Below are 72089 nucleotides of genomic sequence, written 5' to 3' on the forward strand. Positions count from 1 at the left end.
CACCCCTGCTATGTGTTAGGAGTCAGCAGTCTATAAAGATAACTTTCTTGTAAAACATTTTTAAAAGCACATATAATACCTGATGAAGGCCGTTGTGGGCTGAAACGCGTTGTTTTGTTCTTATTAAAGTGTCCTAATAAATTTGGTACTGAGCAAATTATCTCAACCTTCAAATTATCCTTGTCTTCCGGAAGCGCCTAGAAAGGAAATTTTTTTTTTTTCTCTAACCATTGTATTCACATGCAATCCTTGGATCAAGGCTGGCATAGTTCCTGCAATAGTGCTGCATACCGGAATATTATAAGACGTGGATCCATCATACGGATCAATTGAATGTACATGCAAGACATCCAAAGGGTGAGTGCAACAATATATATTTCTTGCTGTGAATATACATCTACACTTAGACTCTGCGCCCCTTGTCTCCCTTTTTATATCTCCTTCCGATATCCTTGTGAGAGTTCATTAATGTTCCATCGCCCAAGCTACAGGCGAAACGCACGTCAGGCACGTGCAGTCACTGTGGGGTCAGTATTTACCATCATGTTGCCATCGTTTTGCACACTACACTGTGTTCCAAATTATTTTGCAAATTGGATTTAAGTGTTTTGTTTTTCAAATAAACTGGTAGATGGTATTGTGTCTCAGGGCTCAATGGATCACTGAAAACAATCTTAAACACTTATGATAATTAGTTTTCCAGGTGATTGTAATTAAAAGAAAAGTACTTATGATGTTCCACATTATTAAGCAGGCCACAGGTTTCAAGCAATATGGGAAATAAAAAGGATCTCTCTGCTGCTGAAAAGCGTTAAATAGTGCAATGCCTTGGACAAGGTATGAAAACATTAGATATTTCACGAAAACTTAACAGTGATCATCATACTGTGAAGAGATTTGTGACTGAAACAGAGCACAGACAGAGTTCATGCAGATAAAGGCATAATAAGGAAGGTTACAGATACAGCCTCTCTGTGTGCTGTTCAGGATGTCCATCCACACTTGAAACCATCCAACACACAGGCCATCAGATCCAAGGCCTCACCATGTGCTATTCAGGACATCCATCCCCACCTTGGACCGTCCAATACACAGGCCTTCCAGGACCTTACACATGGACCAATCAGGTCTGTACATTCCCTTATGTGACCAGTCCTCAGTCACATTATATATCTGTAACCACTCACACAGGTGAGAGGTGTGTGTGGTTAGTCAGACCTGCCCAGCTCTCTGACTAACCCTGTAAGCCTCCCTTTAAAGCTACACAACAATACTTGTGAGACTACAGGTCCCAGAGCAACATTATTGGCCTACAGTGCAGACTCCCTCTGCGACACATACCGGCCATTTACAATCATGCCGGACACCATTTCCCAAACCCAGTTACACCTTCATGCATATCCTGAGGAGCCCTTGCAGCGCCCCTTACCTGTAACAGGGGTCACTGGATCACAAGTGCCAATAACTCAACATTCGCTTTACAGGCATTTCCAGATGCTGCTGGCACTATCACCATTGGGACTCACAATCTAAATTTACTATCCGTATGTCTTTGCAGCATAGGTAGAAAAATAATTACTGTGAGTAAACCCTTGCAAACACGGGTACAACAAACAAAATCTGCAAGGCTGCTAATGTTTTTGTGTTGACAACTGGACGTTTCTGTTGTCGGAAGGCTATCACTGCGAAGCAAACTGTGTGCCTCACTGCTGTGTTGTGGAAAACAGCTGTCAAGATTGCTTTCCAGTATGTTTTGATACTGCAACATGGGCACGTCCCTTTTCAGGGGGAAGCAAGTGGCCTAATATACTTTTGTATTGTGGATAGAATACACCAACAACCCAGTAGTCAGCAGTATTTGGAATCATAACTATACGGGTAACAATCATGTTGCAGATAGTGCTGCATGAAGACTCTCATGGGTCAATCTTTTTCATAAGGTCCAACTCTGCTCTTTCTTCTTCCATCCCCTCCTGACAACCAAAGCAACCTAGAGGGAATAATTATCGTCTTCATCTTTTAGCTGTTGTGCGCCCATCACCTCTTCCTTCTAGTCCTTTTCATGGTCCTTCTCCATTTTTTCTTCCATTGCAAATGTCTGTGAGATGACAGACTTGAACTTATAGTTATTGGTAACCCTAAAGGTATCCTCCACTGCTTCCTCTTCTTCCTCCTCTTCCCCCAGGACCACCTCCTCACCCACACTATATAAAGTGTGCACAGCATGTATATGACAGTAATAGGGATGCTGATGATACTAACCATCTTAGTAGCCATTAAGAAAACGTGCAGAAGGGTGCAGAGGTCCTTCATTTGTATCCACTACGCAAGTGTGAATTGCATCACATCCGTACTGCGTTGTGCCAGGCTATGAAAAATGTCATACTGCACCAGGTCACGGCGCTGCTGCCAGAGTCGCAACATGTGTAGAGTTTAATTCCATGGTGTGGTCATATCGCATGTCAGCTCTTTTGGAACTCCTAAAGTGAACCCACAGAACCACGACAACGAACCTCCCAAGGGTGAGCTGACCAGGTGGACCACCCCCAATACAGGGAGTGTTGGGGCAGGCCCGAGGGAGACTATTGCCGCAGAAGCTGATACCCGGAGATGCAGAACTGGCTATAACGGAGACACAGGACAGACTGGCAATGACTGAGACTGAGAATAGGCAGGATAAGGCGGACACCCAAGACGGACTGGATATGACGGAAACACAGGACAGGCAGGATATGGCAGAAACACAGGACAGGCAGGATATGGCGGAAACACAGGACAGAGCAAGGTATGGCGAACGCACAGGACAGAGCAAGGTACAGAGGGGCCTGGGTCAAATGAGGACAAATGACAATCGGGCATGGAGCAGAGGAAGGAGTTACCTTAAATAGGAGAGACGCAGAAGTACTTCCGGGTCAGGGTCCTCCAGGGTCAAAGAGAGGAGAAGCGGCATGCCAGCATACCAAAGAGGAAGTGCGCGTACACAGAGGGAGATGGACTGCGCACATGCACCTGACGAACACCAGGAAGCTGCGGTGAATCAGGAGGAGAAGGAAGAATGCGCGCTTGCAGGAGGAGCACGCCGGAGAGGATAAGTATATCGGCGAGCGTGGGGCCGAGCGGCAGGCAGGGTGGCAGGAGCGGTGGCGCTGAGCGGCGCCGTGACATCGCATATAAACCAGTTATCGGTAGTCCGAAAGATCTCTATACTAACTGAAGTGGAATGGTGGTAGTCAGCACCACAGTGGTTTCTGCAGCAGCGCATCCAGGCTGGAATAGTGGCAGAGAAATTGCTGTACAATTAGGTTGAGGATGTGAGCCATGCAAGGAACGTGTGTAAGGTTGGCTGTCTTAGGGCCACCAACAGGTTTGCACCCTTATTAAACATGGCCTTCCCTGGCTCCAGGTTGAGTGTAGACAGCCATTGCTCAAACTCTGCATGGATAGCTGTCCACAACTGTTCATCTGTATGACTGCCAACTCCAAGGCATGTTAATGTAAACACTGCCTGATTACGGTGAGCACTGGCTGCGCAGTACAGAGGTGGGGGAGCTATTTTCTCTGTAGTGTTGGAACGTTTGTTTAATTAAGGCAGCGTTTGAGGGCGCAGGTGGAGGCCCTAGAGGAGGTGGAGGAGGAAGAAGCACTGCAGAAACTGTTACATACAGAGGTTTGTTCTGCAAGCCCTGGGGATTTCAAGACCTAGTGACACCTTGGTGTCTACTGCTTTAGTTTTCCATTCCTTGGTGTGTACTAGTTTAGTTCTCCAACCTAAGCTGTTTAGTAGTTTAGTTCTCCAACCCCTGTTGTCTATTTTAGTTATCCATCGTATGGTGTGTAGTGGTTTAGTTCTACAAACCTAGCTGTTTAGTAGTTTAGTTCTCCAACCCCTATTGTTTAGTAGTTTAGTTATCCATCTTATGGCATGTAGTGGTTTATTTCTCCATCCCCAAGGTTCCTGCAAGCCTTGGGGATTGCAAGACTTGTGGAGCAGCCCCTTCCTCAAGTGCCCCTACAGCCACCAAAGTCACCCAATGCCCAGTCTTTTAGATGTAACTCCCCTGTCCATGCTTGCTCGTCCAGGTGTCATTGTTGAAATGCACCCTGGAAGACATAGCATTTTTCAGGGAACGTGTGATGTTGTCTGAAACTTGTTGCTGTAGCGCAGGCACCTCATTCTTAGAGACGTACTGGTGGCTACACAGCTGGTACTGGGGGCTGCAATGGCCATCAGCAAAAGGAAACTATCTGTATCCATAAGGCGAAAAGGCTGCATTTCTTTAGCCAACAGATTGGAGTGGCCATGCAATAATCACCGAGATCACAGGCCATGAGTCATACAGAAACAAGCGCTGTGATCTTTGTAGCGAATAGCTCTCAGTTGGCCCCTATAGTCCAGACAATAACATGATTGGGAGACTAATCATCCAAGGAGGCCGCAGGCTGTTCAAAATAATTAGTTCTCAGAAAAGTAACAGTGAGCGTATGGCTTATCCTTGTCCAAAATAGAACACATGGAATATGTGTATATCCTGCCATACGATCACTGCACGATAACCCTACACTCCTCGTTGCCAACAACAATCTTGTTTTTAACCCAATAAATAAATACAGGCCTATTGGACACCATTCTTCTTTTGAGGTTCACACCATCAGGGTGTTCCAGCCCCTCTCCCTCAGAGTAACAGCCATATACCGGCCGCCAGGCTCATCTACCTACTTCCTTGACCATTTTTATTCGTTGTTGCCACACTTCATGCCCTCAGAATTGACAACCCTTATCCTGGGAGACTTCAACAGCTCCATCTCCCCAACTACATCCCAGCTTCTATCGCTAGCCAATTCTCGTGGCTTCTCACAACTTTCCAACTCTGAGATTCATAAAGAAGGTAAAACCCCATATCTGGACTTTGTCTGGCTCAATTCAATCTCCTGCCTAGATGACGCACCTCTTACCCTTTGTCCCCATGAAATTAGGCGTATAACCACAACTTAGACATTTTTAGGTGCTTCCTAAAAACACTGTTTAGGGCAGTCTATCACGTTACCTAATTAAAGTCCTTTATATATATATATATATATATATATATATATATATAATGAAAAAGACGGAGCAGCATCAAAATACTACCTTAAAAAATGTGCAGAGCTTCCCAAGCCACTGTTCATGGCGACTCAAAATATAAACCGCAAAAAAGGAAAACAGCACTATAAAGAATGAAAAAGATGTGGACTTTATTGCCCGAATGGCGTGGCGACATTTCGGATATAGTATCCTTTCTCTTATAGTGCTGTTTTCCTTTTTTGCGGTTTATATTTTGAGTCCTTACGCACAATTTCTTTACGTTCAAGGATAGATACTACCTCCAGAATCGGGGTACTGCAATGGGGGCGGCGTGTGCGCCTTCATATGCTAACCTCTTTCTGGGTTTCTGGGAGAGGGGCATTTTTCAGGGAGGCGCACACTCCGCCTCCCAGATTCTGGGGTGGTATCGTTTTATTGATGATATTTTGTTTATTTGGCAGGGATCCAGTGAGGATCTCCATGGATTTATGCAGGATTTGAACCGCAATGGTCTTAACATCAGACTCACATACACTTTTGATCAGAAAAAAATCTCCTTTTTAGACATTAGTTTGCTGGTCCAGGATGGATCCATCAACACCGATGTATATAGAAAGGAGACGTCTGTCAACTCCCTCCTCCATGCATCATCATCCCATACCAGCTCAACGATTAGAGCTATTCCGACTGGACAATTTCTCCGTATGAGGAGGATTTGCAATACGGACGAGGCATTTGAGAGACAATCCCGGGACCTTGGGGAGAGATTCTTGGTAAGAGGGTATAGCAAGAGAAATATTAAATCTGGACTTGCCCGTGCCAGGAAATCAAAAAGATGTGATTTATTAAACCCAAGAAAAGTGGATAAACAAGAAAATTCGGGGATACGTTATATTTCTACCTTTAACCATCAATGGGGGAGGATGTATGAGATTTTGAAGAGGCACTGGCCCATTTTGATGACGGAACCGAGCCTAGTAAGATGCCTTTCGGATTCACCCCTCATGACGGCCAGGAGGGGAAAAAATCTGAAGGACATCTTAGTCCGGAGCCACTATGTGGCGAGGACACCTGAGCTGTTTGGGGCGGGAAAACGTAAGTGGGGATTTTACCCATGTGGTGATTGCATGGCATGTCGGAACCATACTAGGGCAGTTTCCTTTTCTTCCTCAGATGGCCGGAGAAATTTTAAAATCACAGACTATATATCATGTAGTACGACATTTGTGATATATTTGGCCAGATGTACCTGCAACTTAAGTTATGTTGGATTAACATCACGTGAGATCCGGGTACGTACCCGTGAGCATGTCAGGGATATCCAGGCAGCCGCGGAAATTGAGGATTACACCACTCTAAAAACAATCCCACGCCATTTTAAATTGTGTCATGGATGCAACCCAAAAGATCTTCAAGTGATTGGGATTGACCGAGTGAGGTGTGGGATCAGAGGAGGTGATTTAAAGAGGACGCTTGCCCAATTAGAATGCCGGTGGATCACTACATTGGGCACTATGACCCCAAGGGGTCTCAATGAACAACTTAGTTTTTCGGCATTCCTTTGAGGAGTAATGTATAAATATTATAACATCTGTTCCTGTGCCTGTGGCCTTTCTGGTAGATCTATTCCTTGGTTTTGGTTTTTAACTATGTGTGTCTTTTGTCTTTTTATGTAGTCATTTGTGTCATCATTTCTTACCATTTTGTGGTCGACTTCCCGTATGCAGAGATTCGTCTGCGCAGCTTTTTTTTGCTTCGGAGAGATGGTTGGAGAATTGGTCCATGAAGAATTTGGAATCTCTTTCACATTGGATCTGTGGGACATTCACGAATTGGTTTCGGATGAAATTAATATACTGGGATGTTTAAATAATGATTTCTATTTATATGTGTCACTATTATAGCCATGCTTTCTATTGTGGGTAGTTATATTTATAATGTCATTGTACTAACATATCTTAGATATGATTCACTTTTTTCACTAGTCATTTTTAATATATTTAAAAGCATGAAATATTGTTTTTCTTTATGATTATTTATTATATTGTAATAATTTCACGATAATATTTAGTATATATGGTTCCTTCATTTTCTCTTTTCTCTTCTGTTTCTTTTCTTATTGATTGAAGGGGAATATTATTTTTGGTTTGGTTGGTTTATCTTGTTTTCCCTTCTCCTGTTATACTTACTCTTCAGCATGTGCGCATGTCCGCCGGTGATGCATCCTGATCCATCCCTGTGGGCTTCCGTAATGTCGGGTGGGTGATATGACGTCATGGGGATTTCCCCTCACCCATCCTGACAGGTGTGCGGCCCGCGGTGATGCATCTTGGAGGGTGCACTGCACGGCGCACATGCGCCATAGGATGCTGTGATGGGTGGTAGGCAGCGATATACGTAAATGGTGCCGCTGCCTGATGGGCGTCCTGGTGCCCTTGTGCGCACGCGCGATTATCGCTCATTTCTGTTCTCTTAGTGCGCAGGCGCTAGGGATGTGCGGCTAGACAGCGGTATATTGACACTACGCTGCTTACCTAAGTTACGTATGACATCTCAATACGCATGCGCGGATATCGCTTTACGACCCTGTGGTCGTGAATTACATCTTAGAGCGCAAGTGCTGGGGAGTGGATGATTAGGAGCGGAAACAGCTGCGGGAGGAATATATAAGCACATGGGAATGACACACACATACAGCCCCCGGAAGAAGCCCACGCGAAACGCGCGTTGGGGCTGCTGTGGAGCGCACACTGGCGGATTATATTATGGGTAAGATGAGCGTCCTTTGATAGGGGTCAATGGATATTTCCCTATTACACCATGTTTGGTAGAATCTCAGCTTGTGGGGAATAGGTCACTGATATCCATGCAGAGAGGTTGTGTTGCCCTTAGTGTTTAGCCCTATTATGGGATGTTACGCGCTATAATGGATGTTGGTTATCGTGGACTATTGCCTATTAGGTACGCTTACCTTCTCAGTCTGGTATTTTAGATGTGCTGCTCTTTCTTCACATGAGTTTCTGTTTGAACCTTTTTTTATGTCTGTTATGTATGTATGTGTTATATTTTTATATATTGCATATTTATTAATAAAGTACTTTTAAATGTTCACTTGAGTGGGACATATACTCCTTTTGTGGTCTTGTGTAGGATTTATATATATATATATATAGCTTATTCTCTACTTCTCTGAACATAATTTGCCATCAAACTCAACCGTACCCAAAAAGCTCATGCAGCCTTTATCTACCCTCCATTTTCTCAAGATGGTTCTAGCATGATTGTAAGTAAGCACCTGTAATTTGTGTCACCCCCACCTCATTGCAGATTGTAAGCAGGTTGTCATTATTTTTGCTTTGTTTAATTATCTTAAAATTGGAACCTTTTGACTTTTGTATTAACTTGTGACTTGTAAAGCTATGCGTAATATGTTTGCGATATATAAATACTAATTATTATTAGTAGATTGAAGATGGTAAAGTTCAAGCTGTTAGCTTTGCCATGTGTAGGAGGAAAGAATCTTTTACGTGAGCACAACTGCACAAACGAGGGGTTGCTGCTGTGCTGACACAGGGTGGAGTAGGGTGAACACGACAAGCTACAGGACTTTGAGAGAGGTGGAGGCAAGATGTTATGGTGGATTGACAAAGATGGGGTGTGCTTGGTATGTATGATCAGTCAAAAATAGCAGGCATTTCCAATTCCATATTCCCTGACAGTCTCTCAGTCACCCCAACTGTATGGAGTAAGCAAGTGGAGATTATTCGGCCGGAGACCTGTGTGACAACACTTGCCACAGTGAGGGAGGAGGAAGAATCAGAAGATGCAGTTGCTGGGGTGGATGGTGGTTGACGATGCCCGCTAGTCTGCATTTTAGCACATTGACATTCCTAGATTAACGCATGTTGATCGCGCATGGGCCAGTTCATGCATGTAGTACTGAAATTATTTCATTTTTTTAAATTTTTACTCTATAAGGTCTTTTTTTTAAAGTTGACAGCTAACGTGATTTTTTTAGACTTTTGCCAGTCTGAAAAAAAAAACAATATAGGCAACTACAGAACCATGAATACTGCTGTCCACTTCCAGAGTTAGGACTTAGGATTCATTGGTTGTCGTGGTTGCATAACTCTGTGTTTATGTAACCTCGTCTTCCTCCTCCTCTTCTGCTGAGTTACTCAGCTGCATGCCTCTGAGTTTACACCAAGTGTGATCTACTACCTCATCGTCATCCTCTCTGTTCTCCCACTTCTCACCCTGAGAGTCACCCTACTCCTCTTCCTGCCTTGACACTAAGGTCTGCGGGCGCCTCAAGTATCTGAGTATCTTCATGAATTGACCACCTTCACCCAATGGGGTTAAAGTCTGTTGACGAGGGTTTGGTTTATGCCTGGACCAAACTTCATCTGACCATGGATCAAAGTGAGAAACAATTTGGCCATCGGTCAAGTACTCTTCTTGACTCTGTGATTCTTTAAATACATTTCCTATACCCATGGCATACAGAGTGTGAAGAAATCTGCAGACTCAGCCATCTGTGGTTCCCAACAGTCAGTTGGGCGCTCGGAGAGTTGTGATGTGGCGCAAAAAAAGGGTAATTGGGGTGCCACCACTGAGGACTGTACTGTGTGTGATGTTAAGGTGGAGATAGAGGAGCCGAGGCCACTTGATGCAGTGCTTGCCATCTACTGGAGCACATCTTCTTTCAGGCCTTCATCTACAGAGAGTACCGCTGTACAGCTGCCAAAGAAAGGTAGCGTAGTTACCCACCCAATAACATAAGTTGTAAAAATTGTTCACTGCAGCAAAACAAACTGCCTTCTCATCTCTCATATCATACCTGTCTCACAACCCTAAGCAGCTATTCAGTACTTTCAATTCTTTCCTGCGTCCACCAGCTCCCCCTCCCTCTCCTCTCAGCTGAATACTTTGCCTCAGCAACTGTGAACTTGACACAAAAATGTCCCACCTCATTCCGAATTTTACCACAGTCTTCATCACAAGCCTAACCCACCTTTTCAACCTGTCACTAACAACTGGTGTCTTCCACCCTGATTGAAACTTACCTCGATCACACCCATCGTCAAAAATCCCACCCTTGACTTATCCTCTGTCTACCTAACGCCCCATATAATTTCTCCCCTATGCCTCCATACTACTGGAACAACACGTTCATTTTGAACTGCCCACCCACCTCACCTCTTGCTCCCTCTTTGACTTCTTAAAGTCTGGCTTCAGCCCGCACCATTCCACTGAAACTGCCCTGACTAAAGTCACCAATGACCTACTAACCGTCAAATGAAAGGGATGCGAGTTTGTCCTTCTCCTGGACCTGGCATCTGTATTTGACACAGTGGACCATTCCCTCTTACTACAGACTTTCTGATCTGTTGACTTTACAGACTTGGCCCTTTGTTGGATCTCCTCATACCAAACAGACAGGACATCCAGTGTCTCCCACTCACACACCACCTCCTCATCTCCCCACCTATGTGTCCATGTCCACCAAGGTTCAGTTGTAGGACCAGGAACTATGCTTGGAGGGCGCATGCACTTGCTGCCTTCCTCTTAAAGGGTCCGCCCGCATCAACCTAAGGTATTCCCAGCCTATAGCTGGGCGACACCTTCTATTTAAGGCTTCATCTCCAATATGGAGGTGCCTGAGCTATGTTGTTAGTTTGCCTTGCATGCTTGCTAGTTGTCAGGTTCCCTAGGTCGGCATGTCTGCTTGTCTACCCTGTACCCATCTGCTCTTACCTGTCTGTGCCCATCTGCTCGTACTTGTCTGTGCTCTTCTGTCCATCAGTCGATCCAGCTTGCTCCTGCCAAGGGCCCATCTGTCCAACACCAGGTCCAGCCTGGACCTGCCAGTGCTTTTCTGCTCCTCAGCCGGTCCCATCTGCACCCATGGTTCTAGAGTCTCTACCATGCCAGCCTACCTTTTTCATCCCTCCTTTGGGCCGTAGCAGCTTACCTGCTGTAGGGGATCAGCTGCCACCATCTGTAGGTCACTCATGGAGTAGCACCTGGTGCCACCTCTTTGTCCCTCCTTGGGTTGCAGTAGGGATTTCGTAGGCCAAATAATTACACCCCTTCCAGGCTTTCAGAGGGATGCAGAACAGTGATTCCACCACCTTGCCCGTTACAGTCTCCATCTGCTGGGTTGGCTGTAGTGGAAGAGGTGTCAGTCCTCGCTATACTAGTTCTACTCTATTGCAATTGATACCATTTTGTTGGTGCCTGCCACTCATTTTTGTACATGTGTAGACTTCTGGTTGAGTCTCCTTCATGCGTGTTGCCTGTAGCAGTAGGCCTCCAAGACCGTCAGGCCTCCACTTCCTTGGAGCCAACTACCCGTGTTACTAACCTTAGATTTTTCTGACAATAGTAGTCTACGAAATTTATATGATATTTGTGCCTCCTGAGTGTGGCAGCAGGTTGAGCTGTTGCATGTGGTATCAGGGCTCCCAGCACAGGAGGCCTACACCGATCCCTCACCCACGTCATCTTAATGTGACATTCAATTGAAAGCTGTAAATCCTGTTCCAGACCCTGATACCTCATGCCTGGCTGATTGCTGTAGTGCCATGCTACAATTAGTACTGTGAGTGAATTGAGGCCACTTTCCTGGTGTCTGCCCTTAATTTGATGCATTTTGGTAGCATTTGGGGCCTTTATAACGTGTTGTGCATGCGTTTGTTTCTGTGTCCCATTGACATGAATGGAGTTATGTTCGGCGAATATTCAATAAATTAACGGCGAATATTGCAAATTCAGCAATTGTAATTGAAATAAACTCATCTCTAGCTTATAACTTTAATGGACAAACATTTAGGACTTGTCTACCTAAAGCGCTGCCGAGCGGTAGTCGTGACCGAGCTGCTGTTATCTGTAAAATATCAGAGCTTTTGCTCTGATATTTTACAGACAATGGGTGTCCCAGTCCCAGTGCTGTAGGGTGTGAGGTGCATCACACTCATTTGTAGGCCGCAGGTCTCCGCTGCCTCCAGGTTCCGGCCTCAGGAGCACACAATGCATGGGACACCAGGTTTTTAGAAGCAGTCAAACTAAACAGTCCAAGTTCATCAGGTGGGTCCAAGTGGGATAGGTCTTAGCAATGCAGACTTCCTTCCTCCTTAGCACAACTCCTCTTCTGTTCTGCAACATTCGGGACTACCCACAAGCCCCTTATCTCCATCAGCCACAGGAATTCATTGTCCACTCCATCAGTTCACATTGGACAGGCCATCTGCCCCCCGTAACTCCATGTCCACCGATCTTGATGTCAGAAGACCAGGGTCACTCCATGGTACCTGGCCCAAGCCCTAGGCTCCAGACACTGTTGGAATGTCCATGAGGGATCTCCATGTGGCCGCCCACTGCCCTGAACGTTTGGCCCACGCTGCCCCCAGTAACCCACCACCCCACCTGAACGTAAACCTAACCTATCCTCCACACTTCACTGACTGACACTAAAGTCTCTCTCTAACCAGGATTTGACCCCTTCTTATCAGTACTAGTGCACCCCCTCCCCCACTGGGCTAATCCCAACTTTAACCATTTCCTATCTAGATGCCAATCTATTATGCTTATTATACACTCTATGTTGTTCTAAGTTTATCCTATGCTATACTCACATCATGGTCTAAAAGTTTATACTGTACATCACCATAATACATTATATCCTATTAGATTAGACACACGTTACGTATAAAATCACACAACGGTCTTCATATAATGCGTCTGTTATCTTCCAGGGCAGGAACACAGTAAGACAGTCCACATCCCTATAGCTGTACCACACAAGTCGCACAACAAGGATTGCTGTATGCCGCTGATACACTGAAAGATAATGAAAGTACATGGGGTCACATTATGACTCGCAAACCACAACAAACAAGTCGCAAAAAGTCATAGCCAAATCAACTTTTTGCAACTTGCTATTCATAGTACCTTTAGGCTCCCTATCTCTTAGGCCCCCTCCACACGTCCTGGTGATTCCTGGCACTGGAAAAAACAGCACTAGTGAGATCCGTGTACGTATGTGACATATGTGTGCCGTTCATGTTTCCGTGTGACTGGTTCCAGTGCCTGGGAACAAGCGGTATAGTTCGTGCTCATGCCAGGTGCCGTCGGCTGCTGAAGGCAGCTCTCATCATTGCCTCCTGCTCGATCAGGGCGACTAGGAAATCAGGAGATTAGGAGATCAGGGCGACTAGGAAACAATGATGGAAGCTGTATTCAGCCACTGGCATGTATCTACAGTGTAAAATAAATACTTAAATAACAAAACAGAGTGCTTTCCTGTGCAATTTTGATAACCAGCAGAGGGAAAGCCCACAGCTTTGCGCTGATGTTAATAATCTGGGACAAGGGACAATAATCCATAAAGTTCCCAGGCTATTAATAACAGCTGTTTGCTTAGCTTTTCCTGGTGTGAGTTGATATCAATAGCCTGGGAAGGGGTCAGAGATATTGCCCCCCCCCAAGCCAGGATACCAAGGATACCAACATCAGCCCTCAGCCAACCCAGAAATGGTGCATCCATAAGATGCACCAAATCTGGCGCTAAGCCTCACTCTTCCCACTTGCCCAGTGGCAAGTGGGGTAATAGGGTTGGGGGGCTGATGTCACCTTTATATTGTTAGGTGACATCAATCCCAGGAGTTAGTAATACTGTTCCACAACGTAATCCATCTCAGCTATTACTGCTTTATAACCTGGATGGTGCCAAGATGTGACTGTCCAGGCTGAAGAGCAGGACACAATGAGGTGCTGCGAGTACAGATTCAGTGACGGGCGGTGATGTCATAGAGTTCACCACCAGTCATTGAAGTTGCGTTAGCACACTATTAGGTGCACACTGTTAGCATCTATTAGATGCGCCTTTTCTCGGTGGCTGCAGGCTGCTATGTTTACGCTAGGTTACCAATATCCATGGCCCCTTACCAGCCTGAGAATACCAGCCCCCAGACGTCTGCTTTAGCAAGTCTGGTTGTCAAAAATGGGGGGATTTTTTTTTTAAATTATTTCTTTTCAGCATCTGTTCTGGCTGATGAATACTCCCATCAGCCGCTCCTGCTCTCGCTGTTATTAGTGAGAGCAGGCATCGACTGATGGAAGCAGTATACACAGTATACACCAGTGACCGGAAGTAAACTTTATACTCCAATCACAGCTGCAGGCTCACGCTGTCATTTGACAGTGTGTGAACCGTGGCTGTCTGACAGGTGGTGATGATTTTACCGCCAATCAGAAGCAGCGTTTGCCGCGCTGTCATATGCATGACAAACACCTGGTGTTTGGGGGCCAAACTCAAACACTAACACGGACTTCCTGGTGAAGTTCGTGTTTGCTGTCTGTGTCCGAATAGTAGGTGTTCGGTACAGGCCCAAAGTTTACTGTTCGGGTTCGCCCATTCTTCTATACTTCACCACATAAAGAAAAAAGTGACATTGTGTAACCCTGCACAGTAACAGGACCTCCCTTTTTCCCCCCATTGAAAACAGCATCCTCAAAAGTAAAATATATTACAGCAGTAGTAATGTGCGCTAATTGGCCCCTACAGTAACTATGTCTCCCACTTTCCACCATAAACCAATAATGTATGCTCCTCATTCTGGCTCCCATACAGTAATTATGTTCCCATTCTGGGCCCAAGTTGTCTCTCCCATCCTGGACTCTATATGTCCATTCGCCAAATTGCCTCTTTTCGTTAAGAAAGTTAAAAAAAGGTCTTCTTACCTGTCTGTGCAGCGGTGTCCTCTTCCTGTGCCATGCACCGACGACGTGCACGACAACATCAGCTTCCGGCCTCTAATAGGCTGGCAGCTGTTAACTATGGCGGTGCAGGAAGCCAATGGCTTTCTGTATTGCATACATTTCAAGTGAATGTGCATCCAAAGACTCACATTTATTTGAACATAGTGGGCACACAGAACCAGATCGGGGCACCGCTTCTTGCCAGTTTGGTGAATCAGCCACAATTTGAACAATTGTTGAATACCACTCTTGCATGGGATACACTGGGGTTGTTGCTACAGTTGCTACATCACAACTGTTGCTACATTAAATCGGAAATAAAATCAATGATGTTGATTTCTAGGTTTTGGGGTGGCCTATTCAGTGCAAAAAAAGTCTACAAATCTAAAAATCTACCCTCCCCCAACATAGGACAAGTATTGTTCAAAAGAAGGTCTTTTTCTGATCAGTCATGTATTCGAAACAGCAATCAGCCCCAACACAAAAGAGAGAAATAGTATTTTTAATCCCTGACCAGTCTGACTGTGCTTCGCAGGTGAAGATGTGTAACATCAATAAAATTATATATTTTTCTCTACAATTTATCTTTAGGCCACCTACAGAGGGGCTTACTATTCCTAATAAGACTTCAACCCTCCCATTGCATTATTAATCAGATTTATTTATTTTTTTGCTTTTAAAATGTAGAATGTTATCAAAAAGCAAAGTTGGAAGCCATAGATATAGGTAAAGATTAACTTTTGCTGCAAAACTGGCGACGAGATAACGAGCTTTTGGTGAAGGTGATGTGAGAGCGTCTACAATGGTGCCCACAACTTCATAGCTCTTTCTGCTGCCGTGCTTATATTGCTTCTGTATACCGTTTATCACACGTTCAATGGATTTTTTGCTGTAGGCCTCCTTTACCTCTACAGACAGAGAGTCCCAAATTCTTTCTGCATCCACATATGGTTGAATTTTTGTGGCTGGAGCATAATTTCCAGGCTCGATAATACATACCTACAAGAGAAGAGAACAGTTATAGAATTATAATAGCTCCCATTTTGGAGAGTGTTCAGTTTCTAAGGCTTGAGGTCACTTTTGTACTTTTATCCATTTAATAGTAAATGTGGCACCACAGTACTAGGGCTCCTATACAGGCTTTCCTTACCCCTGACCTGTACAATCTCTCTGCAGTCTGATAGAGAAAGCCTCAGTTTTTTCATTGAATTCATATGGAATCTGAGTAGCATTGAGCAATTCTATGGCGGTCCTATTACAACTCCCTGAAAACCAGGGATTGAAGCTTGAGGAGGACAACTTGCATATTCTAAGTGCAATCTGGGAAAAGCAAAGAGTTTCCTTCAGCAAGAAGATCGTTGGGTACAGCCAGCACCAGCTGCTTGGAAAGCATTGCCAAAACAGGGATTGAAGCTTGAAGAGGACAATTTGCATATTTCAGGTGCCTTATGGGAAAAGCAAAGAGTCTTCCTTAGCAAGAAGATTGTTGGTTACAGCTGGGACCAACTGCATGGAAAGCATCGCCAATTTTTGCCTCTAGGACATTATTGCAAGAAAGCTTGGCTGATTGAGTAGATTACACAAGAAGGAAAAAACAAATATTACACAAGAAGGTTACACACAGTAGATTACACAAGAAGGAAGACACACAGCAAGTCAGCAGGATCTAGGAGCAACATGGTAGATGTGACAACCTACATGGTGAGCTGCAACATGAGCTCATGTTCACAGATCGACCAGAAGAAGAATCCAACTTCACCTGCCAGAAGTGTAGACTACTGGCCCTCTTAGAAGAAAAGGTGTGAGGTCTGGAAGAAAGAGTTGCAACTTTGAAACTCATCAAAGAAAATGAAGACTTCCTAGACAGAACAGAAGCATCTCTACTGGTCACAGAAGGTGAAGAAAGTGTTAGAGAACTGCCAAAAGCAGACGAGTGAAAGCATGTGACCAAAAGATGAAGACCGTGGAGACATCACCAACCACACAACTGAGAAACCGATACCAAGGCCTTGTGAAGGACGAAGATGGCACACATAAGGATGAGGCACTATCAGCAAGTAAAGAAGAAAAGGACGCACAGCAACTACCAGAAGTGACAACAAAAAGTGCAGCCAAGAAGCGAAGAAAAGTGGTAGTGGTGGGAGACTCACTAATGAGAGACACAGAAGCAGCCATCTGCAGACCGGACATAACCGCAAGAGAAGTATGCTGCCTCCCAGGTGCGAAGATCAAGGATGTGACCTATAGGATACCAAAGCTCATCAGTTCCAAGGACATCCACCCATTTCTTCTGATACATGTTGGCACCAATGACACGGCAAGGAAGGACCTACTGACAATCTGCAAGGACTTTGAAGAGTTGGGGAAGAAAGTAAAGGAACTGGATGCACAGGTAGTTTTTTCTTCTATCCTTCCAGTAGACGGGCATGGCACCAGGAGATGGAACAGGATCCTTGATGCAAACAACTTTAGGAAGGCAAAGTTTGACCAGCTTAGAGATGCCCTTAATCTGGTTGACTGGGACAATGTCCTCAGAAATAAGAATACAGATAATAAATGGGAAATGTTTAAGAACATCCTAAGTAGGCAGTGTAAGCGGTTTATACCTTGTGGAAATAAAAGGACAAGAAATAGGAAAAACCCAATGTGGCTAAACAAAGAAGTAAGAGGGGCAAGTAACAGTAAAAAGAAAGCATTTAAACTACTAAAGCAGGATGGCACCGTTGAAGCTCTAAAAAACTATAGGGAAAAAAATACTTTATCTAAAAACTAATTAAAGCTGCCAAAAAGGAAACAGAGAAGCACATTGCTAGGGAGAATAAAACGAATCCCAAACTGTTCTTCAACTACATCAATAGTAAAAGAATCAAAAGTGAAAGTGTAGGCCCATTAAAAAATTGTGAGGTAAGAATGTATGTAGATGACGAAGAAAAAGCTAATATGTTAAACACCTTCCTCTCCATGGTATTCACAGTGGAAAATAAAATGCTAGGTGAAATGCCGAGAGACAAAGAAAACCCTATATTAAGCGTCACCAATCTAACCCAAGAAGAGGTGTGAAACTGGTTAAATAAGATTAAAATAGATAAATCTCCGGGTCCAGATAGCATACACCCACGAGTACTAAGAGAACTAAGTAATGTAATAGACAAACCATTATTTCTTATATTTAGCGACTTTATAGTGACTGGGTCTGTTCCATAGGACTGGCGCATAGCAAATGTGGTACCAATATTCAAAAAGGGCTCTAAAAGTGAACCTGGAAATTATAGGCCAGTAAGTCTAACCTCTATTGTTGGTAAAATATTTGAAGGGTTTCTGAGGGATGTTATTCTGGATTATGTCAATGAGAATAACTGTTTCACTCCATATCCGCATGGGTTTATGAGGAATCGCTCATGTCAAACCAATCTAATCAGTTTTTATGAAGAGGTAAGCTATGGACTGGACCAAGGTAACATAGTAACATAGTTACATAGTTATTAAGGTTGAAGGAAGACTTTAAGTCCATCTAGTTCAACCCATAGCCTAATCTAACATGCCCTAACATGTTGATCCAGAGGAAGGCAAAAAAAAACCACGTGGCAAAGAGTAAGCTCCACATTGGGGTAAAAAATTCCTTCCCGACTCCACATACGGCAATCAGACTAGTTCCCTGGATCAACGCCCTATCAAGGAATCTAGTATATATACCCTGCAACATTATACTTTTCAAGAAAGGTATCCAATCCCCTCTTAAATTTAAGTAATGAATCACTCATTACAACATCATACGGCAGAGAGTTCCATAGTCTCACTGCTCTTACAGTAAAGAACCCGCGTCTGTTATTATGCCTAAACCTTCTTTCCTCCAGATGTAGAGGATGCCCCCTTGTCCCTGTCTCAGGTCTATGATTAAAAAGATCATCAGAAAGGTCTTTGTACCATCCCCTCATATATTTATACATTAAAATAAGATCACCCCTTAGTCTTCGTTTTTCCAAACTAAATAGCCCCAAGTGTAATAACCTATCTTGGTATTGCAGACCCCCCAGTCCTCTAATAACCTTGGTCGCTCTTCTCTGCACCCGCTCTAGTTCAGCTATATCTTTCTTATACACCGGAGACCAGAACTGTGCACAGTATTCTAAGTGTGGTCGAACTAGTGACTTGTATAGAGGTAAAATTATGTTCTCCTCATGTGCATCTATGCCTTTTTTAATGCATCCCATTATTTTATTTGCCTTTGTAGCAGCTGCCTGACACTGGCCACTGAACATGAGTTTGTCATCTACCCGTACTCCCTGGTCTTTTTCATTGACGGTTTTGCCCAGAGATTTAGAATTAAGCGCATAGTTATACATCTACCCAAGTGCATGACCTTACATTTATCCCCATTAAAGCTAATTTGCCATTTATCAGCCCAAGCTTCTAGTTTACATAAATCATCCTGTAATATAAAATTGTCCTCCTCTGTATTGATTACCCTGCAGAGTTTAGTGTCATCTGCAAATATTGAAATTCTACTCTGAATGCCCCCTACAAGGTCATTAATAAATATGTTATAAAGAAGAGGGCCCAATACTGACCCCTGTGGTACCCCACTGCTAACCGCGACCCAGTCCGAGTGTGCTCCATCAATAACCACCCTTTGTTTCCTATCCCTTAGCCAGCTCTCAACCCACTTACACATATTCTCCCCTATCCCCATTATTCTCATTTTATGTATCAACCTTTTGTGTGGCACCGTATTAAAAGCTTTTGAAAAGTCCATATACACTACATCCACTGGGTTCCCTTGGTCCAATCCGGAACTTACCTCTTCATAGAAGCTGATCAGATTAGTCTGACATGAACGGTCCCTAGTAAACCCGTGCTGATACTGGGTCATGAGGTTATTCCTCTTCAGATACTCCAGTATAGCATCCCTTAGAATGCCCTCCAGGATTTTACCCACAGTAGAGGTTAAGCTTACTGGCCTATAATTTCCGAGTTCAGTTTTTGTCCCCTTTTTGAATATTGGCACCACATTTGCTATACGCCAGTCCTGTAATACAGACCCTGTTATTATGGAGTCTTTAAAGATTAAAAATAATAATAATAACAATCAATGACTGTACTTAATTCCTGCAGTACTCGAGGGTGTATCCCATCTGGGCCCAGAGATTTGTCAATTTTAGTGATTTTTAGACGCCGACGTACTTCCTGCTGGATTAAGCAGGTGACATTTAATGGGAATTTTTATCACTAGTCATTTTATCTGCCATGGGATTTTCTTGTGTAAATACTGATGAAAATTGTCATTTAGCATATTGGCTTTTTCCTCATCCTCATCCACCATTTCACCCATTTTTAAGGGGGCCAACACTATCATTTTTTAGTTTCTTACTATTTACGTAGTTAAAGAATATTTTGGGATTATTTTTACTCTCTCTGGCAATCAGTCTGTCTGTCTCAATCTTTGCTGCCTTGATTTGCTTTTTGCAGAATTTATTTAATTTTTTTTTATTTATTTAATGCCTCATCACTACCTACTTCCTTTAATTCTCTAAGGTGAGTCATTGGACATGGTATATCTTGATTTTTCTAAAGCGTTTGATACCCATAGAATGTAAGTCCGCAAGCACAGGGTCCTCTCCCCTCTGTACCAGTCTGTCACTGTAAACCTGCTTACTGTAATCAATATCAATAACCCTGTATGTAACCCCTTTCTCATGTACAGCACCATGGAATTAATGGTGCTATATAAATTAATAATAATAATAATAATTATACCGTGCCACACAAGAGGTTGGTACACAAAGTGAGAATGCTTGGTCTGGGGGAAAATGTGTGTGAAGGGGTAAGTAACTGGCTTAGTGATAGAAAGCAGAGGGTGGTTATAAATGGTATAGTCTCTAACTGGGTCGCTGTGACCAGTGGGGTACCGCAGGGGACAGTGTTGGGACCTATTCTCTTCAACATATTTATTAACGATGTGGTAGAAGGTTTACACAGTAAAATATCGATATTTGCAGATGATACAAAACTATGTAAAGCAGTTAATACAAGAGAAGATAGTATTCTGCTACAGACGGATCTGGATAAGTTGGAAACTTGGGCCGAAAAAGGTGGCAGATGCGGTTTAACAATGATAAATGTAAGGTTATACACATGGGAAGAAGGAATCAATATCACCATTACACAATGAATGGGAAACCACTGGGTAAATCTGACAGGGAGAAGGACTTGGGGATCCTAGTTAATGATAAACTTACCTGGAGCAGCCAGTGCCAGGCAGCAGCTGCCAAGGCAAACAGGATCATGGGGTGCATTAAAAGAGGTCTGGATACACATGATTATTATTATTATCATTATTATTATTTATTGTTATAGCGCCATTTCTTCCATGGCGCTTTACATGTGAGGAGGGGTATACATAATAAAAACAAGTACAATAATCTTAAACAATACAAGTCATGATGAGAGCATTATACTGCCTCTGTACAAATCTCTGGTTAGACCGCACATGGAGTACTGTGTACAGTTTTGGGCACCGGTGCTCAGGATGGATATAATGGAACTAGAGCGAGTACAAATGAGGGCAACCAAATTTATAAAGGGGATGGGGGAACTACAATTCCCAGAGAGATTAGCAAAATTAGGATTATTTAGTCTAGAAAAAAGACAACTGAGGGGCGATCTAATAACCATGTATACAGTACAGGGTGGGTCATTTATATGGATACACCTAAATAAAATGGGAATGGTTGGTGATATCAGCTTCCTGTTTGTGGCACATTAGTATATGGGATGGGGGAAACTTCTCAAGATGGGTGGTGACCATTGTCCATTTTGGATCCAACTTTAATTTTTCCAATTGGAAGAGGGTCATGTTACACATCAAACTTATTGAAAGTTTCACAAAAAAAACAATGGTGTGCTTGGTTTTAACGTAACTTTATTCTTTCATGAGTTATTTATAAGTTTATGATCACTTATAAAATGTGTTCAATGTGCTGCCCATTGTGTTGGATTGTCAATGCAACCCTCTTCTCCCACACTTGACAGACTGATAGCAACACCGCAGAAGAAATGCTAGCACAGTCTTCCAGTATCCGTTGTTTCAAATGCTGGAGTCATCTGAAGGCAATTGTCTATGCTGATAGGAGATGTGCAGCATCTGAAAAAAAGGATATTGGAAGCCTGTGCTAGCATTTCTTCTGCAATGTTGCTATCAGTGTGGCAAGAGTTGGAGAAGAGGGTTGCATTGACAATTCAATACAATGGGCAGCACTTTGAACACATTTGATAAGTGGTCCTAAACTTGTAATTAACTCATGAAAGAATAAAGTTACATTAAAACTTGTGAAATTCTCAATAAGTGTGATGTGTCACATGACCCTCTTCCCATTGGAAAATATAAAGTTGGATCCAAAATGGCCAACTTCAAAATGGCCACCATGGTCACCACCCATCTTGAAAAGTTTCCCCATCCCATATACTAATGTGTCACAAACAGGAAGTTGATATCACCAACCATTCCCATTTAATTTAGGTGTATCCATATAAATGGCCCACCCTGTATATAAGGGGACAATGCAAATATCTCTCCGAGGATCTGTTTATACCAAGGAAGGTGACGGTCACAAGGGGGCATTCTCTGCGTCTGGAGGAGAGAAGGTTTTTCCACCAACATAGAAGAGGATTCTTTACTGTTAGGGCAGTGAGAATCTGGAATTCCTTGCCTGAGGAGGTGGTGATGGTGAACTCAGTCGAGGGGTTCAAGAGAGGCCTGGATGTCTTCCTGGAGCAGAACAATATTGTATCTTACAGTTATTAGGTTCTTTAGAAGGACGTAGATCTGGGGATTTATTCTGACGGAATATAGGCTGAACTGGACGGGCAAATGTCTTTTTTCGGCCTTGCTAACTATGTTACTATGTTTGTTACAAATATGGGCCCTAACTCACAAAAGTTACTTAAGGCCGGGTTCACATTTGCGCCTGTGTGCGCAGTGTACGATCCGCATGCGTCATGCGTACATATCTTTAACATGGTGTACGCAGGGACATGCGTTCACTTGCGGATACGTACACATGCGTCGTTTTGAGGTGTGCGGTGGGGTCCGGCGAATGCAACATGTTGCATTTTCTGAGGCTTCAATTATGCGCAGCCATGCGCATGCGGATGATTGCGGACAGAGTGCGTCAAAACAACGCATTACTGTCTATGTGAACACATTGAAACGCAAGGTCATGCGTACGCCTGCGTTCGATACACATGCGTACTTCTGACTAAATTTGTCTTGGAAATCATGTAACCACTCCCTGAAAATTGCCAGCTGTATAAAAGGGGATCTGGAGACAGGACGTCCATTACTCTCAAGACTCTTGATGCGGGCACAGGACATTGGATGAAGGCAGAAGACTCTTGATGCGGGCACAGGACATTGGATGAAGGCAGAAGACTCTTGATGCGGGCACAGGACATTCGATGAAGGCAGAAGACTCTTGATGCGGGCACAGGACATTCGATGAAGGCAGAAGACTCTGCATGTGGGCACAGGACATTGGATGAAGGCAAAAGACTCTGGATGTAAGTATAGAAGCTTTGAAAATGTCTGTCTGTCTCTCACTGCATTCTGTACTCTGTACTTATGTTTTTTTTCTGTTGCTTCTAGACTGTTTGTTGCTGCCATCCCAGTGCTGCTGTCTTGGTCCTGGTGCCGCTGTCTTGGTCCCAGTGCTGCCGTCTATGTAAGTATAGAAGCTTTGAAAATGTTTTTCTGTCTTTGCAGTCTGTACTTTGTACCGATTTTTTTTCCATTCATTGTAGATTAGGTGCTGCTGTCCTGGTCCTGTTGCTGCTGTCTTGGTCCCGGTGCTGCTGTCTTGGTCCCAGTGCTGCTGTCTTGGTCCCAGTGCTGCTGTCTTGGTCCCAGTGGTGCTGTCTTGGTCCCAGTGCTGCTGTCTTGGTCCCATGCTGCTGTCTTGGTCCCGGTGCCATGGTCTTGGTTCCAGTGCTGCCGTTTATGTAAGTATAGAAGCTTTGAAAATGTCTTTCTGTCTTTGCAGTCTGTACTCTGTACTGATTTTTTTCCATTCCTTGTAGATTACGTGCTGCTGTCTTGGTCCCGGTGCTGCTGTCCTGCTCCCGGTGCTGTTCTTCAGTCCATCCTGGTGCTGGGCTGCGGTTCCTGTTGTGTGGTGCCTGCCTGCTGTGTGTTTGGACTACTGCCTGTAATGTAATTATATGAGTCCGGTTTTTTTTACCTGCATTGTGTGTGTTCTAAAACAAGTTTATTTTTTCTTTTCTCTAGTGTTTCACTTGACTGCTGCCTGGGATTCCAAGATGTCCTCCAGTGAGGCTTCACAGACTGGACATGACACAGATTATGTAATCACATTGGATATACTGATTATTATGTGTTGACTGGCAATACTACTCCATGTTCCAAATTATTATGCAAATTGGATTTAAGTGTCATAAAGATTTAATTGTTTTGTTTTTCAAATAAACTCGTGGATAGTATTGTGTCTCAGGGCTCAATGCATCACTGAAATCAATCTTAAACACGTGATAATTAGTTTTCCAGGTGATTCTAATTAAAGGAAAACTACTTAAAGGGACACTGTCACCTGAATTTGGAGGGAACAATCTTCAGCCATGGAGGCGGGGTTTTTGGGTGTTTGATTCACCCTTTCCTTACCCGCTGGCTGCATGCTGGCTGCAATATTGGATTGAAGTTCATTCTCTGTCCTCCGTAGTATATGCCTGCACAAGGCAATCTTGGCTGAAGATTGTCCCTCCAAATTCAGGTGACAGTGTCCCTTTAAAATGATGTTCCACATTTTTAAGCAGTTCCACATTTCAAGCAACATAGGAAATAAAAAGGATCTCTGCTGCTGAAAAGCGTTAAATAGTGCAATGCCTTGGACAAGGTATGAAAACATTAGATATTTCACGAAAACCTAAGAGTGATCATCATACTGTGAAGAGATTTGTGACTGAAAGAGAGCACAGACAGCGTTCATGCAGATAAAGGCATAATGAGGAAGGTTAGGTTTCTGCCAGACAAATTCATTGGATTAAGAGATCAGCTGCCAAAATACCATTACAAAGCAGCAAACAGTTATTTGAAGTTGCTGGTGCCTCTGGAGTCCCTCGAACCTCAAGGTGTAGGATCCTTCAAAGGCTTGCTGTGGTGCATAAACCTACTATTCGGCCACCCCTAAACAGTGTTCACAAGCAGAAACAGTTGCAGTGGGCAAAGTATATAGAGTTTCTGACTGACAACTTTCTTCCATGGTGTAAAAAGCAGAAACGTGCCTTTAGGAGCAAAATCATCTTCATGCATGACAATGCACCATCTCATGCTGCAAAGAATACCTCTGAGTCATTGGCTGCTATGGGCATAAAAGGAGATAAACTCATGGTGTGGCCACCATCTTCCCCTGACCTCAACCATATAGAGAACCTTTGGAGTATCATCAAGCAATAGATCTATGAGGGTGGGAGGCCATTCACATCAAAACAGCAGCTCTGGGAGGCTATTCTGACTTCATGCAAAGAAATACAAGCAGAAACTCTCCAAAAACTCACAAGTTCAATGGATGCAAGAATTGTGAAAGTGATATCAAAGAAGGGTCCTATGTTAACATGTAACTTGGCCTGTTCGGATATTTTGGAGTTAAATAGCTTTTTTGTTCAGTGAATGTGACCTCCTAATGCTGCAAATTCCACAAATGAGCATTTTCAGTTCTTTAAAACATATAAATGTTTAGAAATTCTACTGTGCCTAATAATTTGGAACAGTGCATTTAGATTTTTTATTCATTTTGGAGATTATACTGTTATCATTGGGAGGTTTCTTCAATAAAATTCGATGTATACTCTAACGGGTGATGACTTTTATTAGACTGACTGTCATTTGCACCGACCATATAGGAAAATCTGAGAAAAATATAATTTGCATAATAATTTGGAACATGGTGTATACATGTGTTAAATCATGTATTTTCTTTGCAGGTTCCATCTAGTGAGGAAGAGCAGGAGCAGTCAAGTGGAAATGATTCTTCCCAGGGTCGTCTGCCTCAAGTTGCTGAGGAGCAAAGACAGGGTGTAAGTATCCTTTATCAGAGTTGTAATTGAATTTGTTTTCATTTTTACTAACAAATTCTTTTTTTGTATTTCATCCATAGGTTCCACAACGTGACATGGATAACGAGTTACTTATTCAAGCTGTGCAAGACTGAGCAGTGTTGTGGGACCCCGGTGATCGGAATCATTCCGACTCAGTCTTGATCCGATGACTCTGGGAAGAAGTGGTCCAATTGCTGCTGGATGATTGGGACCATACAACGCCAAAAGTCAGAAAGGATTTTGGTAAGTATTGCAATTTTAGTCGCGTCTGTTTTTCTGTAAATTTTGCTGTCGTTTAACAATTTTTTTTTTCTTCCCCTTTCACAGAGAAGAGAGTAAAAGTTTGTTGGCGTTAGATACAGGACAGCACGGTGGCGCAGCGGTCAGCACAGCAGCCTTGCAGCGCTGGGGTCCTGGATTCTAATCCCACCCAGGACAACATCTGCAAGGAGTTTTTATGTTCTCTCCGTGTTTACGTGGGTTTCCTCCGGGCACTCCGGTTTCCTCCCACATTCCAAAGACATAATGATAGGGATTCTAGATTGTGAGCCCCATCAGGGACAGTGATAATGTGTGCAAACTGTAAAGCGCTGCGGAATATGTTAGCGCTATACAATAATAAAGATTATTATTATTATTATTATGAAGGATCGCTTCAATAAGGACATGAGAGAGGAGATTCGGGTTCGAAGTGGTGCAGCTCGAAAAATCAGAAAATACAAGTACCATAACCACCTTTCTTTTCTGAAGCCAGTGGTTGCTCAGCAAACGTATCTTTTGTGTTGTCTTTTACTATTATTTAATTTTTTTTTTTTTTTTTTATTTCATTTCCACACAGAACCTGGAGCAGCACTGTTGAACCTGGATCATCCTCTGTTGGAGCGGCCCCTCATTGACCAGCCAACAATCCGGCACCATCCCAATCATCCACCAGCGATGGAGCAGCCAGGCAGGCTTCACAGGCTGGGGAACAGGAAGCTGGTCCTTCTGGTTTTCCCCTCTCCCAGCCATCTGCCACTACTTTACTTGGGTCTGCTCGCCAGCGTCAGAGGGCCTGGGAGAGGTGAGTTATGCCTGAGTTTATTCACTTAAGCTCTGTCTTCCAGGCTGGGATTTAGGCTATTCTGGATAGAATGGAGAGTGGGTTCACTCATGTGACCACACTTTTCCAGGAAGTCCACAGACGCCTTGACAGCCTGGAAGGCGACCTTAATAAACCGCTGTGACATTATTTTTCCACAATAGAACGGGGCGTGACGGAAAACCTTGGTCATGATCTCCAGCTGTTTGTGATGAAGGCATGTCAGGATGCTTTATACCAAGGCCATGCAGTGGTCCCGATATCAGCAGCAGGCACAAAGTTCATTCCCTACAGGGCAACAAGCTCCAGGACAGCAGCTGTGGCAGAATCCGCCAGCACCGACTCACCAAGGGACTTATCTACCACAACCACCATCGCTGGATATTACGACATTTCCAAGAATACCCAGCTTCACCATGCAGCTGAGTGCAGCCCAACCATCCACATCCACAACCATACAGTCGAGTGCAGCAGCGCAGACATCCATATCCACCACCACGCAGACGAGTACAGCAGCCCAGCCATCCTGTTCCACCATCAAGCCGAGTACAGCAGCTGACACTTCTACTACACCAACTTAGCACCAGGAAAAAAAAGCGGCAAAACCAAAGTCCCGGAGGAGAAAAACCAGGAAAAAAAAAATACACCCGCCCCTCAACCCTCACCTCCTAATGTGTATTTGTTTTATAATCTGTCCACACCTTCCCTTGGTTCTTTCCTTTCCAATGTGTCAATCCCTTCCAACTTGTTTTCCACTCCTAATGTGTCCTCTTCCCCCAATGTGTCTGACCCAATCTTCAATTGTCTTCCACTTCCCCTGTAACAACTTCCCCAACCATTCCTAACCAGCCCGACACCCCCCTGGTCCACCATTTTACTCCTTCCCACAGACTCCAAAAGTAAATAATCAACAAATCATTTTTGCCTTTTTTTATAAAAATTGTACATTTTTTATTTTGTTAGTAAAAATTGTTTTGATTCACCATACCGGTCTCACTGTGTTTTCCTTATCTCTTTATTTAACCATGTGTGTATTGTTGAGTGAAGTATGAAGGGGTGTAACAGTTAAGGTGTTTGTTATACAAGTTACATTCAAGGTGTTAATATTAGGCTGGGTTTACATTACATCCAAGCAGTCCGTTAACGCTGCCATTAATCTCTATTTCGGGTGCATCGCTAGCGCACGCCCAAAATGGACGTGCGCTAGCGATGTACCATCATTGAGTGACGGACCCTGGGACGCGGGCTGCAGCGTTTCCGGGTCCATCACCGCTAGCGCAGATAGAGCATCTGCTAGCTCTATCTGAGCTAGCGCGATGGCATGTCTGCACTTGCATTAACGCAGCCCGTTTAACGCATGTGTTGAATGGGCTGCTGTTAACGCAATGTGAACTTAGCCTTAGAGTCAGAAAACATTACAGGTTCCTTTTTGTTTACGGGTTAAACCATTTCATATTGCCATGCCAGCAAACCAAAGGCACACTTGTCAGTCGGTAGTTGAAAATCCTTTTTGTGTGACTCAAGTCCTGACTTGAGTAAGGTTTTATTAGATTTGCACACATTTGAAAGGCCTCATCCCCAACAATAACAAACGGCATTGGCGGTCCTTCAGTGTTAGGAAGAGGTTGTGGCGGTAGAAAATTAAAATCATTCCCATACAATCGTTGTCCCATGTCAGAGTTTTTGAAAGTCTGTGAGTCATTTCTTCATCCAAATGAGCCAACACCAAAGGTGACAAATCGACAATCTGCATCTGCAATTGCCATGAGAACAATTCAAAAGTATTTTTTATAATTGAAGTACTCAGATCCACTTCCTGTAGCTTTCAGAATCCGAATATGTTTGCTGTCCAGAGCCCCCACATAGTTAGAAAAATTACAAACTTCATTGAATTTTGCTGCATTTTGCAGATACAGTTCAGCTGTGGGTTGGGGGAGGAATTCTGCACAAAGAATGTCACACAATGCACGGCAGGTGTCTCCAACAATTCCAGAAAGGGTGGCCAGTCCAATCCGAAACTGAAAACGTAGAGATCTTAAGGTCTCTCCGGTAGCCAGGAATCTGTGGAACAGACAAAGGAACAAATAAATCAGTACATGGCTTTTCTAACAATAATAGTAACGACAGGTGTTTGTTGTTCAAAATTACATACCTTAGGGTCACCAACAGACCTTCCTCAGCAGGAATTGCTCTACATAGTTGGGTGGCCTCTGTCAGAGTTTAACAATGGGGTATTGCCAATAGCGACAACGAAGTCTTCTTAGTCTTTCTCTTCTCCTTTCTTCCTCACAAGCCACAGTGAAAGCAAAAGCCAATTTCAATGATAAATCCAGATTCAGATTGAAGCTCTCCACGCTATCCATCTTGCAGCAGCATCCAGCATCTAAAGAAGCGGATTTCAGCTGTGCAGTGACTCTATATATAGAAAACTCATAAGCCATGCCTATTGGGAAATAACGTACGCATGTGCATATGCAGCGCCCCAGGTTCCTGGTCGTTGCAGTAATGTAATTTTCCTCTAGGGGGAGTGATATTACGTTTGGAGGCAAAGAAGGACAACTGAATCCAGGTATCACAAACATGCAACACATTTCGCACTTCAGGCCACCAGGGTATTAGGGCACTCTTCACACTTAGGTAAAACTGGTTGTCTGGAGAGGAAGTTAGTTGCTGGCTGAACTTCGGTCAGGTAGTTGGTCCCTGACAGGGGTGGGATCCTATCAGAGATCGAGACAGAAGGACACGGAGCTGTGCATGCCCTGAGAGCTGCAGCTACTAGAAAGAGATACTGAAGGAGAACTGTATTGTAGAGAGGGTGAAGAAGTCGTAGCAAAGGAGTGGATACCAGGAGGGTAACAGCCCTACACAGGCTGCCTCCTTCTCAGGCGCAGGATCCCAGTAGCCGGAACACCGAGGGAGCAACAATCCTTTATGCCTTGCTCTAGAGACCGGCAGGACAGCTAATTTCATGTTACCTGCCCGCCCTATACCCAGGAGGCAAGGTGACACCCACGAGAGGCTGGGGCATGATAGAGTCCCTGTAAAAAGCCTCAAGCCAGCGGTCATACGGGTTTGTCCTATCCTATCCGGGGGAGAGAGAGAGAGACATTACATCTGTAACATCTTCAACAGTTGTGAGGACCTTATAAGAAGCTTAGCAGTAAGGTACTACAACACCACGGCACTAGAGGAAGGCTACTGATTTCCACCTGGATAAGGGGACTCTGGATTTGCCGCCAAACCGGCCGGGCTCTGCCTGCCCTGTGGTCTGGTGCCCTGGACTGTGGATGCTGAAACCTTCAGTAAAAAGGTAAAGAGACTGCAACCTTGTGTCCTTGTTCTTCACTGCGCCTCTCACCATCTACCACCTACACACTGGGAAGCCCTGGAGACATACTTCACCTGTGGGAAGGTATACCATCTAGCGGCCATAACATCACCCCAGCGGACCCTTTAGCAGCGTTGGTCACCCTGACCGAATACCACAGGTGGCGTCACGAACATATCCCTTTAAAGACCTTTCCCCTTTAACACAGACGTCCCATGGTCACGGACCGGGTCAGCCACCGTGACATCCCCCTGAGAACCGAAGGACCCAGTACTGAGTACCCCTTGCCCACGGGGGCGCTCCACTCGGAAAAGATAAGACGTTATCAGAGCTCTTACTGATAAATTTGCTAGGCGATTTCGCCACGCTCTGTCCCGCTCCAGCTTTGCCACTTTGGTGAAGTTGGCTGGGACTGACATAAAAAAACCTTAAGGAATCGGGCTCTATGGGACTGGATTCCTGTGGGCTTGGCAAAGCATACATCAGGCAGTATCCTATACATGTCTTAGGATGTATGTTGTCTTATATTCACCTCTGCTGCTAAATGATAAAAAAGCAGAAATACAAGAGTCTTACCTGTACCGCAAACTGCTTCATTTCTAGTCGGAGGCAATCACAGAATTTCTCCAGCCCAGCTTTGCTCATTGCATAAATGCTAGTGAACATACTTAGGTATGCACCTGTGCTTGATAAAAACACCATGCGACCTGCAATTATTAAAAATAAATAAATAAAAATCAACGTAAAGAAATGATAATATAGCATAATATGACCATGGAGGCTGCGACACAATCATTGTTTTTTGTTTGAAAAATGAAGCAAATTCAACTGGGCACCTGCACCAAATTCTTCTGAAGTGGCTGTCAGAAAGGTGCGAAACTTCGTTCTTTATTCGTTATGCATGTGTCAGTTCGTACTCTCTCATTATATAATTATTTCAATCAATAATAAATATATAATAATATAATGTAAGCTGCTCGTCATAGGTAGTGTGAATCACTCACTGGTAAAGCTATTGCAGCCGTGTATGTTGTACTCTGAAACACTGCGGTAGTTCTAAGAAGGCATATTTTGAAAAGCTGACCAGGGACCATGTGTCTTAGATGACTAGTCCAACAGGCAGGTCCCTGGTGGCGTATCCTCCCCCTGCCCATCTTGACTGACAGGTCTCTTTCTGTGTGTGTTTATAGGCAGAGCCTTTTCAGTCAATGGGAACGAGGGATGGGGAAGCCGTCAGGAACTAGCTTTGGTTAGTCCTCCAAGATGCATGGTCCATATGGTCCCTGAAAACATTTTCAAACTATGTTCTTTTCTGAACTGCTACAGAGTTTCAAAGTAAAACATATATGGCTGCAGACTCTGAATCATGCTGTGATTTGACCGCAGTTTCTCTTTAAAGCACCACTCCAGTATTTTTTTCCAGTGGTGCTACTAATCTAAGGTCCCTGTCCCTGGTCTGATACTTACTTGACACTATATTCACCATTTCTGTGCGCCACTCCGGTCCCACAGCACCACCTTGTGACTGCAGCTTCTGACTGACCGGAATTCAGAGGTAACAGTCACAAGTTGTCGGGTAAGTCTGAGAGCCAGAACAAGGCTCACGTAGACTAGCATTGAAAAGTGACCTCCAGCTTGCTCAGCAAACACTGGAGCGATCCGGTAGGTCATAAAGTGCTGGAGACTGACTGGAGCGACGCTGATAGAAGGTGAAGACGGCTATGTGTAAGTATTAGACTAAATGCATACACCTTACATAAGAAGAACCACCAATTTGTCACCAAGTTTTCCCAATATACAGTACAATTACCTCCTTTAGGGCCTCTTTTATAGCATTCTACATGATGCATGTATGTCTCCAATCTCCTCTGCATAACATAAACACCTTTTATTATACTTACCTACAGCGCTGTCCGGTCGGATGGCCTTCGATGATCTTGATCTGACGCCTCCTCTCTTCCCACAATCGCAGTCCTCCTTCCCTGCTCCATGTAAATGACGTGCCCTACATCATCCACAGTGTCTTCCATCGCACTGCTGTGCAGGCGCACTTCTACCTGCCCTGCTGAGGGCTGAGCAAAGCACTGTAGTGCGCATGTGCCGGGAAAGGCCAAAGGGCGCCAATGACCTGGAAGTAAAGCTGATGCATGCACACTACAGTGCTTTCCTCAGCCTTCGGCAGGGCAGAGAGTAGTGCGCCTGCGCAGGAGGGCAATGGTGGACACTGTGTGGATGATGATGGACACGTAATCCACATGTAGCCTGGCAGGAAGGGGCAGCTGTGACAAGAGTGAAGGTGCTGGATCAAGACCAGCGACACCCATTGGACCGGACCACACCGTATGTGAGTATAATAAAAGGTGGTTTTTGTGCCTTGCAGAGCGGACTGGGGAGTTACACACAGTATGCCAGAATGATGTAAAAAATACCTTATAAGTGCTGGCCGTACTTTATATTGGGGAAACCTGGTGACAGGTTCCCTGTAAGTGCACTGTCGACAGATTAACCATAAATCGCCTATTCACTTACATTTTTACTTCTAGGAAACCTCTTGACTACTTATTTAAACAATGTAAAAAATGTAATATTGCTGGATATATTTTAAAATCAGTTTACATTGTAATTCGCTTATTCAAGACACTAAGATTTATTTTTTAAACCTTTAATGATAAAAACAAAGTTATCCCCTATCTATAGGCTAGGGAATAACTTACTTGTGACAGGAAGTCTGACTGCTGGGACCTCGATCTCAAAATTGGGGCTCTGGAAATCCTGAGAATGTTTTGAATGGAATAAAAGTGCCCATGCTCGACCTCTGCTCCATCTACTGTCTGTGTCACTGCTGGAGAAAGCCAAGCGCTGTACTCGTTAGTCCCATAGACAACGGACTGAGTGGAGACCAAGCATGGGCACCTTCGCTTCATTGGGCAGCATAACTGCTCAGTGGTTAACACTGTAGCCTTGCAGTGCTGGGGTTCGGGGTTGAAATCCCACCAAGGACAACATCTAGAAGGAGTTTATATGTTCTCCCCATGTTGGCGTGGGGTCCCTCACACACTCCAAGAGCACACAGAGAGGGAATCTGGATTGCAAGTCCCGATGGGACAGTGATATTGATGTCCATAAAACAATGCAGGATATGATGGCACTGTATAAGCAAGCATAATAAATAAATAATAATTCAAGACAGGGTTCTGCTGAGCCCCATTCTCAGGATTCTAGAGCCCTGATCTCAGAAAGTTCCAGTGGTCAGATACCCAGTGACAGCAAGTTATCTCCTATTCCATGTTTTTAGTTGTTTTTTATTATTTTTTTTTTTAAATAGCCCTTTATAGCCAAGTTTACTCATTGCTTCCGTTCATGTCATCCATTTCGCTTGCCTTTGTAAAAACTATTACTGAAGGTCGCCCCCTTTTGGTGGAATGGGAGCATGTTTATAAGACACAAAAGGAAAAAATTATGAACTTATAACATTTCAGTAGTATTGATTGCTTGGATTAATATATCATGGGTCCAGCTGGTGAAGATCAGTAATCTTGAAGAAAAGTTAGAAAAATTGGCACTTTCACTGGTAAAATAATACATTGTTATTCTGGATATATTAACTCCCTTTACCTCCAAGGGTGGTTTTCATGTAAGTGACAGGGCCAATTTTTACAATTCTGACCACTGTCCCTTTATGAGGTTATAGCTCTGGAAGCTTCCATGGATCCCGGTGATTCTGATATTGTTTTTTTGTGACATATTGTACTTCATGTTAGTCATAAAATTTTTCTGATGTAACTTGCGCTTAAGTGTGAAAAAATGAATTTTCATGCCCTTAAATCACAGAGATATGACACATACAATACTTAATAAGTAACACTTCCCACATGTCTACTTTACATCAACACAATTTTGGAGCCAAATTTTTTTTTTGTTAGGGAGTTACAAGAGTTAAAAAAAAAGTTGACCAGCAATTTCTCACTTTTACAACAGCATTTTTTTTTTAGGGACCACATCACATTTGAAGTCACTTTGGGGGGTCTATATGATAGAAAATACCCAAAAGTGACACCATTCTAAAAACTGCACCCCTCAAGGTGCTCAAAACCACATTCAAGAAGTTTATTAACCCTTCAGGTGCGTCACAGGAATTTTTGGAATGTTTAAAAAAAAAAATATTGACATTTAACTTTTTTCACAAAAAATGTACTTCAGATCCAATTTGTTTTATTTTACCAACGGTAAAAGGAGAAATTGGACCCCAAAAGCAATTTGTCTTGAGTACGCTAATACCCCATGTCTAATATATAAAGCTGAATGTGTGTGTGTATGTATGTATGTATGTATGTATGTATGTATGTATGTATGTATGTGTGTGTGCATGTCCGGGATTGGCATCTGAACCGTCGCAGCTACAACCACAAAATTTTGCATAGTCACACGTCTGGACCCCGAGAGCGTTATAGGCTATGTTGTGAGGTGAAATTTTAACCCCGCGCTTTCCAATTCACCAAACAATTTTGCCCCTATCTACATAATGGGGAAAAAGTGAAAGGAAAAGTGTTGGAGGCAAATTGACAGCTGCCAGATGTGAACAAGGGGGACTTAAAGAGTGAGAGCGATGGCGCCAAAGAGAATATACCATACAGATGCTAAGGTGGGGCCCCGACACGGGATACTCACCACACACGGGGATATGAACACACACACAAAATGCACCACACACTACCACGTGCTTGAACACATATACCACCCTCAGCACACATTTCACCACACATACACCAACCTCGCCACATAAAAGTCGAAACACAAAAGTCGCCGCGCAAAACTCGCCACACGTGCAAAACTCACCTCATGGAAAACTCACCACACGCAAAACTTGCACACGCGGAAAAATTGCCACATGCACATCCGCAAAACTCACCATGCGCAAAACTTGCTGCACACAACTTGCTACACTAACCTGTCACATGCAACTCAACACACAAAAAGTTTCTACACGCATGTCGTCACACAAAACTCATCTCACAAAAGTCGCTACATGCATGTCGCCACACGCAACTCAACACACACAACTTGACACACGAAACTCGCCCTAAAACACACACAAGTCTGGTATTATCCTTCAAAAATAAAAATCTGATTAAAAAGCAGACAAACTACAAGAGCAACAAATGCACCATATAGGAAATCCGGCAGCTGTCAGTCACATGACCTGTCTATTATGTGTATGTGTGAGCTAATATTTACTGCCAGGGGGGAGGGCTTCCTGTTGGCTGGGGATTTATCAGGCTGCCAATTTAGCTTACAAATACTGAGGTAAAAATACTGACCAAATAACGTGCGAACGAGGTCTAATACAGGAGGAGATGACATACAGATATATACTATGTACAGGGGAGATGACACACAGGTATATACTATATACAGGAGGAGATGACACACAGATATATACTATATACAGGAGAGATGACACACAGATATATACTGTATAGAGGAGGAGATGACATACAGGTACATACTATATACAGGAGAAGATGACATACAGGTTGTTATGATTAGGTAATTCAGAACCACAATGGACCTTGAAGTTCAGAGCACACAAAGTGACCTGACAATAACCAAAAGACATAGGACAAGCTCTGAGTCGTGGGAACTCTGCTGGCCGCAATCCCTAATCCTATCCAACCACACTAGAGGCAGCCGTGGATTGCGCCTAACGCTCCCTATGCATCTCGGCACAGCCTGAGAAACTAGCTAGGCCTAAGATAGAAAAACAAGCCTACCTTGCCTCAGAGAAATACCCCAAAGGAAAAGGCAGCCCCCCACATATAATGACTGTGAGTAGAGATGAAAATACAAACGCAGAGATGAAATAGATATAGCAAAGTGAGGCCCAATTTACTGAACAGACCGAAGATAGGAAAGATAACTTTGCGGTCAACACAAAACCCTACAAACAACCACGCAGAGGGGCAAAAAGACCCTCCGCACCGACTAACGGTACGGAGGTGCTCCCTCTGCGTCCCAGAGCTTCCAGCAAGCAAGAAAAACCAATTAAGCAAGCTGGACAGAAAAAATAGCAAAACAAAAATAACACAAGCAAAACTTAGCTTATGCAGAGCAGACGGCCACAGGAACGATCCAGGAGGAAGCAAGACCAATACTAGAACATTGACTGGAGGCCAGGAGCAAAGCACTAGGTGGAGTTAAATAGAGCAGCACCTAACGACTTCACCACATCACCTGAGGAAGGAAACTCAGAAGCCGCAGTACCACTCGTGACCACAGGAGGGAGCTCTGCCACAGAATTCACAACAACAGGTATATACTATATACAGGAGGAGATGACACAGATATATACTATATACAGGAGCAGATGACCTACAGGTATATACTATATACAGGAGATGGCACACAGATATATACTATATACAGGGGAGATGACACACAGGTATATACTATATACAGGAGGAGATGACATACAGGTATATACTATATATAGGAGGAGATGACATACAGGTATATACTATATACAGGGGAGATGACACACAGCAGGTATATACTATATACAGGGGAGATGACATACAGGTATATACTATATACAGGAGATGACATACAGGTGTATACTATATATAAGGGAGATTACAGACATGTATATACTGAGGTGAAAATAAGAGGTGTGAGGTGAAAATGAAAAGGTGTGTGAGTGCAAAATGAGAGGAGTGAGGGAAAATAGTGGACTGATCGGAAAATGACAGATGTGATGTCAAAATGACAAGTGTTAGGGGGGAATGAGAGGAGTGAGGGGGAAAATGAGAGGTGTGAGGGAGAAAATGAGAGACGTGATGGGAAAATAAGAGAAGTGAGGCGCTATAATTAACCACAGATATTTACTATGCCCAGGCAACGCCGGGCTCTTCAGCTAGTGTAGAAATAAACCACTGTTTAGGCGCATGGCAGAGCTCGGAAGGGAAGGAGCGCCGTTTGACTTTTCAATGCAAAATTGGCTGGAATTGAGATCAGACGCCATGTCACATTTGGAGAGCCCCTGATGTGCCTAAACAGTAGAAACCCCCCAATTCTAACTCCAACCCTAATCCCAACACACCCCTAACCCTAATCCCAACCCTAACCACAAACCTAACCCTAACACATCCCTAACCCCAACCCTAATCCCAATTGTAACCCTAACTTTAGCCCCAACCCTGACCCCAACTTTAGCCCCAACCCTAACCCTAACTCCAACCCCTTCCCTAACCCTAATGGGAAAATTCAAATAAATACTTTTTTATTTTATTATTTTTTCCTAACTAAGGGGGTGATAAAAGCAGGTTTGATTTCCTATTTATAGTGGGTTTTTATAGCGGATTTTTATGATTGTCAGCTGTCACACACTAAAAGACGCTTTTTATTGCAAAAAATAGTTTTTGCGCCTCCACATTTTGAGAGCTATAATTTTTCCATATTTTGGCCCACAGAGTCATTTGGGGTCTTGTTTTTTGCGGGACGAGTTGTCGTTTTTATTGGTACCATTTTCGGGCACATAACATTTTTTGATCGCTTTTTATTCCAATTTTTGGGAGGCAGACTGAACAAAAACCAGCAATTCATGAATTTCTTTGGGGGGGCATTAACACCATTTCTGCGTGTTGTAAAATTGATGAAGCAGTTTTATTCTTCGGGTCAGTACGATCACAGCGATACCTCATTTATATCATTTTTTATGTTTTGGCGCTTTTATACAATAAAAACTATTTTATATAAAAAATAATTATTTTTCCATGGCATTATTCTGAGAGCTATAACTTTTATATTTTTCCAGTGATTGAGCTACACGGCAGCTTGTTTTTTGCAGGACAAGATGACGTTTTCAGTGGTACCACGTTTATTTATATCCGTGTTTTTGATCGCGTGTTATTCCACTTTTTGTTTGGTAGTATGATGGTAAAGCATAGGGTTATTTTTCTTGTTTTGTTTTTTTAATGGTGTTCACTGAAGAGGTTAACTATTTGGACAGTTTTATAGGTCAGGTCAATACGAATGCGGTGACACCAAACATGTGTACTTGTATTGTTTAGATTTTTTTTTTAATTCAAATATTTATTTATTGATGGAATAAATATTTGATTTTTTTATTATTATTTTTTATTATTTTTTTGAATATTTTTACAATTATTTTTTCTATTTCATTCCTACTTTTACACTGTGTCCCACTATGGGACAATCATTTTGTGCAGGCTGATCGCTTCGATAGCATGCAGGTCTGCATGCTATAGATGCTGTCAGGGCTGCAGCTTTTGTGCACTAACCTTAGAGACTTCCTGACATTCAGTGCGCATGACAGTAAGTCTCCCAGCTCTAGAGACCCAGATGTCATCATGATGACATCGGGTCTCCATGGGTCTCCATGGCAGCGATCGGGACCCCGCGGCTGTCAGCCCCTCTGCTGGCTCCGGAATGCTGCGATCATGTTTGATCGGAGTGTTTCGGGGGTTAAAGTGTCAGGAGCGGTCCGTGACCGCTCCTGGCACTTAGTGCCGGGTGTCAGCAGTGACAATCAGCTGACACCCGGCCCCAATCGGCCGCGCTCCCACCATGTGCGCTGCCGATCGGCTGTGACGTACTATTCCATCCATGGTCAGACGGGCGCAGCCCATACGAATAGGATAGTACGTCGGATGTCAGAAAGGGGTTAAAAAGTATTCCCATATAGAAAAAAAAACACATCTGGAAATACTTTTTTAATGTATCCAAAATAAAAAAATTTTATTTTACTGGTAGAAATTCAGATTTCATTCACTTTTCTTCAAGATTTAGGCCGGCTTCACACTTGCGAGTTTTACGGACGTAAGAGCGCAGAAACTACGTCCGTAAAACTCGCAAAAAATACGGCACAATTATTCTCTATGCCCCTGCTCCTATCTGCCGTATTTTACTGATCAGTATTATACGGCTTTCTACGGCCGTAGAAAATCGCAGCATGCTGCGTTTGTCACCGTACTGCGCAAGAAATACGCCAATGAAAGTCTATGGAAGCGTGAAAAATACGGATTACACACGGACAAGCAGTGTGACTTGCGAGAAATACGCACTTTCCTAGAAAGCCTGGGAGCCTGGGATCTTTCTAGGAAATTTCCCACGATCTATGAACATCCAGCAGAGGGCGCCTCACCGCAAATGAAGCTAACTATAGCTCATTGATCTATATTTAGCCTCATTCCCCGGGGTTTTGCAGCGAGGAGTAGCATTGCATTAGCAAAGCTCCTTGCTGCAAAATGTTTGAACCCCTTCAGAAGGATTTACATCGTTGGACGTTACAGATCTGCGGAGGGTAAGTATATTGTTGGTTTATTATGTTTTTTCTTTCACAGAACGAGGGTCTTCAGTGACTGGATTGGGCGTAGAATAAAATACTCCAACAACCATTGTTTTTATTTCATTAAAATAATTTTAAATAATGTGTTTGTGTTTTATTTAACCCTTTCATTCAATTGGATTAATAATGGATAGGTGTCATAATTGACGCCTCTCCATTATTAATTAGGCTTAATGTCACCTTACAATAGCAAGGTGGCATTAACCCTTCATTACCCCATATCCCACCGCTACACGGGAATGGGAAGAGAGTGGTCAAGTGCCAGAATAGGCGCATCTTCCAGATGTGCCTTTTCTGGGGTGGCTGGGGGCAGATATTTTTAGCCAGGGGGGGGCCAATAACCATGGACCCTCTCCAGGCTATTAATATCTGCCCTCAGTCACTGGCTTTACTACTCTGGCGGAGAAAATTGCGCGGGAGCCCACGCCAATTTTTTCCGCCATTTAACCCTTTATTTTAAGAGCTAGAACGGCCAAATTTTGCAGATACACTCTACTGACATTAGTAGTGTGGAATCTGCAAAAAAAATGGAGAGAAGACATGGTTTACTGTATGCAAACCATGTCTCAAATCATGTCGGGTTTTAGGAAGGAGAAAGAAAAAGCCGGTAATTGAATTACCGGCTTTCAAGCTGTATAGCGCTGGAAAAAATATTAATATATATACATATATGTGTCTAATGACATATATATATATATATATATATAGACAGTATATATATATTTTTTTTCTTTTTGGGACACATGGATCATTTCTATAGAGGTATGTTGGTTTTGCAAGCCTGCGAGAAAACCACGCAGTATGGATGCCATACGGATTACATACGGAGGATGCCATGCGCAAAAAACGCTGACACACCCTGCCTACGGAGGAGCTACGGACCACTATTTTCGGGACATTTCAGCATATTACGGCCGTAATATACGGACCGTATTTTCATACGCTGAGTGTGAAGCCGGCCTTAGAAGACACATTGAGACTACTCCCGTTCTTATAAAATGCTCACTGAACGGTTTGTTCAAACTACAAACTGTTGTGCTTATATACAGATGGACAAAATTGTTGGCACATTTCTGTTAGACCTCGCTCACACTAGCAGTATTTGGTCAGTATTTTACATCAGTGATTGTAACCCAAAATCAGGAGTGGAACCATCAGAGGAAGAGTATAATAGAAACTCATCACCACTTCTGTATTTATCACCCACTCCTGGTTTTGGCTTACAAATACTGAGGTAAAATACTGAACAAATACTGAACGTGGCCTTAAAGAAAGAAAGTCCCATATGGTCACGGAAACAACTTGAAACTGACAAAAGACAAAAGTCCACGTGTGTAATAATAACTATGTTGGTGAAATATAACATACACTGCAAAGATAGGCATTAGTTATTTCATTGACTGTGATCTACTATGGGTGTTTGAATGTCCCACAGAACAAACAGACACGTGCAACTCTATACTTGTAGAGTATTCACAGAGAAGCTAAATGGTCAATAACTGAAGGCCTCTGGCTGCAACCACATCCCTGTTAGCAACATCTGGGTAAGGGTTAGGTGTAATAAGAAATGCTAATTACTATCTATTAGGACGGGGTCACACTTGTGAGTGTGAAGCGAGAAACTCGCGCTAGTCTCTCGTGTCAATACCTGGCGCTGCCGCCGACACTCAGGACTGGAGCGTGCGGCTGCATGTAGTGCCGGAGGCAGCGCCAGGTATTGATGCGAGAGGCTCACGCGAGTTTCTCGCATCACACTCACAAGTGTGACCCCGTCCTAATAGGCAGTAATTAGCATTTCTTATTACACCTAATAAGCAACCTAATGCTATCTCATAGTACAGATCTCACCTTTGCTTTTCCTGATAAGTGGAGCAAAAGCCAGGGTTGTCCTAATACTTCCCAGAAGGTTGACATCAAGAACGTTCTGGTATTTATCTATTGTTTGCCATTCGACCATTCCGTATGTGAATACACCTGCATTGTTCACAAGTCCCCACAGCCCTGAAAGAAAAGAAAAAAATCCGTCTGTTATCAAAGTAGTGCAATGCTGCGTGGGAAGTAGCCTTGGGAGAGGTACTCATCCTTCACCCCAACTTCATGTTGCACACCACCTACATGAAGATGGGGGTCCTGGCTGAGTGTGTGGTCTTAGTTTATGGGGGATCTACGCCCTTGCAGGCCATATGATGCCAGTGACTTCAGCTGGCCAGAAGCAGATGCTGAAGATTCAATGGCGGAGACCACCAGCCAACAATAAACAGTTTTTTACTGAACAGTAACTTGTCGGGAACTATGAACAATAGATAGAGTGTGCATAACTTCACAAACTTCACGTTTCTTTTAGAACATGGATCATCCTCACACATATTTTATGCTTTCCTTCTCTAGGTTCACTTGCCTCTGTCTCAGCTAGCATCTCTACCTTTACCACCACCCACCACAGTACTTCGGGAGTCTCTTCGATCCCCAACAACGGTACTAGAGTCCAGTAAGTGTGAGTACTTCAACCCGCAGTTCTGCATCCTTTTTTTACTTTTAGGGGAGCTAGATTGACAGTATGGTCTTTACTTAGCTTCTCTGCTTGATGATGATTTGGAACTCCCACTGGGGGTACTTTCTTCATTTCACGTTCCCGGTTCCATTCTGAACCATTACCTCTCTGATTTGCAAACTCAGGACTACTAGTGTTCCTGTGCCAGGGCCCATCTCTAGTGCATCAGTCTGTCTTTCTGGTCGCTTTCCGCTTTTTCTATTCCAGATCTCGCTATCCACTGCCTCAGTCTCCATTTACTGTATGTCAGGAACACCTATGCCACGCAGCTCTGCTGTCTAGTCAGACCTTAGGTCTGCTTTCAATGCAGGCTGAGCCCTATCTCTACTCCTGACAGGAAATGGTTCTGTCCCTGCACTTTAGCCCCTCTCACTCTGGCCTAGTCCCGACTGTTAACCCTTACTGTCTCTACCATCAAGCAGAACATAATACTATCACTAATCAAATCTTCAAGGGGTAACATGGGCTGTATGTCCATTTCCTTACATTTCCCTCTTCGCTTCAGGTTGATCTGGCCCTTCTTTGCAAGAGCCCTGGAACAAAGAAACAGTAAAGTCTGTGTCTTTGCAAACAGCCCACACCCCAGGGCACAGTCCATGGTCTCCCCATTAATCCTTAGGACGTTAACACAGTCCATTAGCTCACACTTATCTACAATACAGGAACACAGTCCATTAGGGGCAATGTACATTCTGGATTGGCCTCAGTTCTTAACTGAGGGTATGGGATCGTCCAGCTGCTGCAATGCCTTGTTATCCAGCAGGTGGACGTGCAACAAACGCTACAAAACTGGAGGAATATGACAAGTTCAGTCATTCCTGGCTAGCAGTGTGTGGGGAGTCCAGGACATGTGAGTCATAGACCGGCTGGACATCAGCACTCCAGGAACTTGTAACTGCTCCGGTTATGGGTTTGCAACATGCACAATGTGGGCTCTTCAAGCTTTCAACTCCTTATTCTTCTTCCTAAGTGGCCTTTCTTTGGCTTTGCTCAGATCCAGGTTTTCTTTGGCCATGCTCCCTGTCAAAGAACAGCACCATTCCCAGGGTCATGTGTTAAGCCAGATCTTTGCCCTTAGGACCGTCCAACTAGGCCCTCAGCCATTCTTCCCTTCTTTTCTTGCCTCAGATCATGTCCATGATCCACCATGACTTGGAGATATGGGGCACTTTCTCAGGTATAGAGGTCATTGTGAGGCTCGGTGGGAAACCCACTGGTATCTGGACAAGCAAGACTTCTAGACGCTTGGCCCTTCAATGGGCCACGAACCAGACCAGCATAAGGGGTTCAACCTCCGGCTGATCTCCCTGTGGTTCTCCATCAGGGGACCCAGTGACCTTCTCTGCCAGGCCATCCAGTCTTATCTCTTCCTCCACCAACTCCATTAGTTGCCGCAACCAACCGCCTCCTATCTCCTCATCGGGCAACATGTCAAATGGGAGGTCTTCTCTTGCCATCGTGAGTTCCCACTTAGTCATCATGCAGTACTGCTCTCTCCAACTTCCAACAGACTATTGGCGCCGCTCCACCTTTCACTGGGTTGGGTTTTCTTGGGCTCACCCTCCCGATTCCTGGTTGCCTACGTCCGTTTTCCTTCATCATGTTTCACTGGGCGGGCCTTCTCTTTTCACTTTGCTCTACTGGGGGGGGCACCTCATACTACAGGCTAGAATTTCCAGGTAAGACACTCCTTTTAGTAGGCAAAACCTCTAGAAGGCTGGACGGTTCTTTGTGCCTTTTGTGTCTTCTACACCCCCGATGGGCAGGACCTTTTTGCAATGCACCATTAACCACCATTTTAAAATCCATACTGGGCACCATTTTAGACCACGTAATGTCTGCTATTCTCCATGCAGTTTGAGTCTTCCCTCATCCATGTGATTTTCCTGGTGTAAGACTCAATTCTGCCAACTATGCCTAGTGTAGGCTGAGGGTTGCCGGTGCCGACGTCATGGGACAAATACAATCACCATGGGAACCAGATTAGCCCAGCAGGCTAGTGTTTGGTATGTATGTCTTATTGGTTTTGTTTTCACTAACATAGGCAGGGAACAGGACATGGTTCAGGAAAAGGGGGCTTTGCAAAAAATGAATTTTTTACTTCTAATATAAGTCCCTATGGAATCTGGCTGCGAAAAGATGGCAAGTGTCTTCAGAAGAGGAAGGACGATGAACTCTGATATGAGTTCATCAATTCTCTTTTTATGCAGACTCTGCAAGGATTTACTGTGTATACCGAGAGCATTGTGCGTGGCCCCGCTGTAGTGACAGCATAATCGAAATTCATATGATTTGTATCACAAACTCTTGTATGCATTCAGTACAAGCACACAAATCTGTAAGGCTAAGTACACATTTGCGTTCGGCAGCCCTGCGTAGGGATGTGTACTTTTTCCCTTCATATCCGCACAGCTGCGCATGGGTTCTGCGTACCTATCTTTAACATTGGGTAAGCAGGGACATGCGTTTGTCTGCTGATGCGTCCGCGTGCGTCGTTTTGATGTGCCGCCGACCGCACGGGAATGCAAAAGTACGCAGCCCTACCGAACACAAATGTGTACTTAGCCTAACATGCCATAAGATAGGAGTGCAAATTTTAGGCCATGCCCCTGATTACACCCATTTCACAACTAGTCACACCCTTATTCATGCCCCAACCACACCCGTTTAGCACTGCTGGTCACACTGTTTCATAAACAATAATTATAAGCAGAAAAAATTATTTTATTTACAAGTAATGGATTAAAGTATTAATGCAAACTTGGTAATAATATTTCTTTTAAATTAAATGTTGAGCAGATACTGACTGTGTGACCATGGCCTTAAAGTCTATGAGCCTGTTCACATATGACGTGTGTGTTTGTTATCTTAGTTGTGTCCTTGTGTTGTCTTTTCTTTACTGACCATTTGATATTAGGAGTTGGACAAATTTCCATTAGAAAGCAGAAGAAACACTGGTGGCGTAAGTTGACACATTGACCAAGCATTGATGGGTGTGGTTGGGGCGTGGATATGGGTGTGACTAGTTGTGAAATGGGTATGGTCAGGGGCGTGGCCTAAAATTTGCCACCGCACAACCTTTACCATCTTTCCCTTCTTCAAAAGTTGGGAGGTATGCATATGGGGTCCTCACAGAAGTCCCAGAAATATGCACTAAGCATTATCTACTGTGGAATTGTAATTAAAGAAATTGTCTCATACTCAGGAAATGAATATGCAGAATAGCAGTGAGGTATAATTCATGCACAGCAATAGCAGAGCGCAGTGACCCAGGCTGCACACACAGGAGACAGGAAGTGTGCAAGGCTTCCCCTTTCCCCACCACTGCTGCAGAGCATTGCAGGACTCCCAAGCGCAGGAAAAGTAAGATCCCGGCCGGGACAGTAGGACAGAGTCTCAAAATTGGGACTGTCCTGCTGGATCCGGGACGGTTGGGAGGTATGGTGCAGTATGTACTTGTATAGTCCATAAGTCTTTTCATTGATTTTTTTCTAGCAGGCGAATGAGCCACAAAAATTAACACTATGCTTTGTACTTTGATTATAATTTGGAGATCACATACTTATTAGTGATGAGCGAATATACTTGAGATTTCTCGAGCATGTTCGGGTGTCCTCTGAGTATTTTTTAGTGCTCGGAGTTTTAGTTTTTCTTGCCGCAGCTGAATGATTTACATCTGTTAGCCAGCATAAGTACATGTGGGGGTTGCCTGGTTGCTAGGGTATCCTCACATGTACTTATGCTGGCTAACAGATGTAAATCATTTAGCTGCTGCAAGGAAAACTAAAACTCCGAGCACTAAAAAATACTCGGAGGAGCCCCGAAAATGCTCGAGAAGTCTCGAGTAACGAGTACATTCGCTCATCACTAATACTTATTCTAATGAATGGCTCAGCAAAAAAATTAAAAAAAATAGCCAGCATATGAATGCAACTTGGAAGGTATCCTTGTGCTGTCTTTTTAAATCACACACATAAGGATAAAATCTTTTTTTCACTCGAATATTTTTTGGATGGATTTTGGAGCATAATTTTGGCGATTTAGTGTACATTTTTAGTAGGAGTATAAAAATCCAAAAGGATATTACATTAGCAATGCTCTCTGAGAATTTAAGAAATTCCACGCACTCGCTGGAGAGAATACAGTTATATGAAAAAGTTTGGGCACCCCTATTAATCTTAAGCTTAATGTTTTATAAAAATAGGTTTTTTTGCAACAGCTATTTCAGTTTCATATATCTAATAACTTTTGGACACAGTAATGTTTCTGCTTTGAAATGAGGTTTATTGTACTAACAGAAAATGTGCAATCTGCATTCAAACAAAATTTGACAGGTGCATAAGTATGGGCACCCCACCAGAAAAGTGACATTAATATTTAGTAGATCCTCCTTTTGCAAAAATAACAGCCTCTAGTCGCTTCCTGTAGCTTTTAATGAGTTCCTGGATCCTGGATGAAGGTATTTTTGACCATTCCTCTTTACAAAACAATTCCAGTTCAGTTAAGATTGATGGTCGCCGCCGAGCATGGACAGCCCTCTTCAAATGATCCCACAGATGTTCAATGATATTCAGGTCTGGGGACTGGGATGGCCATTCCAGAACAGTGTAATTGTTCCTCTGCATGAATGCCTGAGTAGATTTGGAGCGGTGTTTTGGATCATTGTCTTGCTGAAAGATACATCCCCTGCGTAACTTCAACTTTATCAGCAGATTCTTGACAATAATGTTCATGAATCAGTGACACTGAGAGGAATCCATGCGTCCCTCAACTTTAACAAGATTTCCGGTGCCGGCATTGGCCACACAGCCCCAAAGCATGATGGAACCTCCACCAAATTTTACTGTGGGTAGCAAGTGTTTTTCTTGGAATGCTGTGTTTTTTGTTCGCCATGCATAACACCTTTTTGTATGACCAAACAACTCAATCTTGGTTTCATCAGTCTACAGGACCTTCTTCCAAAAAGAAATTGGCTTTTCCAAATGTGCTTTTGCATACCTCAGCCGACTCTGTTTGTGGCGTGCTTGCAGAAACGGCTTCTTTCGCATCACTCTCCCATACAGCTTCTCCTTGTGCAAAGTGCGGTGTATAGTTGACCGATGCACAGTGACACCATCTGCAGCAAGTTGAAGCTGCAGCTCTCTGGAGGTGGTCTGAGGATTGTCCTTGACTGATCTCACCATTCTTCTTCTCTGCCTTTCTGATGTTTTCCTTGGCCTGCCACTTCTGGCCTTAACAAGAACTGTACCTGTGTTCTTCCATTTCCTTACTATGTTCCTCACAGTGGAAATTGACAGGTTAAATCTCTGAGACAGCTTTTTGTATCCTTCCCCTGAACAACTATGTTGAATAATCTTTGTTTTCAGATCGTTTGACAGTTGTTTTGAGGAGCCCATGATGCCACTCTTCAGATGAGATTCAAACAGGAGAACAACTTGCAAGTGGCCACTTTAAGTAGCTTTTCTCATGATTGCATACACCTGGCTATGAAGTTCAAAGCTCAATGAGGTTAGAAAACAAAAAAAAGTGCTTTAGTAAGTCAGTAAAAAGTAGGTAGGAGTATTTAAAACAAGAAAATCATAAGGGTGCCCATACTTATGCACCTGTCAAATTTTGTTTGAATGCAGATTGCACATTTTCTGTTAGTACAATAAACCTCATTTCAAGGCAGAAACATTACTGTGTCCAAAAGTTATTAGATATATGAAGCTGAAATAGCTGTTGCAAAAAAACAATTTTTCTAAAATATTAAAATTAAGATTAATAGGGGTGCCCAAACTTTTTCATATAACTGTATATGAGGGGTAAATTTACCAGCTTTGCAGATTTGAAATCAGTGTAATGGATAACTGTATTTACAGGTGAAACACATTTTTTTAACCTGTCACCTGTAAAATCTGTGTCCTTGTCAACTCAATACCAATTCTGCAACACCATGCATCCCTTGTAATGTATAAGGTGAAATGTGAGGATAATCACATCAAATCCACAACTAAATCTGCAGCAGTTTTTATGGCTGCTGCAATTCCACTGCTGGAGATCTGCAGCAGAAATGTGCCGTATGCCATCACAGGAACAGCCTAATAAGTGACACATCGCTGAATTCAGTGTTTTAACTGTTACATCATACAGTCCTCAGATTACATAGCAAAAACCTGCTGACAGATTCACTTTATTAGTTTACTTGTAGCAATTCACAAAATGCAAAGTGAATGAACAAAAGAAAAATCTAAATCAAATCAATATTTTGTGACCGCCCTTCAATTCTACTAGTTACACTTGCACACAGTTTTTGAATAAATTCAGCAGTGATGTTTGTTCCAAACATCTAGTTGAACTAACCTCATTGGATAATCCCAGACAGACTTGATGTTGTGTTCAGGGCTTTGTGGGGACCATATCATCACTTCCTAATGTTTGTCCTACTTTCAGGTCACAGAGTATAAAACCATGGCAAGACTGCACACAGCAATAAAACACAAGGTAATTATACTGCATCAGCAATGAGTTCAAATCAGACTGGGGTGTCAAGATGACAAGCTGTTTTGAGGAAGCACTGAGAGATGGGAAATGTTGAGGGCCATAAATGCTGTTGATCACCCAAGTAAACTTAAGGTACCGTTACACTAAACGACTTACCAACGATCTCACGACCAGTGATACGACCTGGCCGTGATCGTTGGTAAGTCGTTGTGTGGTCGCTGGGGAGCTGTCACACAGACAGCTCTCTCCAGCGACCAACGATCAGGGGAACGACTTCGGCATCGTTAAAACTGTAACCAGGGTAAACATCGGGTTACTAAGTGCAGGGCCGCGCTTAGTAACTCGATATTTACCCTGGTTACCATTGTAAAAGTAAAAAAAAAAAACACTACATACTTACATTCCGATGTCTGTCACGTCCCCCGCCGTCAGCTTCCCAGCACTGTGTCAGCACCGGCCGTAAAGAAGAACACAGCGGTGACGTCACCGCTGTGCTCTGCTTTATGGCCGGCGCTAACAGTTAGTGCAGGGAAGCTGACGGCGGAGGACCTGACAGACATCGGAATGTAAGTATGTAGTGGTTTTTTTTTTTACTTTTACAATGCGATTTTCTATTGGAGCAGTTGTAAAACCGCTGCGGAATCCGCAGAAACAAGTGACATGCTGCAGAATGTAAACCGCTGCGTTTCCGTGCAGTTTTTCTGCAGCATGTGTACAGCGATTTTTGTTTCCCATAGGTTTACATTGAACTGTAAACTCATGGGAAACTGCTGCGGATCCGCAGCGTTTTCCGCAGTGTGTGCACATACCTTTAGAATTAGGCTATGTGCACACGGTGCGGATTTGACTGCGGATTCGCAGCAGTGTTCCATCAGGTTTACAGTACCAAGTAAACCTATGGAAAACTAAATCCGCTGTGTCCATGGTGCGGAAAATACCGCGCGGAAACGCTGCGTTGTATTTTCCGCAGCATGTCAATTCTTTGTGCGGATTCCGCAGCGTTTTACACCTGTTCCTCAATAGGAATCCACAGGTGAAATCCGCACAAAAAATGCTGGAAATCCGCGGTAAATCCGCAGGTAAAACACAGTGCCTTTTACCCGCGGATTTTTCAAAAATGATGCTGAAAAATTTCACGCGAATCCGCAACGTGGGCACATAGCCTTAGGGTTAGGGTTGGAATTAGGGTTGTGGTTAGGGTTGTGATTAGGGTTATGGCTACAGTTGGGATTAGGGTTAGGGGTGTGGGGGGGTTAGTGTTGGAGTTAGAATTGAGGGGTTTCCACTGTTTAGGCACATCAGGGGTCTCCAAACGCAACATGGCGCCACCATTGATTCCAGCCAATCTTGTATTCAAAAAGTCAAATGTTGCTCCCTCACTTCCGAGCCCCGACGTGCGCCCAAACAGCGGTTTACCCCCTCATATGGGGTATCAGTGTACTCGGGACAAACTGCGCAACAATTACTGGGGTCCAATTTCTCCTGTTACCCTTGTGAAAATAAAAAAATGCTTGCTAAAACATCATTTTTGAGGAAAGAAAAATGATTTTTTATTTTCACGGCTCTGCGTTGTAAACGTCTGTGAAGCACTTGGGGGTTCAAAGTGCTCACCACATATCTAGATAAGTACCTTGGGGGGTCTAGTTTCTAAAATGGGGTCACTTGTGGGGGGTTTCTACTGTTTAGGCACACCAGGGGCTCTGCAAACGCAACGTGACGCCCGCAGACCATTCCATCAAAGTCTGCATTTCAAAAGTCACTACTTCCCTTCTGAGCCCCGACGTGTGCCCAAACAGTAGTTTAAGGCTACGTTCAGATTAGCGTTTCCCGACGCTGCGTCGGGAAACGCAGCGGCGACGCACGCGTCATGCGCCCCTATGTTTAACATGGGGGACGCATGCGTTTTTCTTGTTGCGTTTTCCGACACGTGCGTCGTTTTTTACGCTAGCGTCAGACGCAAGAAAATGCAACAAGTTGCATTTTTCTGGCGTCCGATTTCGTCAAAAAAACGACGCACGAGTCGCAAAACGCAGCGTTTTGCACGCGTTTTTCCGTGCGTCGTGCGTTGCGTCGCCGACGCAGCGGCGCGCAACGCTAATCTGAACGTAGCCTTACCCCACACATGGGGTATCAGCGTACTCAGGAGAAACTGGACAACAACTTTTGGGGTCCAATTTCTCCTGTAACCCTTGGGAAAATAAAAAATTCTGGGCTAAATAATTATTTTTGAGGAAAGAAAACGTATTTATTATTTTCACGGCTCTGCATTATAAACTTCTGTGAAGCACTTGGGGGTTCAAAGTGCTCACCACACATCTAGATAAGTTCCTTTCGGGGTCTAGTTTCCAAAATGGGGTCACTTGTGGGGGGTTTCTACTGTTTAGCCACATCAGGGGCTCTGCAAACGCAACGTAACGCCCGCAGAGCATTCCATCAAAGTCTGCATTTCAAAACGTCACTACTTCACTTCCGAGCCCCGGCATGTGCCCAAACAGTGGTTTACCCCCATATATGAGGTATTAGCTTACTCAGGAGAAACTGGACAACAACTTTTGTGGTCAAATTTCTCCTGTTACCCTTGGGAAAATAAAAAAATTGCAGGCTAAAAGATCATTTTTGAGAAAATAATTTTTTTTTTTTTTCATGGCTCTGCGTTATAAACTTCTGTGAAGCACTTGGGGGTTCAAAGTCCTCACCACACATCTAGATTAGTTCCTTTGGGGGTCTAGTTTCCAAAATGGGGTCACTTGTGGGGTGTTTCTACTGTTTAGCCACATCAGGGGCTCTGCAAACGCAACGTGACGCCCACAGAGCATTCCATCAAATTCTGCATTTCAAAACGTCACTACTTCACTTCCGAGCCCCGGCATGTGCCCAAACAGTGGTTTACCCCCACATATGGGGTATCAGCGTACTCAGGAGAAACTGGACAACAACTTTTGGGGTCAAATTTCTCCTGTTACCCTTGGGAAAATAAAAAATTGCAGGCTAAAAGATCATTTTTGAGAAAATAAATTTTTTTTTTTATTTTCATGGCTCTGCGTTATAAACTTCTGTGAAGCACTTGGGGGTTCAAAGTCCTCACCACACATCTAGATTAGTTCCTTTGGGGTTCTAGTTTCCAAAATGGGGTCACATGTGGGGGGTTTCTACTGTTTAGCCACATCAGGGGCTCTGCAAACGCAATGTGACGCCCGTAGAGCATTCCATCAAAGTCTGCATTTCAAAACTTCACTACTTCACTTCCGAGCCCCGGCATGTGCCCAAACAGTGGTTTACCCCCACATATGGGGTATCAGCGTACTCAGGAGAAACTGGACAACAACTTTTGGGATCAAATTTCTCCTGTTACCCTTGGGAAAATAAAGATTTGCAGGCTAAAAGATCATTTTTGAGAAAATAATTTTTTATTTTTATTTTCATGGCTCTGCGTTATAAACTTCTGTGAAGCACTTGGGGGTTCAAAGTCCTCACCACACATCTAAATTAGTTCCTTTGGGGGTCTAGTTTCCAAAATTGGGTCATTTGTGGGGGATCTCCAATGTTTAGGCACACAGGGGCTCTCCAAACGTGACATGGTGTCCGCTAATGATTGGAGCTAATTTTCCATTTAAAAAGCCAAATGGCGTGCCTTCCCTTCCGAGCCCTGCCGTGCGCCCAAACAGTGGTTTACCCCCACATATGGGGTATCAGCGTACTCAGGACAAACTGGACAACAATATTTGGGGTCCAATTTCTCCTATTACCCTTGGCAAAATAGGAAATTCCAGGCTAAAAAATCATTTTTGAGGAAAGAAAAATTATTTTTTATTTTCATGGCTCTGCGTTATAAACTTCTGTGAAGCACCTGGGGGTTTAAAGTGCTCAATATGCATCTAGATAAGTTCCTTGGGGGGTCTAGTTTCCAAAATGGGGTCACTTGTGGGGGAGCTCCAATGTTTAGGCACACAGGGGCTCTCCAAACGCGACATGGTGTCCGCTAACAATTGGAGCTAATTTTCCATTCAAAAAGTCAAATGGCGCGCCTTCCCTTCCGAGCCCTGCCGTGTGCCCAAACAGTGGTTTACCCCCACATATGAGGTATCGGCGTACTCGGGAGAAATTGCCCAACAAATTTTAGGATCCATTTTATCCTATTGCCCATGTGAAAATGAAAAAATTGAGGCGAAAATAATTTTTTTGTGAAAAAAAAGTACTTTTTCATTTTTACAGATCAATTTGTGAAGCACCTGAGGGTTTAAAGTGCTCACTTGGCATCTAGATAAGTTCCTTGGGGTTCTAGTTTCCAAAATGGGGTCACTTGTGGGGGAGCTCCAATGTTTAGGCACACAGGGGCTCTCCAAACGCGACATGGTGTCCGCTAAAGAGTGGAGCCAATTTTTCATTCAAAAAGTCAAATACGCCCCTTCCCTTCCAAGCCCTGCCGTGCGCCCAAACAGTGGTTTACCCCTACATATGAGGTATCAGCGTACTCATGACAAATTGGACAACAACTTTCGTGGTTCAGTTTCTCCTTTTACCATTGGGAAAATAAAAAAATTGTTGCTAAAAGATAATTTTTGTGACTAAAAAGTTAAATGTTCATTTTTTTCCTTCCATGTTGCTTCTGCTGCTGTGAAGTACCTGAAGGGTTAATAAACTTATTGAATGTGGTTTTGAGTACCTTGAGGGGTGCATTTTTTAGAATGGTGTCACTTTTGGATATTTTCAGCCATATAGACCCCTCAAACTGACTTCAAATGTGAGGTGGTCCCTAAAAAAAATGGTTTTGTAAATTTCGTTGTAAAAATGAGAAATCGCTGGTCAAATTTTAACCCTTATAACTTCCTAGCAAAAAAAAATTTTGTTTCCAAAATTGTGCTGATGTAAAGTATACATGTGGGAAATGTTATTTATTAACTATTTTGTGTCACATAACTCTCTGGTTTAACAGAAAAAAAATTCAAAATGTGAAAATTGAGAAATTTTCAAAATTTTCGCCAAATTTCCATTTTTATCACAAGTAAACGCAGAATTTATTGACCTAAATTTACCACTAACATGAAGCCCAATATGTCACGAAAAAACAATCTCAGAACCGCTAGGATCCGTTGAAGCGTTCCTGAGTTATTACCTCATAAAGGGACACTGGTCAGAATTGCAAAAAACGGCAAGGTCTTTAAGGTCAAAATAGGCTGGGTCATGAAGGGGTTAAGTCTCCTCTTATCCTTCTTTTTTGCAAGCTAAACACTCCCAGATCCTTTAGCCATTGCTCGTAGGACATACTCTGCAGGCTGTTCACCATTCTGGTAGCTCTTATCTGAACTTGCTCCAGTTTTTCTATGTCGTTTTTAAAATGTGGTGCCCACAACATCATCGAATCAGTCAGGTATTACAGCAAGATACAGAGGATTTGCACAGGTGACATCCACAGAAGATCTGTTATTAGTTCTCCAAGATATTTGGAACAAACTGCCAAGTTATTTCAACAACAATGTGCAAATTTACCTTGAAAATGTAGTATTTTGTTAACTGATAAAAATAAACTATTAGGGCTCATTCAGATGTCTGTGGATCTTGGTCCAATCACGGACTACAATGCATGGACTGCCCGTGGATCCCCCGACTGAAGCATGGCAGCCTATATAGCAACAGTCGCACTCAAAAAGGAATTTTCAGAGTATGGGTTGAGCTGAAAAACATGGTTTTCTTTATTATAGACACCAGAACAAAAGTTATCACCGCAGTGTTTCGTAGGTAACGTTTCGACCCACAGGGTCTTTTTCAAACCTTACTGAAGACATAAGAAAAAATACAAAATATCACGAGACATGAACAAAAAATATATACAAAATATATACAATATATACACCGGCTCACACAGCACAGACAGCGACAGCTCGACAGGCACTTTCTCCCAAAACCGTTTTTTTCAGAAACGACCACCTTCCAGAGCACGTGGCCGTCACACAGGAGGAGACGCACAAGGAGGGCCGCCCGCAAGCACCACAGACCGGATGACGACCAGATCACAGGTAAACCCTCTACCTCCGTCCTCAACATTTCCACATACACGCTCAGCCCGACTGAACTAGCCATTCTCCAACGGGGACTCTCCTTTTGTCCTACCCCCCCATGGGATAAATTTCAATTATCCCAAGACCTCGAACACTTCTATAGAAACGTTCGTCTGAAGACGTACTTTGAACATGAACAAGAGACCAGAGGGAACAGGGTCCCTCCTCTGGGAGGGAGCGCTGCTCCCGACTTATCTATCACCGAGCTGGGTTTACGAAACTCAAGTAATTTCTGCCCCCCTCGCTCATTCAACGCTACAGAAGCCTTCATTGATTTAGTCCATAGGGATATTTGCCTACAAGCAATAATATCTCGCCCATTGAGAAGCAAGCTATTAAGTCCCTTAAAGAAAACAAACATATTGTCGTAAAACCTGCTGATAAAGGCGGTGCGATTGTAATCCAGGATCGCACCGACTATGTCAGTGAAATCCATCGCCAACTGTCTGACACCTCCACATATCTGCCCATCCCTCACGACCCGGTATTCACAATAAGATCCAAAATACAGCAGATTCTGTCTAAATACGTAGCCTTGAATACCATCGACTCTAAGACTGCCACTTTTCTATTAAATCAGAACCCTGTCACCCCAGTCTTTTACATCCTGCCAAAAGTCCACAAATCTTTAACAAACCCTGCCCCCCCCCCCGGTCGTCCAATTGTAGCCTCAACAGATTCCATTTTAGCACCCATTTCCGTTTTTCTGGAAAAAATACTAACACCATTAACCAAGAAAACCCGATCTTTCATTTTAGATACTGGCCATTTCCTTCACTCCATTAGCCAGATCATCAATATCTCCCCGGTTTGCATTCTGGCCACCTTGGATGTAAAGAGCCTGTACACCTCTATAGACCACAATTTAGGTACAACAGCAGTTGCCGAGCTCCTCCAAACATCACACCTCAGCAATTATTCTACCCAACTATGCCTTGACCTTTTATCCATTGTACTGAGGGAAAACTACTTCGTATTCGGGGCTCAGTTCTACCTACAGATTTGCGGGACCGCCATGGGCGCGAATATGGCGCCCGCGTACGCTAACATTTATATGGACAACTTTGAGCAATCTTACGTGTACCCCAATACCCTCTTCCAAGAACACAGCAAGTGTTGGCTACGTTTCATTAATGACATTTTTTGCCTATGGGGTGGGACTGTTGAAGACCTATTATCCTCCACCAGGGTACTTAACTCCATCAGATCAGAACTACAGTTTACTTTAAATTGGCATATGTCACAGATTTCGTTTCTGGACAACCTGGTGATTAAAAATGATAGGGGCACCCTGTCCACAGACATCTTTACAAAACCCACGGATACTAACAACCTACTCCACTACACCAGCTGCCATCCCTCTTCAACCAAGAACAGTTTACCCCGCTCTCAGTTCGCACGCATCAAGAGGATAGTATCTGACACTAACCTTGTCCCTACCCGTCTCGATGAGATGGCTAATAAATTTAGAAATAGACATTATCCTCAGGAGCTGCTTAACAAGGAAAAAGCTAGAGCTGTTGAACCTCAATTGCCACTATCGTCTACTGCTACCAAAGAGAGGGTCACATTCGTACACACACACCATCCGATAATGCCCAAAATCTACACTATCATCCGGAAACATTGGTCTATCTTGTCCAAGTCCTACCCTAACGTTGAAGCCTTCCAGACTCCTGCACTTATGTGTAAGCGACGCCCACAGAATATCAGGGATAGCCTCGTCAGGGCTGACATAGGGAGTTTCTCTAGGGTCCCCATACAAACCTTCCTGGGCACTGAGCGTAGAGGCACATTCCCTTGCCTCAGGTGTGCATGTTGCTCCAACATCATCAAGGGTGATAAAATCACTCACCCCCACTCGGGCAAGTACTATAACATCAATGGCTTCTACACGTGTGACACTAATTTTGTGGTGTATCTATTGAAATGCCCATGCGGCTTACTTTATGTGGGTGAAACTACCCAACATCTACGTGACAGAATTGCGAGTCACAAATCGACCATACGCTGTAAGAAGACTTGGCTACCAGTTCCACACCACTTCATCAGTGCGAACCATAGTGTCTCGCAACTGAGGGTACAAATTATTGAACAAGTTGAGAGGCCTCGAAGAGGTGGAAATCACACCCAACTGCTGAAGGAGAGGGAGGCCTATTGGATCTACACCCTCCAAACACTGGCCCCAAGGGGCCTCAACAGAGAACTGGATCTCACGTTCAAGTAACCCTTTGCTCCTCTGTTTTATTTTATTATAATTTTGCATGTAGCTCTGCATAAGTAATTCCGTTTTCCATTTAGGTGGTGGACTCTCTCCTCTCTTCCCTTTTTACTAACCTTTACCTTGTTTTTTCCAGACACACTAGCCTTCCGTCTCCCCGTTGGGTGAGTATGTGTGAGCTGACCAATCTTTTTTATTTTTTATTTTTCATTTTTATGTTTTATATAATTTTTATTTTATATTTTCTTTTATTTTTTCATTATTATTATTTTTTCACTATTTCACATCCTTTTTGTTTATTTCTTTTTTCTTTTTTCTCTTTTTTTCAATTTAAATTTTTTTATTTTTTTTATTTTTTTTATTTTTTTATTTTTTTAAATTTACTTTTATTCTTTTGTTCTCTTATTTTTTTCATCTCTTCATGTTTTCCATGGTTTTCATTATTTTCATTATTTTCATCATTTTCATTTTTCCCATTTTCTTTATCTTCTTTCATTTTATTCATCAACCTTTGTTTTCTCTGTTTTTCTTTACGTTTTTTTCTTTATTATTTTCTTTTTTTCATCGTCTCCCGCAGTCTCCTTTTCTATTTTCATTATTTCATTTTGCTCAGTGTTCCTCTCTTCTATTGTTTCATATTTCATTATTTTGGTCTCTCACATCCTATATCCATCATTGCTTAATTCTCATATAGCCAAACTTTCATCATTACTCTCTCTAAATTTGAGTCTGCTTTACCACACATCACACATCATGCCATATATTTCTAACTCCCATCAGTGTCCTTCCGCTCCACCGTTTCTCCTCCCTGCCCCTGTCATTTTATTCTGCGCTCCTCTACCTTTACAGCGTACGCTCCGGGCCTTCCCACCTGTGTACGCTATCACACTCCCCTTCCCCTCTCCCGACACAACGTTGCCTAAACTGCGCATGCGCGCCTCCTATTAGCGCTCTGGCTCTGCCCTCTACACAGTGCGCCTGCGTCCCACGGCACTGCTCCCCTGTGTCTATATCGCGCCTGTGCTCCCTGGCTTCTAAGCTCCACACCTCTATTTGCGTTCCTACCTATGCGCCTGCACACCCCACGCTTCCGACTTCCTGCCGCCCTGTTCATAAGGGGCTCCAGCCCTCTAGTCCCACACACACCTCCACCGCAGATGCCAGCATTTCTCTATCTCCAGGTATATATGCCCGGTTCTTTTCGCTGCTGCACACTCTTTTGCCGCTATTTTACCACATACTCACCCCCATGCCACTCTTCTCCTCAGCCCCAAACGGGACTACTTCACCCCTCAAGGGACCTGTGCCCTCCAGCCCTATTTCTACTGATTTAAGGTTAGTTTCCTCTCCAGACTGTCCACCACCTATAGGCTTTCTCTATAGTATTGTAGTACTGTATGTGATTATATATGCCGCAGGGTGCTTCCTACTGTTTTGTTTGCTCCTGTTTTTTTGTTCCTTCTTCAGATCAATATTAAATTGGTCTATATTATTGCTCTAGTATATCAGCCACTGTGCCTCCAGGATGCATTCCACCCTCGCTGCCTTCTGCTAAACTATTATTCCTTTATACCTCACCACCCCATCAGCGTCCAAACCGTATACCCTGATGTCGTGCTCCGCTACATCCTGTTTGTCCCCTGATGGATGCTGTCGCCCCGTCATCCACTGCCCTGGGCCACTGAACGCATTCTGAGGGAACTTGTTGTTATAGTTATTTTTGTTTATTATTGTACAGATTTTGTATATATTTTGTATATATTTTTTGTTCATGTCTCGTGATATTTTGTATTTTTTCTTATGTCTTCAGTAAGGTTTGAAAAAGACCCTGTGGGTCGAAATGTTACCTACGAAACACTGCGGTGATAACTTTTGTTCTGGTGTCTATAATAAAGAAAACCACGTTTTTCAGCTCAACCCATACTCTGAAAATTCCTTTTTGAGTGCGACTGTTGCTATATAGGACTATACTCTGGAGTACCCCTCCGTGTTCAGTCTGCACCACCACTAGTGAGAGTGCTCGTCTTTTTCTTTCCTACTGAAGCATGGCAGCATCACAGAAATATCTGAAGCTTTCAAGATCTAGACCTGCAATCCGTGCTCGGACCAATTTTCACTGATGTATAAATGAAACTATGTAACACTTCTACCATTGAAAGCATTCTTAAATTGCAGCATTTTTTTTTGCAAACCTGCCAAAAACATTTGTACACTACACATAAGAAATTTGATATACGCTCTGTGCTGTGCGGAGGTGACGGTGCATTCTGTCATTGGCTTTTTACTTTATATGTGTTTTCTGATAAATATTTACTAATAACCTTCTTACCTTTGTCAGGGAGGTTTTCCTTCACGTATTGTTTCACCTTCTCCACCTCTTCATCACTGGTCACATCTAGCCTGATGACTTTCACCTGCCCAGGGGATGAATGGTTTATCAGAGCCTGAGCTCCATCTCCATCTGGAAAAAGACAAGCAGCAAAGACCGTGAATCCCATATCGAGCAGCCGGAGAGCCAGCAGGTTTCCAAAACCCGAGTCACAGCCTGTGATGAGCACCGCTCTTCCCTGAGGATTGAAGAATACATCTTTGTCTCTTAGCTTTGTATAGATTACAATCGCCAATAGTCCAAAGAGCAATATATATACAAGGGTCTGTGAGTCCAGGCAGCAGGACCTCAGCCAAGGAGCAGAGACCATAGCTCCAGCGTCAGTGTATGCTCATAATACTAGGATGTTCGATGCTCAGTAACATGTCAACACCAGAGGAAAAAAAAAATCTCCTTTTTCACATGTCTCTCACACTTTTAATCACATTGAGGGAAAACTAAATACACCTTGTGCCTTAAGATAAACTGTTGTAGTATACAATAGCTGCAGGCTTATGCTGGCACCTGCCTCAAATAGCAAATGTCACTGTATTAATCTTTTAGAGCAGGAGTGTAAAACCTTTCTTAGTCGTACTGAACCAACTGGGGTAGTACTAAAACTTAACGGGGTATAACATTTGACATTTGTTGCATATAAAAAGTATATATATTCTGACTCTTCAAGGCAGTATGAGTCTCCAAATCCTTAGCCATCAATCCCTTATATAACTATGATTGTTGTACTCACATGCCAGGCATCCTCAGATAGCGCCAACTCAGCTAGCAATGACTTGTAATAAAAGTCCAGCAGAAACAGAGTTGATATTCTCGAAATCTTGTATTAAGTACAATGAGGCAGGTGGAAAGAGTAATCCCAAACAGAGAAATATACATGTGCATCCAAAGATGGCTACAGCAAACTGATGAGGAAGAAGGAAGGAGGAATCAACTACATAAGGGAAGAAGGGACACATTTCAAAAGACAGAACTTCTCCCTAGCAACAGCAGAATTAAATGCATAACACAGAAAATACACAACAAGTTGTTCCCATTCATTGGGACACAACAATATACCATAAATGTCTGAAATGCAGAAATTCTACTTACAGTACTCCAAAAATCAGCACTCGACTGTATGGTCACGCCGATTGTTTTGTTGAAGATTTAGAAATAGATTCTGCTCCTAAATCCACATAAAAAATGCATCAAATACTCTTTGAATATATTTTCAATATATTTTAATGGGAAAAACTCCTTTAGTGCACACAGTGCTGTTTTTCCATGTTTTGCTTAAGTTAAAAAATTTTTCTAAGCCAACACTATTATATTCAGTATGTAAAATATGGGGCAGGTCACTGAGGGATCAGTGACCTGTCATAAGCCCATAAGGATGAATACGACATGAAGACCCCCTCACCAGCAGCCCCAAAGCAAAAACGGAAAACTGCAAATAAAGATCAAACAACAACCACAAGACGGATTTCATCACCAGGTATCATTGTAATCAGTATAACGGCACTGACCTGACAGTGTCTGTAGGTTACTGTGCACAATCCTGCTAACAGGTTCCCTTTGAAGAAGAGGTGATGCCTGCACATGTCTCTCTTCAATAGATTGTGAGTTTGTGCTTAACCCAATGATTCAGAACTCCCATAAACTACAGTGGAGCGAGCACAGACATGCAGACCACCTGTCTAAGGCCGGGGTCACACTAAATGCATGAAAAATCGGTCCGAGTCTCCCTGCCGAGAGTCACACAAGTGTTCTACGTATGGTCATCCATGGTAACAAAACCAGGCAACATAATAGATATACAAGGGGAATTCAAAGCACTAAATAGTGCAGAAAGACCCCTCACCAAACGCAAGAACCAACTCCATAAAGATTACGAGAAAAGGAGTACACCAGGAGCATATAGGTAATAGAAAATAGTAATAATACTTTATTAAACCACATATGTTAATACAAAAGTGTGACTAGTATCATCAAAATAGTATAAAAAAATACAACGTACAAGGATGATAAAAACATAAGTGGGTATCCCCCCCGGTGCGTACTGACTATGGGGCCAATGTAACAGTTAAAATGTAAACGCATGTCACTGTAGGTTTAACTGTGTCAGGTATATACTACTTAGTCAACAACACCCAGTGGTATGACAATCCAAAAGTAAACCGGAGCGGCGCTTACCTATGCAAGGTCCCAGAGCCAGGCGCACCGGGAGGGATCTACCAACAGAACCCCCGACGCGCGTTTCGCCCACGAGTTAAATAGCTTTATCAAGGGGAGATAGCTCTGACCGAGTGTGACATCATTAAATAGCGCCGGCCTGCTGCCATGTAAGCGGTCACCTGTTGGACCCTAGCCAATGGCAGCGGAATGTTCGGCGCATGCGCGCGTCTCAGCCCCAGGCCCCGCGTCACGGAAGGCGTCATGCATCGCGAGGGCACCTGGGAACACACCCAGGACGCACGCGCGGTGCAGGGAAAGACGCTGCCACGGCGGGGAGCCAGGGGGAGAAGACACAGCGCATGCGCTCTACCGCAATAGACCGGCTAAAGGGTATGGGATCTCTCACTGCTGTGAGCCCCAACACAACATCTAAGGGAAGGGGAACAAACACATCATAGGGACCAACATATGAAACCGAACCACAGAGTACATATATCATATATAGAGCCCGGCGGTGCAGTTCACAGTGATTTGGATTTCCAGCAGTATCCACCGCAATACATATAGGGCTCTTCTGGTCGGTTATATGTTGGAGATGAGATGGTGGCAGACTCATGTGATTTTGGAGAGAGATTTCATTCCGGTCAAAGCCAGTAGAATTGTTCCGATGTCACTAACTCAGTCATTGCTGTAGAATAGCTACAAAAGATAATAAGCAAGTAAAAAATAAGTGAAAATTAAAAAAGAAACATATTTAAAATCAAACATGAGGATCCCAAATGGGAACCCACTCAAGGGGGGAGGTGTAAACAAGGAAGGGTAACGAATGCACACAAGCAGGACTCATGTTGCAGCTGTTAGGGTAAATGCATGACCACATCATCAATGTCATTATAGGGCTGTAGGGGAACCAGGCACCACACAGAAAACCCAGAACTATAGAAGGTTTAAAGAAAAGAGGAGAAGCTTAGAGACTCATTCAGTCCTTTGGGTGTCATAGTATCAACCCGAATGATCCAACCTGCTTCCCGCTGGGCAAGGGTCTTCTTATAATTCCCACCCCTCGCTCCAAGATGGATACACTCGATGCCTCTGATCTGAAGAGACCCCGCATCGCAGTTGTGAAATTGTTTAAAATGGCGGGGAATAGTCTTCAGATCAGAGGCATCGTCCAGGGAGCATGCGGCCCGTATGTCCCTCACGTGTTCGCGGACACGTACCCGTAACTCCCTAGATGTCAGTCCGATATAAATTAAAGGACACCCACATGTGGCGTAGTACACTACGTTGGAAGTGCTACACGTGATGTGTTGCCTGATCGTAAATTCTTTACTGCCATCGGAAGATTTAAACGTTGTGGCCCTTACCATGTTTTCGCATGCCAGACAGTGGCCACATTGGAAAGAGCCGAGGGACGGGCCCCTGGATCCAAAAGGGTTGATTAAAGGGGGGACATAATGACAGCGAACCAGCAAGCTACTGAGGTTGGGAGATCTTTTAGCGGTCATCAATGGGAAGTCACCCAAAGCATGAGCCAGAGAGGGCTCAGTCATCAGAACTGACCAGTGCCTTTTCAGTATGTCTCTCATATTGGACCATTTGTGGTTATATGTTGCAATAAACCTAATTTTGTTTGTATCCGTTCTCTTACTCCGTCTACTAACATTAGTATATAGTAGGTCCCTACGGGGCGTCCTCCTAGCCCTCTCAAAGCCCCGTCTAATGCTTCTGCGGCTATATCCGCGATCTCTGAAGCGCCCCTCAAGGTCACCAGCCTGCGCAAAAAAACTTTCATCAGTGGAGCAGATCCGCCTCATTCTTAGGAACTGTCCGACCGGGATAGCCCCAATGGTGAAAGAATTATGTGCTGAATCCGCATGGGGTAGGGCATTCACCGCAGTCGACTTCCTGAAAACGTCAGTCTGGATCCGACGTGTATTGTCGATCTCCAGCTTGACGAGCAAGGAGGTCGATCTGTTGTAAATCAAAATTATACGTCAATTTGATGTTGAAAGAATTCTGATTGAGTTGACTCATGAAATCCTCGAGCTGCTGCGCCGTTCCCCCCCACAAAAACAGGACATCATCAATATATCTCAGCCAGCACAGCACATGGTCCGCGGCCCGCACCCCTCCGTCGCCAAAAATATGTCTCTCCCATGAGCCCAGGAAGAGATTAGCGTTCGAAGGGGCACAGGCCGCGCCCATGGCTGTGCCACGCCTCTGCAAATAAAACCGGTCCTTGAAGATGAAAAAATTATGGGTCAGGATAAAGCGCAGCAGCTCGAGGATTAACTCACATATGGGGCCACCCAGATCGGAGGTCCCCAAGAAGAGGCGGACCGCAGCCAGACCGTGTTCATGGTCAATACACGTATACAAGGTCTGCACATCGGCGGTGACCAAGAGGACGCCAGGGTCCACAAGGACGCCGTCAACCCGTGAAAGGACGTCCGTCATGTCTCTAACATAAGATGGTAATACTTCGACCAGTGGTTTCAAATAGAAGTCGATAAATTTACAAATGGGGTCACATAATCCATCAATGCCTGACACGATCGGATGCCCCGGTGGGTTGACGGCGTCCTTGTCGATCTTTGGAAGCAAATAGAACGTGGGTACCTTCGGCGACTTAACTGTTAGACCCTCCAGGACCTTCCTATCTATGATCCCTTCATCAAAAGCCCTCCCGAGGATAGCCTGCAGCTGAGACGCAAAGGAAGACAGAGGATTATAGGTCAACTTAGTATACGTAGTGTTATCCCTCAATTGGCGAAACACTTCTTTTTCGTATTTATCACATGGCCAGATGACTATGTTCCCCCCTTTGTCAGCTGGCTTAATCACGATGTCCTTAAAGGACTGCAGCTCTTTAATTGCATTTCTCTGTTTAAATGAAAGATTATCAAACTTATGTCTTGATGACAAACGTTTGAAATCTTCGGTAACCAATCTGGTAAATATGTCCACAGCTGGACACAGGGACAAAGGGGGGAACCTAGTCGATCTGGGCATGCATGCAGGCGGAAACCTACCTTGAGGGGTGTCAAATTGTTCCTCTAGGAGATCTTCTAAGGCCTGCAATGCCTCCCTCTCTGCCTCAGACACAGGCCCCTGGGCTTGATGATTTTTATAATGTAATTTTTTTAGAACAAGTTTCCGGGAAAATAGGTGGAGGTCCTTTATAGCTAGGAAAAAATCAAAAGAGTTAGTTGGAGAAAAATTCAACCCTCTACTTAGAACCTCAATCTGGACATCCGAAAGGGATCGAGTCGATAGGTTTAGTACCTGAAGGCCTGCATGGTTGTTTGATCCCTGTTGCTTGCTGGTCGCAGTCATGGCCTTAGAAGTCTGTCGTGTGACTATTTTTTTGGCATGTGGGTTAGGTCCAGATTGTTCCCCTCTGGTTTCCATACGTGGGGTGTGCATATCCTCAGAGGGAGCATTGGATCTAGTTGATCTGGAACGTGATCTAGAACTTGAAAAGTTTCTGAAGCGGGAACGTGACCGATCATCCAAACTTCGCCACCTATAGACGTTAGAGGTCTGTTTGTCATGCACGTCCCGTTTAAACTTTTTGGCCTTTGACCCTTGAATCTCATTGACCCATTTTTGCAGTTCTATGTCCATATCATCATTTAGTTTTTTAATGGCATCCCCGGACAAATCTTTTTTAAGTTTAGTTTGAACAACTTCAATTTCTGCTTCAATCTCCCCAAGCTTCGATGAATCAAGGCCCTTAAGTAATGCCATAAAACCGAGAGAACAGGTATTTGAGAGTTCTTCCCACTTATTTTTAAAATCTTCGTCAGTGATAGGAAAAGACGGGAAAACCTGGATTCTCAGTCCACGGGGGAATAGACCCCCCTCCAAATATTTTTCAAAATATGCATGGTTCCACCAAACCTTAGTTCTCTTTTTCAAGAGATCTTTAAAGCGCCCAATGGTCTCCTGCAGGTCGGCACTCGACCCCTCCAAACCCCCATTGAGACCATCCTTGAAGGTATCATTAATTTGAGCACGCCACGTAGAGTCTCGTGCCCTGTAGTCCATAATAGGCCTGTAAAAAGCTGTGATAAACACAGAAACAATAATGGTAACAAAACCAGGCAACATAATAGATATACAAGGGGAATTCAAAGCACTAAATAGTGCAGAAAGACCCCTCACCAAACGCAAGAACCAACTCCATAAAGATTACGAGAAAAGGAGTACACCAGGAGCATATAGGTAATAGAAAATAGTAATAATACTTTATTAAACCACATATGTTAATACAAAAGTGTGACTAGTATCATCAAAATAGTATCAAAAAATACAACGTACAAGGATGATAAAAACATAAGTGGGTATCCCCCCGGTGCGTACTGACTATGGGGCCAATGTAACAGTTAAAATGTAAACGCATGTCACTGTAGGTTTAACTGTGTCAGGTATATACTACTTAGTCGACAACACCCAGTGGTATGACAATCCAAAAGTAAACCGGAGCTTAACTTACCTATGCAAGGTCCCAGAGCCAGGCGCACCGGGAGGGATCCACCAACAGAACTCCCGACGCGCGTTTCGCCCACGAGTTAAATAGCTTTATCAAGGGGAGATAGCTCTGACCGAGTGTGACATCATTAAATAGCGCCGGCCTGCCGCCATGTAAGCGGTCACCTGTTGGACCCTAGCCAATGGCAGCGGAATGTTCGGCGCATGCGCGCGTCTCAGCCCCAGGCCCCGCGTCACGGAAGGCGTCATGCATCGCGAGGGCACCTGGGAACACACCCAGGACGCACGCGCGGTGCAGGGAAAGACGCCGCCGCGGCGGGGAGCCAGGGGGAGAAGACACAGCGCATGCGCTCTACCGCAATAGACCGGCTAAAGGGTATGGGATCTCTCACTGCTGTGAGCCCCAACACAACATCTAAGGGAAGGGGAACAAACACATCATAGGGACCAACATATGAAACCGAACCACAGAGTACATATATATAGAGCCCGGCGGTGCAGTTCACAGTGATTTGGATTTCCAGCAGTATCCACCGCAATACATATAGGGCTCTTCTGGTCGGTTATATGTTGGAGATGAGATGGTGGCAGACTCATGTGATTTTGGAGAGAGATTTCATTCCGGTCAAAGCCAGTAGAATTGTTCCGATGTCACTAACTCAGTCATTGCTGTAGAATAGCTACAAAAGATAATAAGCAAGTAAAAAATAAGTGAAAATTAAAAAAGAAACATATTTAAAATCAAACATGAGGATCCCAAATGGGAACCCACTCAAGGGGGGAGGTGTAAACAAGGAAGGGTAACGAATGCACACAAGCAGGACTCATGTTGCAGCTGTTAGGGTAAATGCATGACCACATCATCAATGTCATTATAGGGCTGTAGGGGAACCAGGCACCACACAGAAAACCCAGAACTATAGAAGGTTTAAAGAAAAGAGGAGAAGCTTAGAGACTCATTCAGTCCTTTGGGTGTCATAGTATCAACCCGAATGATCCAACCTGCTTCCCGCTGGGCAAGGGTCTTCTTATAATTCCCACCCCTCGCTCCAAGATGGATACACTCGATGCCTCTGATCTGAAGAGACCCCGCATCGCAGTTGTGAAATTGTTTAAAATGGCGGGGAATAGTCTTCAGATCAGAGGCATCGTCCAGGGAGCGTGCGGCCCGTATGTCCCTCACGTGTTCGCGGACACGTACCCGTAACTCCCTAGATGTCAGTCCGATATAAATTAAAGGACACCCACATGTGGCGTAGTACACTACGTTGGAAGTGCTACACGTGATGTGTTGCCTGATCGTAAATTCTTTACTGCCATCGGAAGATTTAAACGTTGTGGCCCTTACCATGTTTTCGCATGCCAGACAGTGGCCACATTGGAAAGAGCCGAGGGACGGGCCCCTGGATCCAAAAGGGTTGATTAAAGGGGGGACATAATGACTGCGAACCAGCAAGCTACTGAGGTTGGGAGATCTTTTAGCGGTCATCAATGGGAAGTCACCCAAAGCATGAGCCAGAGAGGGCTCAGTCATCAGAACTGACCAGTGCCTTTTCAGTATGTCTCTCATATTGGACCATTCGTGGTTATATGTTGCAATAAACCTAATTTTGTTTGTATCCGTTCTCTTACTCCGTCTACTAACATTAGTATATAGTAGGTCCCTACGGGGCGTCCTCCTAGCCCTCTCAAAGCCCCGTCTAATGCTTCTGCGGCTATATCCGCGATCCCTGAAGCGCCCCTCAAGGTCACCAGCCTGCGCAAAAAACCTTTCATCAGTGGAGCAGATCCGCCTCATTCTTAGGAACTGTCCGACCGGGATAGCCCCAATGGTGGAAGAATTATGTGCTGAATCCGCATGCAGTAGGGCATTCACCGCAGTCGACTTCCTGAAAATGTCAGTCTGGATCCGACGTGTATTGTCGATCTCCAGCTTGACGTCCAGGAAGTCGATCTGCTGTAAATCAAAATTATACGTCAATTTGATGTTGAAAGAATTCTGATTGAGTTGACTCATGAAATCCTCGAGCTGCTGCGCCGTTCATCCATATGGTCATCCATGTGTAATGCGTTTGCAATGCGATGATGTGATTTTCTCGCTCCTATGTGTCCGTATGACATGGGTATTGCTTTACACTTCTCACTGCTTTTCACCATTGAATTTAGTGGCTCAATGGGCTGAAATGAGGAAAATGTGTGCGTATTTGTTGCAAGCTAGACGAATGGTCCATGTGGTGTCTGAGTTTTTCTCGCACCCATTGGCTTGCATTGACGAGTCTTGGACGATATATGCGTACAATCAAAGCATGCCAAGATTTTACACGCACGTCGAATACACCTGAGAAAAAATACGGTGATGTGAGTTGCCCCATAGATTAACACTGGTCCCAGTGCTATGCGATGTTTTCTCACATAGCACTCGTACGTATTATGCGGTAGTGTGACCCCAGCCTAATTCACATACTACTTTCTGGCGTGCGGGATGGATTAGGAGACCCCCTCTTCCTGATGTATGAGGCATCCAGTGATGTCTACACAGGGCACCATTAGTACTGGTCAGTCCCTGTGTAAAGGTCAGCCAGGGCCATAGGGCCGATAGGCTGAGCTTATCGGATCTTGCGTGCCCTGGCCTCCCAATATATATAAATCATGCTTCACTGTAAACTTACTGGTTTCTCCGTCCCCTGCGCCAACAGGGTCTTTTCTCCATTCTTTAAGGTCACCTCTGACAGCCTCACTTCATACGGGTGTTCCCTCAGCCATTTCGCAACGGTTCTGAGGGCATCAGCCCAAGCAATGACCTGCCACATGGTGAGCGACCTGCCCAGTTGTGCTGCGGTGACTTTTCCTGTAGCCCAAGTTCTTTTAGATGATGTAGCTGCTTTGTCTGAAGCTATGCTGGATGGCTGTGTTCCCCCTTAAACATTGAGGGGTGCCGAGTAGCTTGGGCATTTAGCCCTCCCGAGCACTTCGGGCTCCCTAGCTACCTGTGGCTGTACCCAGGAAATGCTTCTCTCTTACTCCCCAGCTAACCCCTCCTATGTTAACTATTACACAGATGAACTCTTGTCATACTTATAATGCTCCCATCTAGTGACCGAACAGTAACACTACACTTTCCTTAATCAGATACATATATGCAGGACATCATTATGAACACATCTTTACAACATTACACAGCAAAAATATATACATTCGTACACTCTAACCCGAGACAAGTGTGGGAGTTCTAGACAGCTTCTGTGACCCCCTTACACCTGCTCCTCAGCTGCTGACACTTCTCTATATGTGGCTGATCACATATAGTTAACCTGTAAGACAAACATTTTTCTGTCCATATGGTTGGGGCCACATAGAATGGCATCGCCGGCCGTATGTCGCTTCCAGGCCGCAGATTGTGCTCCACTATTTTAGGTGTTTTTTTCCCTGTACCGTGTGATCTCCTTGGTTTTTGTATGTCGCTCTCTTCTTGTAAACTTTCATGTTGTGATGATGCAGGTAATTTTTTCTGTATTTTCTAAATAAAACAGTTAATTTCTTTACAGGCATATTGTACTGGTAGACAGAGATACAGCTCTCTATATAAGGCATCACTCAGACGTCCATTTTTCATGTACAATACATGGTTTTCATAGATAAAACACGTACTCAATATCATCTATGAAGCTGTTCACAAGTCTGTATTTTTTATGGACCATGTGTCAGTAAAAATATCATGGATACTTCCTTTTTTTTACCTGTCACAGATGAAAAAAACATATAGCTGCCTATTTATCAATGAAAATCATGGACAGTACATAGATGGCATCAGTGTGTAGTCTGTGTGATTTATAATTTACTTATTCAGTCTGATACCATGTGGAAGGTCAGTTTTATTGTCTCCTTTTACCTGGTGTTGGTGCTGTGTGGTGGCCATTGTTGCTGTGATTTTGTACTTATGGGGCGGTGTGGCCAGGAGTTATGGGGACTCGGTCTGGCAGCATGGACGCTGTGAGGCACCAGGCCACCGGCCCTGTTGGTGCATTGTCACCGTGACTGTGGTGAGCGCAAAACGCCACTCCTTTAATGCTATAAAAAGTTAGGACCCACTGAGAGGTTCACTGTGAAGTGGGCTTCACATAGTCTGATCAGAATGCTAAACTAAGAACCTCATGTTCAGTTCAGTAAATTTTTGCCTAGCAGCATTAGATCAACTTTTGATTTTTGGATGTGCGGTCCATATCTTTTTCTCCTGTTCAGTCCCTTGCCCTATATTATACTGCTCTCAGATTCCCTTTAACCCTTTCTGACATGGCACATAATATTACGTCCCTGTGCCCTAGGCCTATCTGACCAGGGGCGGATTATTTTTATGTCATCGCGATCGCCCGCACACACGAGTGCTGATTCTGACAGCTGACATCTAGGACTAAGTGCCAGGAGCAATCACACACCGCTCCTGGCACTTTACCCTCCAAAATGCTGCGATCGAACACAATCGCAGCATTCCGGGAGCTGGCAGAGGGCTGACAGCCCCTCTGCCTTTGGATCGGAGACCTCACATCCCGGTCATTGGCATGGTGACCCATCTGGGTCACCAGAGGTAGGAAACTTGCGGATAACTTGCACAGTGCATGATCAGCAAGTTTCTCTGTCAGTGCAGAGCTGACAGTTTATACAGCATGGTGATGCTGCTGCTGCATCCCCATGGTATACAAGCGATCAGAATGCAAAAATTGAAAGTCCCATAGTGGAACAAAGTAAAAAAGTAAAAACTTTTTTTAAATAATTGTAAAATATTTTAAAAAAAACTAAAAAAAATAAAATAAAAAGATATTGTACCCATAAATAAATATTTGAATGAAATAAAAATATAAACAATAAAAGAACACATGCTTGGTATCGCCGCATCCACAACAACCCTACCTATAAAACTGCCCCACTAGTTAACCCCTTTAGTGAACACCATAAAAAATACCGTATATACTCGAGTGTAAGCCGAGATTTTCAGCCCAAAATTTTGGGCTGAAAGTGCCCCTCTCGGCTTATACTCAAGTCAAGGTGGGTGGCAGGGTCGGCGGGTGAGGGCGCTGAGGCATACTTACCTGCTTCCAGCGATCCTGGCGCTCTCCGTCTGTCCCACGGTCTTCGGTGCTGCAGTTCTTCCCCTCTTCAGCGGTCACGTGGGACCGCTCATTAGAGAAATGAATATGCGGCTCCACCTCCCATAGGGGTGGAGCCACATATTCATTTCTCTAATCAGCGGTAACGGTGATCGCTGATAGAGGAAGAAGCTGCGGCACCGAAGACAGCTATCCGGGAGAAGGGGCCGGACGCCGGGACCAGGTAAGTATCGCATATTTACCTGTCCCCGTTCCAGCCGCCGGGCGCCGCTCCATCTTCCCGGCGTCTCTCCGCTCTGACTGTTCAGGTCAGAGGGCGCGATGACGCATATAGTGTGCGCGCCGCCCTCTGCCTGATCAGTCAGTGCGGAGAGACGCTGGGACCAGACGCTGGGAGCTGCAAGCAAGAGGTGAGTATGGCATTTCTTTTTTATTGTAGCAGCAGCAATGGCACAGATTTATGTGGAGCATCTATGGGGAAATATGAACGGTGCAGAGCACTATATGGGGCACAGATATGGGGAAATATGAACGGTGCAGAGCACTATATGGGGCACAGATATGGGGAAATATGAACGGTGCAGAGCACGATATGGGGCACAGATAAGGGGAAATATGAACGGTGCAGAGCACTATATGGCACAGCTATGGGGAAATATGAATGGTGCAGAGCACTATATGGCACAGCTTTCTATGGGGCAATAATGAACGGTGCAGAGCACTATATAGGGCACAGCTATGGGGCAATAATGGACTGTGCAGAGCACTATATGGCACAGCTATGGGGCAATTATGAATGGTGCAGAGCACTATATGGCAGCTATGGGGCAATAATGAACGGTGCAGAGCACTATATGGCACAGCTATGGGGCAATAATGAACGGCGCAGAGCACTATATGGCACAGCTATGGGGCAATAATGAACGGCACAGAGCACTA

General features: G+C 43.9%; 1 protein-coding gene and 1 long non-coding RNA gene across 3 annotated transcripts; one reads left to right on the forward strand and one right to left on the reverse strand.

The window, feature by feature from the left end:
- Window positions 1–15310: 15310 nt before the first annotated feature.
- Window positions 15311–59788, reverse strand: LOC138681355 (retinol dehydrogenase 7-like). Of its 2 annotated transcripts, XM_069768796.1 has the most exons (4): window positions 59341–59783; window positions 41549–41701; window positions 30913–31043; window positions 15311–15823 (listed from the first exon to the last, which is right to left on the reverse strand). In XM_069768796.1, exons 1-4 carry the CDS (start codon window positions 59708–59710, stop codon window positions 15473–15475), a joined length of 1005 nt encoding a protein of 334 aa, XP_069624897.1. In that variant the 5' UTR covers window positions 59711–59783; the 3' UTR covers window positions 15311–15472. The 2 variants fall into 2 exon arrangements, with proteins under 2 accessions (XP_069624897.1, XP_069624898.1); XM_069768797.1 differs by lacking the exon at window positions 41549–41701 and having other exon boundaries at window positions 59341–59788.
- Window positions 25813–27775, forward strand: LOC138681356 (uncharacterized). The gene is made up of 3 exons (XR_011321911.1): window positions 25813–25906; window positions 25987–26990; window positions 27173–27775. It is a non-coding gene; the product is annotated as an uncharacterized lncRNA (long non-coding RNA).
- Window positions 59789–72089: the final 12301 nt, after the last annotated feature.

The sequence above is a fragment of the Ranitomeya imitator genome, chromosome 5, assembly GCF_032444005.1.
Source record: "Ranitomeya imitator isolate aRanImi1 chromosome 5, aRanImi1.pri, whole genome shotgun sequence".
Taxonomy (NCBI): domain Eukaryota; kingdom Metazoa; phylum Chordata; class Amphibia; order Anura; family Dendrobatidae; genus Ranitomeya; species Ranitomeya imitator.

Excerpts from the sequence above, each read along its gene's own strand:
- LOC138681355 (XM_069768796.1), bottom strand. The coding sequence starts at position 59,710 with ATGGTCTCTGCTCCTTGGCTGAGGTCCTGCTGCCTGGACTCACAGACC. Across the intron at positions 41,702-59,340 it reads GGAAAACCTCCCTGACAAAG|GGCTGTGGGGACTTGTGAAC; the intron begins GTAAGAAGGTTA and ends CTTTTCTTTCAG. Across the intron at positions 31,044-41,548 it reads ACTTATCAGGAAAAGCAAAG|GTCGCATGGTGTTTTTATCA; the intron begins GTGAGATCTGTA and ends TAATAATTGCAG.